The 72,089-nt window shown below is 44.4% G+C and overlaps 1 long non-coding RNA gene across 1 annotated transcript; it reads right to left on the reverse strand.

The window, feature by feature from the left end:
- Positions 1–26,895: 26,895 nt before the first annotated feature.
- On the reverse strand, positions 26,896–58,062 carry LOC125395410 (uncharacterized). Its single transcript, XR_007230548.3, has 3 exons — positions 57,826–58,062; positions 37,469–37,545; positions 26,896–27,017 (listed from the first exon to the last, which is right to left on the reverse strand). It is a non-coding gene; the product is annotated as an uncharacterized LOC125395410 (long non-coding RNA).
- Positions 58,063–72,089: the final 14,027 nt, after the last annotated feature.

The raw sequence follows: 72,089 nt of genomic DNA on the forward strand, positions 1-72,089 counted from the left end.
TGGCCTCCACCGACTGTGAAATGCTGAACGAACAGACTAGAAGGAAGGATGGCTGCTCTCTACGGAAGAGTTCCTATAAATTGAGGAAAGAAAGTCACCGTGGGGACATCACAGATTATTGGAGTCAAGATCCATGGGCGTCAAAAGCTTAAGAAAATATAAAACATTTGCACAATTTTCCCCAATAATTTACCAAATAAAGCCTCTTCATTGCAAAGAGAAAAACGATTGGGTCTGAAGCAATAGCTCAGTGGTTAAGAGAAAGTGCCCTGCTCTTCTAGAGGACCTGGGTTTGATTCCCAGCATCCACATGGTGGTCCACAACCATCTGTAACTCCACTTCCTGGCGATCCGTCACCTTCTTTTTGCCTTCATGGGCACCTGGCACGCACCTTTTCTATGGAAATACATGCAAACCAACACCGTACACAGAAAATAAAAGCAGGCAAATCTTTGTAGGTGAGAGAGAAATGATCACTTTCCAGGAAAAAAACCTGGCATGTCCCCCCTTGGTCAAGTGACCAAGGCCAACACCACCAGTAAGAAAACCTCATCTCCTGCCTGCTGACCCTGAGCCCTGCATCTTTGCGCATTGTTTATCAGCAAAGTGTAACCAAATTCCAATCGTAGAAAAAGATCATACTGTCCCAGACTCAGGACCATCAAGTCATGTGGCAGGGCTTGTTGTGGTAGTTTTCATGTTTCCAGATCTTTAAAGAGCAGGATAGACACCAGATGTGGTGGTGCACATTTTTCATCCCAGCACTCAGGACACAGAGGCAGGTGGATCTCTGAGCTCAAGGCCAGCCTGGTCTATAGAGAGAGTTCCAGGACAGCCAGGACTACACAGAGAAAAACAAAGGGGGGTGGGGAGGGAGAGAGAGAAAGAGAGATCGGAAAAGAATTGCTAGTGAACTGTGCAACAGGGAACTCCACAGTGGAGAAACTCAGACATCACAAATGCAGGCTGTGATTGGTTAAGAGCTGTAGGCTCAAGTTAATTTCCTCACATGATGAGTGCACTTGGCTCTGAAGATGCTCTGTGTGGGAGTGGGGATGCTCTGTAATGCCCTCACAAGATCCTGAAATAAAGAGTTTTGCTTCTAGAGCCACTGTGAGCCCATGCTTGTTGTTTGTATAGTGAGCACAGTGACCTGTGTGCCGAAGAAGGTGGCTTCAAAGTAGAGGTGTGTTTAGTGACGTGTTCCTGAGGGCATCATTTGTCAATAGCCACAGACAGCCTTTCCTGTGAGTCAGACAGGCTCTCCCGTGTGCATCTTCATCTCTGCCGTCTCCATCATTCACGCTATTTCCAGGTAAGACCTACTGACTCTGAAGCCAATGCCTAAGAGGATTCTAAAAAAAATGAATTTGAACGGAGGGAACCGACAGCAAGTAGAAGACAAAATGCAAACCGATCTTTAGCTTGCAAAGAGCACGGGGAAGCTGCCAAAATTAAAGCTGGCGGAAAACAGTTCACTAAATCTCCAAAGAAGAAGAAAAAAAAGAAATTATATTGCAAATTCTATAAACATCTCGAGATTGGTAGGTAAGGCAGGCTTAATACCGGCGAACAAAGTTTTAGCTTGTATTGGAAAAACAGTTTCTAATATAAAATTACCGACGACTGGAAGTTATCCGCAAAATTTTATACCTAAGTACTTGCAGATGTAATTTATTTTTCTGACAGCACGCCTGTGTAATGAAAGTTGCTTTTAATAAAACATGAATGCAGTGGGGTTTTGCCAGTTAGGTTCAGAGGCGCTGTAATCAGTCTGATTCGAGTTGATATGTGGCTCTCTCAGCCCAGCACTGACCCACAGAAAGCTCCAGGATTGCTAAGGGCTTGTGAAGGATGAATTCCCTCGGCTTGAAGTGCTCAGGTGACCAGGGCTCACCCGGGAGACCCCTCCAGCCCTAAAAGGACCACACTGGTGGGGACTGAGTGCCACGTGCTTGCTCGAGGTTGGACAAGCAAGCAGGCTTGCTCTCTGTTTCATTTTGTTCTTGAAAACATAGGCAGGCAGCTAAAGAATGCACACATGCAACAGCCGTTCATTGATTATCTCTTCTCTATTGATCAGCCAGACAATAAATCCTGGCGCTTACCAAGTTATTGCTCTTCTTGGTGCTGTTAAGGATTTAAAGGTTACATGGAGGCAGTCTTCTTGAGAAATTTAATAATCTGTGAATACACACACACACACACAGAGTAGTGTTAGAACCTTAATAATCTGTGAACACACACACACACATACACATACACACAGAGTAGAGTTAGCATTTGAGCACCAAAATTGTGTAGTCAGCAAATATTTATTTAGTGCCTATTCTTTGCAAAATGGAAAAAAGTACTGCAAAATTATTAAACTAAATTTGAAGACTTGTAAGTTTAAATTTAAAATTTTATTTATTTGCATTTTATCAGTTGCTCTCTTTTTCACATTTAAAATCAGTGATCAGCCAGATACAGAAACACATTCTTATAATCACAACATTCTGCAGGCAGAGGCAGAAGGTTCGCTACTAGTTCAAGGCCAATAGAGACGACTTAGAAAGACCTTTCTGAAAAAAGTCAAAACAACTAAACTAAATGAACAGTGAAATTCCTCTGTCACCTAACCCACTGAAGGCATGGCAACTGGTTTTAAGAAGAACAGAAACATCGCTTTGGTAGTCAAGTTCCCGTGTGCCCGGTGATCATGCAGTGGCCCTTGTCTTGGAAACCTTACAAACCTCTGAGGCTTCAGGCTCATATTAGAGGCAGGAACTCACGGCATTCCTCCACGGAAGAGGAAACCAAAGCAGATGCTGCACACACTTTGGTATGACCCACTCATCTTGCCTGAGTTGAGACCGGCCTGAGATCGCGTGTGAGTAGGTCAAGGTTCATCCCCAGACCTCATGGGTCTACCCACAATGAGATTAAAAGGCAAAGACCCTAAAAACCCTTCTGCATGAACGAACGATGTAGGCACAATGTTGCAATGACTGAAGATTTCTGGCGCTGGGGCTCTGGGTGCTTTCTCAAGTCGCCCCTTCTAGGTACCAGGGGGCTAGAGCTGCCTGGAAAACGAGGGGGTCTGAGCAGCTGGGGCTCTCAGAGGGGAACCGAAACAGACCTACTGGCAGATCAGGCACTCCCAGCCCGACTTCTACTTTCTGTCTGTGTGTGGGCTACTTCCAGGTTCTGGCCCTAAAATGGAAGGCACTGTGGGAAACAGACGCACAAAGTTATTTTGGTCTGGACTGGCTTGAGAGGTCCGGTCTGAAACCTATGCCCTCCTGTAACGCTGAAGAATTACAAAGCGGAAGAAGGAAGGCTTGCTATCCTAGCTCTAGGTTTGATGCTTAGAAACGGAACGCAGATAATGGGAGCAGGGATAGGACAGGCAGGTTGGCTAAGCCACAGAGGGTGGGAATCCCTTGAAGCATTCTTCAGCCTGTGTGATAGAGACATTGAGGGCTCTCCTGGAGTTAGAATTAACTACTAAATATCCAGTGGTGTTTGAGGGACAAGGAAGACAGAAACACAAGGCAGTGAATGGGGGGGCTATTCATAGTGGGGTGTAGAGCTGAGCCCATAGGGAAGTGTTTTGTTGGTTGTGATGGGTTTCCTGGGTCAGTTTCAATTTTTTTTCTATTTTTTAAAAAAGATTTATTTATTTATTATGTATACAGCATTTTGTCTGCATGGATGTCTGCAGGTCAGAAGAGGATACCAGACCTCATTACAGATGGTTGTGAGCCACCATGTGGTTGCTGGAAATTGAACTCAGGACCTTTGGAAGAGCAGCCAATACTCTCAACCTCTGAGCCATCTCTCCAGCCCCTATTTTCTAATTTTTTAAAATCTCTTTTAATCTCATTTTATATACCAATCCCAGTTCCTACTCCCTCCTTCCGCTCCCTCCACCTTTCCCCACACCCCACCCCACGGTTTCGATTTTTTTTAAACTACTGCACGCAGGCATTGCACATATTAATTGTTGACTGTTTCGGTACCTGTTTAGATTTTGCAGCAGAAACAGAAGCCAAGTCTTGATCTACTTCAGGTCTTGCAGAATCCATACCCAACGCCATCCCAACATGCCCTGGGAGCTTCAGAAGACATTCGTGGAACCTAGGTGGTGGCATTCAAATGGGTTCTGCCTTGGTGGGTTTCAAAGCCACCCAGGGCTTTCCTTTGGTACTCTGCAGGCCTCCTCTGCGTGTGTAGGGAGAAAGCATGCAGCAGAGGCTCTGTGGGATGGACACCAGCCATCCTGCTGAAAACGGAGATTCAAACGGAGAAAGTGGTAGGGTTTGAAGCTGGCTTGAGGGTGTCTCCCAAGAGTTCCTATCCCTAAGGTGCCAGGTTGGAGGCAGGATAAAGCTTTAAGGGGTGAGGCCTAGTGGAAGGCGATGATTGTCACTGTCCACAGAGAGAGCTAAGTTTTACAAGACGGTTATTAGAAAAGACCCAGAGCAGCCCTTTTCTGTGCCCTGACTTCCCGCCTTGCCTGTGGTCCCCCTGCATTCAATGCCACCTTATGACACCATGAGCCACACATGGGGCACAGCGGCCAGAATAGCAGTCACTGGTACCTTCTCCAAGCTGTGTGGGCTTCTAACTCTCAAAATCATGAATTAAACGAACCTTCTATTTATGTCTCTCACTCAGCCTTGGGTATTCTGTTACACGAACAGGAAATGGACAAAGAGCAAGGCAAGGCTAGAGCGAAGCTGTAGACTCCGTACCTCTGAGAAGTTCTCAGGGGATGCTAACCTGGCTGGCCCCAAAGCCACACTCAAAATAGCAAGGGTCTACATACTGCTAGCCAGTGGACTGGCTTTGAATATATCCTTACAAGAATCTAGAACATTCGGTCATGTCGGACCACTCTCCTCATGTATTAACAAAGAACTGAAGATGGAGGGCTGGGGAGGTAGCTCAGCAGTAGAGCGCTTGCCTAGCATGCGCAAAGGCCTGTGCTTGATCCCTAGCATCACATAACAAAGAAAAGGCTTGGACATAATAGGAGCCACCCTTTGGGACAGGGCTTGGGTCTTTCATCTTCCTGGTACAATTCTACACACACACACACACACACACACACACACACACACGCACGCACACGCACACACATCCCATCCTACAACATGCAGACACCTAGATTTTCCACTTCAGTTGTCATTGGCCTGGACCATGTAGCCTGTGAATCTGCAACTTCTGTGAACTGTTTAGACAGTCAATAACATTGATTGGTATTCACCGATATCAGAAAGGTAGCACACCTTTTTTTGTTGACTCTATTATTCTCTCCCGCTTAATCTGTGTGTTTTCTTGGTATCAATACCTACTTCCAATCTATCCAAAGGCTGTGTTTAAACTGAGTCTTTGAACAAGGGGAAATAGCAGTCGATTAGCGTTATAAATGGCTCTAGACCCTAATCACCCCTGGCTTTGGAAACTCCTGGACATTTTTATGATAATTAAATTGAGACCTGAATAAAGGAATGAAAGTACCATCTGCTAACCCATGTTTGACTTTGGCCCAATCCTTGGCACCATTTGGAGCAGAGCATGGGGTTATTCCTTGGGCTTGCAGTCTTAATACGAAGCTATACTCAAACTTAGATGATTTGAATTGCAATTACATGGAAGCGATGTTTTGGACACAGAGATTAATTTCTGCACAGGGTTTTTGATACTTTCTTGAAGTCAGCACTCATCTATCTGAAAATGATCTTGTAGCTTCCTGCGGAAATGAAAAAGCAAAAATGCACTAAGTTCTCATCTTAGATCTCTTCAATGGACGTCTACAGCTCCCCATAACAAAAAAACAAAAAACCAAAAAGACAACAACAAAAAAAAGAAACCTAAAACCGTTGTCTGCTATGCTAGGCAACTCTGACCTTACTTGGTCATCATGATACCCATCTCCCACACTACACAAATCTCATGAGCCCTACAGCCCTAGGGATTTTCCATGGTGTGTCAAACTTCTACCTTGTGCCTGCTGGTTTCCTTGAAAATTGGTTGCCCCATGAGGTGTCCCACATAAGGCTCATCATAGACAGTTAGGTGATGCCACATACGGGTGCTGTGATTTACATATGTGTGCTACACATGTGCTTGACTCTTAGAGGGAACTTAAGGGGGCTTTTGAGAGGCAGGGCTCAGCGAAAGATCATTAAGTTCCTGGCAGAAGACCCTTGGAAGGGATCAGATGGTTTTTATGTGACCCTGCATCGGTTTTGTAGGAGGGAAAAACCCTTAGCCACCCCAGATAGTCACTTTCTGTCTTGTGACGTGATTTCCCCAACCTATGTATTGTTGTGATGCCACCACGAGTGACACCATGGCCATGAGTTCTTCTGCAGACTGAATTTACGATGCTGACATGTTCTGTAAATCTCTATTAGCCAGATAAATTGATTACTTAATAAAGAAGTACGTCGCAGATATTGCATGAAAGTGAAAGAAAATGGGCATACACCATGGGCTTGAAAGCCCAAAGAGTGCATAGTCACAATCGCCTAGGGATTCTTTGTGTTGCCCATCGGGTAGTGAATATGGTTTAAGATGTGAGCAAGACAAGTAGGATCTACTTGTTGAACTAAGGGCTCCTTAAGCTGATTCCTAGTTAGAGCAGCAGACTTGCCTTTAGGAATCAGACTCCTTTGATTTCTGGTGAGACTCAGTTTCCCAGCCTAAAGAATGAAGGAGTTTAAATAATCATGAAGAGCTTCTGACTTAGTATTCCAGACTAAGGACAAAAATATTGGTGCTAGAGAGATGTCCCAGCGGTTAGGAACATTGACTACTCCTCCCGAGGACCCAGGTTTAATTCTCAGCACCCACGTGGCAGCCCACAACTGTCTGTAATTCCAGTTCAAAGGGGTCCATTACACCAAACAGGGATGTGGTGCATGTACCTGTGCATGCAGGCAAAATACCCATGCACATAAAATAAAATAAAAAAATCTTAAAAAAAAAACGCAGGCACCGCTGATGTTGCTGCTCCTGGGAACTGCGCAAGGCTTACAAACACAACCAAATGCGTGTTTTTGATGAAGGAACATGTTTTTATTTAGTTGGACTAAAAGAACCCTCGTGAGACAAACACAAGACATCTCTTCTTCTGAAGAGCAGCAGTTAGAAGCAGGACACTTACCCACACTGTATTTCTCAGACATGAGGCCTGAGTGGGAACAGGAGCTCCATGGATACCTTGAAGCCTGGGACAACCAGGTGACAAAACGGCAGTTCAGCAAGATGGTGGACCACAGCATGGGAGAGTATGGCACCTCTCCATCCTTCCACCAAGCTCTGGAAAAGTGGATCCAAGCCAACAGGTGATTGGCATGTCTGAGGATAAGAGCACAAAAGGCTGAAGTCGGGCTTAAGTCTAAACTCAGAAGACAACGGGTCAGGACAATGATGCAGAAAAAAAATCCTTTTAAAAACCAGGATTCCTAGGAAATTGCAAGAAATAAAAGAAGGGGTGGGGTCTCATTCCAACTTCCCGATCTTCTCAGACAACCTTCCACTTTTTCTGAAAAGTGCTTCAGGGGCAAAGTGAAGGGGAGACGCATGTCGGAGACTCTAGCTTTTCTGCATCCTGATGAATCTATTTTCCAGGGTAGCAAGTTTCAATTCCCTCCAGACTATGTTCCGAGGGCTCTTTCTGTTCATGAGAAGTTGTGGTGCCAGAGGAAACTCATTTTGACTCCTTTTCCTACCCCAGAATTGTTACGACAGTTTCCATTTGAGAATTGTGGTTTTGTTTTTTCTCCCTTTCTTTTCATGCTGCGTGCAGCTCCCGCCAGGCTACTTATCTGCTTGGTTTCTGCCTGTTTTCAGATGTAAGTCTGTGGTCTGTAATGGGTTTCGCTGATTGTGAACATCATTCTAACTTTGAGCCCTGGGAAAAGTCATCTAATCAGTACGTGCAGGATGCTTATCTCCTGTTTTACACGGTCAGAGATACAAAGAAGTATCTGGTATGATCCGGGCTCGCACATTTATTACTCCGGCAAATTCAATCATCTGCAGCAATAAGCAGACAAATCATACATCATAACATTTTATGGCTGAGTGGAAACTTCCAGATCATCTTGTGTAGCACTCACTTTACAGAAGCCCCTGAAATTGGGTAGATTTGGAGCTGGGTCCTCAGGACTGGGTCCTGCCAGAAGCAGGACCTCCCTCCTTGTTTTCTTGGTCTGCAGCTGTTACTGGTAAATCACAAACAATCAACAGTGTGATTCCTTGATCTTGCTTTCAAGCCAGAGACATGCCCCTCCCTCCCCACCACCAAACCTGAATTCCCAAAAGTGCTGAGAGATGCCACAGAGCAGGCTGGTACAGGGGATGCCACAGAAGGGAACAGACTGGTACAAGAGATGGCATAGAAGGGAGCAGGCTGGTACAGGGGATGCTTTTTGGTTCATCCATTCTGCTAAATGTTATACAGGAGGGCTCAGTTTAATCCCTTCCCTCAATCTAGGATTTTACCTTCATTTTTTTTTCTTGAAAACTGTCTAGGGTTTTTTGTTTTGTTTTGTTTTGATACCCTGATTTTAAGAAAAATGAGTATAGAGAATTATTCTTTTTATTAACAGAAGATTTTTGAACTTTGACCTAGAAAGGAACGTATTCTCTTGAACAGTACAAAAAACATAAGGACTTTGAAAATGGACTGAATACATTTTGTGTTATGAGAACCACCCGTGCCTATGGCTGAAAGGTGATGTGTTTGGGTGTCAGCTTGTCAAGGAGTGAATTTGTGTTGATGAATATTGTCAACTTGACAGGCTCTAGGCATGCTTGTGAGAGGTTCTAGAATGGGTGGAGGTGAAAAGATTTAAATGTAAACGCAGTCAGTACAACTCCACGGGCTAGGGCCCTGGACAGAATTAAAAGGAGAAAGCTAGCCGAGCCCAGTATTTATTTCTCTGTTTCCTGATCTGGGTGCAATGTGGCCAAGTGCCTCAGACGTCTGCCTTCCCTACCATGGTGGGCTAAACCTTTGAATGCGAGCCAAAAGAGATTCTCCTTTCAGCTGTTTCTTGCCAGTTAGATATCCACAGAAACAGGAAGCGATTAATACTACCAGGCTCCTGAGGAGGGATGGAAGTTTGAACTGCCAAGGCTTCCACCACCAGCCAACACCCACAGTAGGTGCTGAGGGAGGACAAGCACCTCCATCTTGAAAAGGAGACGGTTAACGGCAAGGTGCCTCAGCGCCTCCTACGCTCTCATCATCGCTGCCGTGTGAGGGTAGACATCGGTCAAAATTTTTATCCTACCTGTGTGCTATAAATGATCACAAAGACCAGAACAGTCTTTACTTCCTATCAAGTATACAATAAAAAACAGTTATCAGTATAAATGAGCATGAAGCCATTGGGAGGATGGAAGTAGGAACACACTAGGATAAAGTGAGCAATCGGCAGGAATAACCAGGGTGAGTTCGTGGGCTATGTTCACTGGAGAGCGGGCATGGAGGAGGTAGTTTGTGAATGGCTTGTTCTTCACATTCATGAAAGATGGTCCAAAGTGATACAGTAGGCAGTGAAGGCCTTGGATGGATATAACTTGCTTCAAGACAATCAATACTCAGGTTCGTATTCAGAGGGTGGCCGAAGATGGCCCGTGGATGTTGCTGGAGGAAATACTGATTATCCCAGAACCTAGATTGACATGGAGTCCTCTCTTTTGGCCCAGAAGATAGAGGACTAGCTAGAGACTTCAAAAGTTTGCTCACGAGCCCCACGGGCTCCCCCTGGTTTCTGAGGGCGGTGACTATTTATCAGACTATGAAGGTAGGCTGGAGCCCCTGTCATCCACAAACAGAAGGCCAAGGCAGCCTGCTCTGTAAAACACTCTGGGAGTAGCCACTACACACCAGAAGGTGGCCAGATTTGAGGGTGTCCTACTATCCAAAGCCAACTTGCAGCCAGCAAACAAGGTGTGTGTCCCTACCTCCATGTAGACAATTCTGCAGTGTGCAGCATTGCCACAGGAGAGCCTGGTGGGGCAGCTGTGTCCTGTCAGACAGTGGGCACAGGTCTATGCCCACCCAGAGCTCAAGTCAGTATTTGGGGGAGCATTAGGATGAATGCCACAAACATTCAGGTCCAAGGAGACAGGCAGGGCTTCCTTAAAGGCTGTGATTCCTTTTTGCTTCCTTTCTCTGCTTTTTAAAAAAAAATGTCATTTTTTTTACCTGAAGTTGAAAAAGTAATTTTTGACAGATAAAGACTACTCAGCCTCTGTTTTAACTTGTTGAGGATACAGATTCCCTTTTCAAAACTCCTGGGGACACTTTCTAACTCTCCCAATCCCTTTTTAAGCAGCCCCCCTCCTCTCCTACTAAAGACGTGGTTCTTTAAAAAGGTTCATTATAAAATAGGAAATGACTGGAACTCTCTCTCTGCAGGGATTTCCATTAATTTGGGATATTCGCCACAATTAGCTCCATCCACTGGTCAAGAGTCACGTGAAGAGCCTGGGGGCAATCTCAGTACAACAGCATCAGAAAGAACCTTAAATCAGATTCCTAGTGAAATTTTGGTTCTTCGTATATTTCATTGAACAAATAAAAAATATATTGATAAGGAGATACCTGAAGAGTGCACGGGATGCTATTTCAAACTAGCATAGGCCATGTAGAAAGCTTATTTGTCAGATTTTAGAGGGTCTTATGATGTAACCTAGGCTGGGCTTGCACTTGGGATTCTTGTGCCTCGGTCAAGAAGGATTACAGAAATGCAGCACTAACACCCTATCTACAAATGCAGAGTTCATGAAGATACTTCAGAAAAGACCACTTCTGTGTGTGTGTGTGTGTGTGTGTGTGTGTGTGTGTGTGTGTGTGTGCGTGTGCACGCACACATGTGTTTTAAGAAAACATGAGGATGCTTCTGTTCTCTTGTGGCCCCACAAACGCATGAACCTGGCTGTCATCGGGTTACAGTGGGTGTGAAAATGCAGACACAGGTCAGCGGCCTCGCTCTGACCAGCGTCTGTCTGGCCAGGAAACAAGCAAATGTTCCCACTCCCTTCCCTGACAGCAGGAAAGCCCACTTGGCAGCAGGTTGTCACTGGACTGGAATTGCTGGTGTCCAGTTACTGGAGTCTATTCCATTTAGTGCCCAAGGGCAAAGAGCAGTGTTAATGACGCCTGCACTGGAAGGCAGGTTAAGAGGCTTGACACGAGCTGCCGCTGCTGGCGCAGCTTAGCACTCACTGTGTCCTCTGACTCAATGTGAAGATGCCAGGTGACGCTTTGTAGCTTCAAGGAAAACTGAAATTTAGATGTCTGTAGGCGGGAGGAGGGGAGTTGATGAATCACTTGTAGAAAAAAAAAATGAAATACATCTTTGGGGTTTTTTTTGTTTGCTTGTTTGTTCGTTGTTTTTCTTTTTTTCTTTGTCTTTTTCTTTTCTTTTCTTTTTTTTTTTTTTTAACTCGATAACAACCAGTGCCCAAACTGGTTGTTGAATGTGTTAATTACAGAGGTTTCAAAGCGAAACCATAGCTTGCAGAGGGCAAGTGTGGTTTTACTCAGCGGATGAACAATACCTTAGAGGAAGCAGGCAGTAGCTGGAAGGAAAGGAATTATGGAGTCGAGTGCCGGTGATCCTAAGGAAGCTGACCCCTAATGTGCACACTCAGAAGCGTTCTGGGCTTCCCGCGAGGAAACGAAAGAGCGAACTCTCTCATTTGCCTCTTTATTGAGAAGCTGCCATTTTCTCAAGGGACCTAAATTCAGGCCCTAAAAGTCAGAAAAGACATTTTTTTTCTGAGAAGCATGATGGAAAGGGAGGTCTGTGCGTCTTGGTCTCGCCTGCCCCCCAAAAAAGTGGTTTGCAGAAGTTGCGGGAAGCGGAGTCAGTTCCGGGTTGACTTCAGGGGCCATGGTGGGTTTGGGCACCTGAACTCTTTTTAGAGATTTCTCACCATTTGCAAACTAGCACTGCTGAATGGCTAAATGGGCCGACGCACAGAGGCTGTTTAATACAGTTATTAGTGTGTCGAGATGGCTCGATATGAGCCATAGTCCATGTATTATTATTTTTCAAAAAAAAAAAATGAGGTCAGAGGTAAAGGGGATCCTAATGAAAGGAGGCAAAATGTCTCTGCCGTATTCCCGCATGGGAGAATCAGAAAGAAGTCTTGAGCCTTTTGTGTCAAGGCGATATTTTCAGACAATCTGACTCAATCCGTCATCTTTCCTCCCAAGAGCCAGAGCGGGTATGAGTGTTTTATAGAGAACCAGAATGACTTTGTGCAAGGCAGAGGGATAGACCTCAAAGCCTGGCATCCTGGCCATTTTCTTTTGTCCCATTTGAGTGCGGACCAAGGGGCTTTAGGAAGGTTTAACACACAGGATCAGAGAGTGGGGAGGTTGAATCCAGGATACGCCAGCATGTGACAGGAGTTACCGCTACTGAATTCTTCAGATGAGTGTTGTTCTGAAAGGCCCTTTGTGTGTGTGCCGGAGTGTAGGTGATGGGTGAGCTCTGGGCTCTGCAGGACTGTTTGCAGCCCGGCAGGTGTGATTCAGGAGGGACAGGCCTGAGACACAAGGAGTGGTTCCCAGCACAGACTTGTCTAACGTTGACACATCTGTCCTGGCCTCCAGCTGTTAGATCAACTCAGAGCTGTCTCTCATATAAATATGTTTCAGGTAAGATGACAGACATTCTTCTGGAATTTAGTAGTCAAGAGTGCTGATTGTGAATAGGATCAGCCAAGGGATGGAGGAAATCAAACAGCAATATTCATAAGGAATGTGGAGAGAGAGCTTCAAACAGAGTGCTTCTCTGGGGAACAAAATTGAGACCCGCAGGACATCAGATATGCCCCCGCCAAGAGGGCCAAGGAGAGGAATGATGGAAATCCCCCACCACATTAACTCTGAGAGACTTAGCTGAAGGAAGTCTTGTCTCAGGAGAGCTGCTATTGGTGTGATCTCCTTCACTCACAGAGCCAGTTTTCTAGGAAGTCTTTTAAACCCAGTTACAATTAACAACAGCTAGCGCAGGTTCCCTGTTCAGGGAAATTGGGCTTAAAGTCATGATCAACCCAGGCTAGCTTGGTAGTCTCCTAACAACTGATAAAGGGGCAAGGCTGCAAGTGAGAGCAAAGCCACCCACCAAAGACCTTAGATACACAAGGAATTCACACACGGGCCCTGAAGAGTTTGTTCCATAGATGAACAACCTCAGTGCTTTGGATAGACTTCGCCGGGATGCCCTCAAACCTTTGTTGTGGTCCCAAGATGGTGGCAAAGGGTCCAGGCATCAAGGTGACCTTCCAGTGGGCTTGGGAGAGAGGCAGATGCAAAAGGCTTTGTCCTCACAATTCTCTGTTCTTCCAAGGAGGAAAAGCTTTACTGGGGAAGCCAGACTTCTTAGACCGGTCTACCTCTAGCATCCTGGAAAGCTGCAAAAGAGAATTTTCACCAACCCCCCCCCCCCGAAAAAATAGGAGAGAAATAGAATACCAGTGTCTCATTCTGGCTGCCACCAGACCCCCAAATCAGGGCCTGTTGCCATGAAGCTAGGCCCTGGGTGGGAGGCATGCAATCTGCTACAGTCCCATTCCCAGAATTTACTGTGGGCCTGGGGTCTGAGGAAGACAAGAGGCCATTGAGGGTCATAAAACTGGAATGGATTGGACAGAGGCAGAACGCAACAGCCCACAGGTTAACTGCCCGTGATGAGGAGTAATTTCTACCTGATCAAAATGACAGATCTCCTTCAGCAAGAACAACAAGCCGTGGGCTGCCTCTGTGCTCTCCCGGAGATAGTGTTTCAGAGGATGTGTTGAGTTTCAACACTCCTTTACTGTCCTGGTAACGGGCACCCTCGAAATCAACCTAAGGCTTGTCACCTCACACCTCCAGCAGGCGGCTATCTGCAGAGTACTTTGCCAACGTCTCTGGGTCGATTCAGCATTGGAGAGAAGACTGGGAACTTAGTGAATGCATGAGTTGGGCTGAATTTCTACCAGTCCCGAGGACCAGGTTCCAGAGTGGCTGCCCCCGTGACCACATCTTGAACTTTCCCATCCTAGGTCAGCAGAGTAAGGATTGGACAATGTTGAGCACAAAACGGAACAGACACAATTCATAGACTATATTCTATTTTAAGTGTGTGTGCGCGTGCATGTATGTGTGTGTGTGTGTGTGTGTGCATGTGTGCATGTGCCTGTGTATGTGCTTGTACATGCATGTGTGCCTGTGAACATGTGCATGCCTGTGCACGTGTGTTTGCGTGTGCATATGTGCATGTGTGTACATACCAGAGGTCAACCCAAGGTGCCATCCTTCAGAAGCCATTCACCTGGTTTATGGAGACAGGCCGTTCTCCACCTCCCCAGAATGGGATTAAGCACATGCTACCCTGCCCAGCTTTTTATTTGAGTTTTGTAGATTGAATTTAGACCCGCAGGTTTTTAATTAATGGAGTCATCGTCCTAGTTCCTATTTTAATATTTTAATCAATTATTCAAGAAATATATACTTCTATATGAACACATTTTTAATAAACCAGTTTACCCTGTGAAGCTTTTTACTTGGATTCAGTTGAGAATTATATCATGATAACTCTTTATTCATTAAAATAATTCTAGAAAATTTGCTGTTTAATTGATTCATGGAATATAATTCCTAAAATTTCCAAATTTGGAGCATCTCCTCTTCAATTTTGTAGGATATTGGTGTTTTTCTAAGTTTTGGTCCGGTAAGATATGCTGTAAAGACAGTTCTTACAGAGAGATTTTAACTTTGGTGCTTCTTGGAGATTACCCACAGGAATGGCATGCCTGGTTTGAAGGCTAGGAACTTCTTATGTCTTCAGGAAGATTGTAAATACAGGGCTGTTGAGATGGCTCAGCAGATGAAGGGGCTCACAAGCCGAGCTCCACCTCTGTGGGTTGCCATTGTACCTCTACATGAGTGCCCCCACAAAAGTACACTCTTGCGCACACAACACACAAGTGAATGCAAAAAAAAATTAAAAATGTAATAGCACAAACTTTTGCTGCTTTTTAAACAGAATTCTTTCTTAGTTAAGTTTCTGTTTCTGTGATAAACACCACGACCAGAAGCCACTTGGGGAGACTAGACAGGTCTGTAGACTAAGGGAAAACCTAATAGTATTATTCTGCTAAAGCAAAAATCAAACAAACAAACAAAAATAAGTCTGTGGTGACTTGCATAAAAATGGTCCCCACAGTCACATGGGGAGTGGCAGCATTAAGGGGTGTGGCCTTATTGGAGTAGGCGTGGCATTGTTGGAGGAAGTATCACTGGGGTTAAAGTTTGAGGTTTCAGAAACTCAAGCTAGACCCAGGGCCACTCTATCTTCCTGCTGACCTAGCCACTTCTCCAGTACCCTGTCTGTCTATGTGCCAACATGCTTCCAGACCATGATGGTAATGGACAAAAGCTCTGAACTGTAAATCAGCCCCAATTAAATGCTTGTCTTTGTAAGAGTTTCTATGGTCATGGTGTCTCCCCACAGTAATAAAAACCCCAACTAAGATATATTCTCTATGATGTCCTATCTAATGACATACCATAGATCAGTGCCTTGCTCAGCCTTCACCAGAGAAGGGTCTTTCAGGAGATGGAAGTTAATACAGAGACCTACAACTGGACAACGTGAAAAGAGTGAGAAACATTGGAGCACTCAGTCCAGAATGAGACGTCTTCATCCAAGTCCCCATCACGTCTCACAAAGGATGTGAGAGCCAGAGATGATGGATGACTCCAAGGAAACCACATCTTCAGACACAACAGGACCGACACATAAGAACTGTGGCAGCATCCACAAGACCTGAACAGGATCCGGACAGATGGGCTCCCAGCTGAGATGGGGAAGGAAACCCTGGCTCACACCCTTAACCAGGAAGTTATTTGCAATGGATACTCATCGGCAAAAGGAAAATCAGTTTTCTTCAATGGACTGTCACTGGGTATATAGCAGGCAGTCCTCGTGTCCATGACCAATTTGCTAATGCAAAAATACCTCTCGTGTGTGTGTGTGTGTGTGTGTGTGTGTGTGCATGCATGCGCCTATGGGGCTTGTTTTGTTTTGCTTTGTTTTGACTTTTTTTTTTGCTTGTTTCTTTTGATTTTTGATTTTGTGGAGTTTTCAAAAGAGAGAAAAGACATAAAGTTGAATGTGTAGAGACAGGAAGTATCTGCGCCGAGTTGGGGAAGGGGAAGAAAACCATAATCAAAATACATTGTGGGAGAAAAAAATTTTAAAGAAAAAATCTTTATTTGTAGATGTGTAGGTATGCTGATGTGTTGTCGTGGGGTTTCTATCCGTTTAGCTAATAACATAGGTCAGCAAACTCCAGGGTGTGGTCTTGTCTGCTACATGACAATTGATAAGCTGAGGGGGAGGTTCTCTCACGCTATTGCTCTCGCATTCACTTGGATGGTAGGAGTGGAGCAGGTGGTTTGCTATTGGTGCTCTTTTCCCTTGGGCAGGACAACTGTGGTGGCATCTAACCTGTCCTGTATCAGTGAGTGTTTCCCCCATTTTACATCTAAATAAATGTTTTTGATCCTCTCCCAGACTCTTGTGGATTCTTGCTACCACGTGTAGTGTGTATCTATGTGTGGACATGTGTCTTAGGGTTTCTATTGCTGTAAAGAGGCACCACAGCCATGGCAACTCTTATAAAGGAAAACATTTAATTGGGACTGGCTTACAGTTTCAGCATATTAATTGATTGTCATCATGGTGAGAAGCATGATGGCGTGTAGGCAGACATGGTTCTGGAAAAGCTGAAATTTTTACATCTTGATCTACATGGAGCAGGAGACTGTGTGCCATGCTGGGTGTAGCTTGATCATATGAGACCTCAAAGCCCACCCCCCAGTGACATACTTCCTCCAACAAAACCACACACCTTCTAGTAGTGCCACTCCCTATGTGCCAAGCATTCAAACATATGGGCCTATGGGGGTCATACCTATTCAAACCACCACAGAATGCGTGCCACAGTACTACAGAGTTGGTCATCTCCTTCTACCATGTGGGGGTCTGAGAAACAAACTGAGGATGCCTGACTTGAAGGCAGGTACTTTTACCCTCTGAGTCATCTCACTGGCCCAGCTTATATTTCTTTATGGAAGGAATCAATCACATCTTTGATCTCATTAAAATTTGTTGACATTGACTTCTAACATCTTAATGTAGCTGATAATTTAGTGGACAAAAATATTGTCCTTCCTTGCACATCATTTTCTTCCTGAGCTGCATGCATTTCCAGCATGCACTTGCATTACCTCTTGCTACTTAAGGGAGCATGTTAGCGACATCTTAGCTTTATAATAAGATTTTAAGTTAAGTTTATTGCCCTTGAGCCATGAGCTTAAATAACCTCCTCCATCTATGCCTTGCCTCCTAATTGCATTTCTATTGTTTACTGACAAAAATACTTCACAAATTCTCAGATGTGCCCATCTTGTCTTTCAAGTTTTCTTCCATTGTTTTCTATTCAAGAATTCCTTGCCAGTTCTGAAATAACATAATTGCTGTCTTTTCCTATGCAGATGACAAAGAAAGTATAGATGACTATTTAATTGGTCCAAAGATGGCTCTTTGAATATGGACTTAGTCTCCTCATTCTTTCTTTCATCTCCTGGGCAGTTTCAGTGATGTTGTGAGTGTGCAGGTGCACTGTGTGACTGTGACTGTGACTGTGACTGTGACTGTGACTGTGACTGTGACTGTGACTGTTCAGCGTCACTTTGGGAAGTAGACTTCCTCTGCTGTCCCTCTGAACACACACATGTGAACGGCTGCCAAGGGGTAATGCATTTCAACATCGGCTTTCTTCTCTTCGGCCTCATTTTCATATTTCTACCCTGGTATTGCTCAACTTTTTTTTTCTTCTGAATCAAATTCTTTTTTTTTTTTTTCTAAACTACTGATTTGCAGTAAACCTATGTAATTTCATCTTGCCAAACAGGAGCTTTTCCACATAATTTTATATGTCAAACATGAGCATGGCCAAGAAGGGCAGTCCTTGCAATATTGTTGTGGTGACTTTTAAATTGGTCTCTTGTGCAGTTGGTTAGGAGCTTGGCCACCAATGCTGGTCAGGGACTGTATGCAGAATGTCACGGATCCCTGGGAGGACAACAGTGTTTCAAACTGCACCCTCCTTCCCTTCTGTGCTTGTGGTTACCTTAGAAGTAACCACATCTCATCATGAGTGTTGAGATGACAATATCACAGAATGAACCAGAAGATCAGCCCAACACCAACAAGTTTTGCTCGAACACAGGGCAGGTATTTGTTATCTAAACCCTGGAGATTAAGCTTATTCATGCGTCACAGCCTCCTGTGCATCCCCCTCACCCTAGACATCCAGTCTATCCTGGGTTTTCTCCATCTCATTCACCCTGTACCCATCCCATTGCCAGACCTTACACCTCAGCCTCTCATTTTCTCTTTAGACAGATTTAATTTTCTCCACTTCTGTTGATAAAATCTTAGCCAGTAGATTTGAAATGAGAAGACTTTTGGATCAGTGGAATCACATGAAAGTTTCCCTGGTATCTAAATCCTCAGTCTTCTTCCTTCTTCAGATGTGCTGCCTTGTAGGGACAGCCTCCTACTCTCCTTACTATGGCTATAACACAATACCTGAGGCTGGGTGACTTATAAAGAAAAGTGAGTGAATTAAGACGCAGTCTTTCGATTCTGAGAGAATGTCAAAGGCTTTGTCTTGGCCCTAGTGGGGGACATGGTCTGTGGTTTAATGTGGTAGACAGGAAGAAAGGCAGGACAGCTGTGTGCAGAAGGTATTCATGTGGGAGATGCTTTCTAGTAGGGGCTTCTTAATATCTGCTACCAAGTCTAGACAGAGAAATTCTCTGAACGACATTAACTTGCTCATGAACTGGAACCACTGTGATCCCAAATCTTTTCAATGGGCTCATCTCCTAGAATTGTGTTCTATGGTCCTTGCCTCATCTCTCACTCAGAAAAAAACCCAGGCAGTATCCATTCTCTGACTTAGGACCATGCCATGTGGTAAACACCCTTGAGGCTCCTTAGTGAAGTACTGGAAAGGAAAACAGATATGACTGAGTGAGCTGGGCCTTTCCTAGTGTGTTGTGCATAACTAACTTGAAGACAAAATTAGATGAACTGGTCCACAGTGAGTGTTGCCCTGTCCTGCTAGCCAGCTACCAAATAAGGACAGGAACACTTCTTATTAATTATGAAAGCTTGGCTTATAGCAGACTTGTTCATAATTATCTCTTATAACTTAAATTTACCCTTATTTTTATTAAGCTACCTTCTACCATGTGGCTTTTACCTCTATCCCATTCTGTGAATCCAACTCGTTTTGCATCTCTCTCATGCTTAAATTCATTTCATACTTCCTCTCTCCCTGCCTGAAGTCCTGGTTATGACTCTTACCTAGCTATTGGCTATTATTTATTGAAGCAATCACAGCAATATATCTTCACACAGTGTACAAACATCCCACAACATTGCCCCCTTTTTGTCTAAATAATAAGGAAAGGTTTTAACTCTAACATAATAAAACTATATACAATAAGAACAATTATCAGAGAAGAATTATATTCACAGTGTCTACTCTATAAGTATTGGCAAATGCAGAAAGTACTTTATTATCTATCCTATCTTAGTGAGTCCAAAGTTTTATGCCTAAATCATTTTCTATCATTACTTGTATTACCATCCTAAAAATATATTTTCAGATCTTAAAACATCTTCTTAAATAAACAACTTAAATTTTTATGTTTCTCAATCTTATAAACTTTACATCTCTTGTGTAAGTTTCTTTTCTGAATTTGGTAACCAGAAAAATTGTAACTATCGTTATCTGATCTTCAACCTCATCAAAGATCTGAGAAGAATATAATAAATATTATCTGAGTAAACAGGAAGTACAGAGCAAGCAAATTCCAAAACTATAGAAATGACAGAAACAGTTGGCTGCCTGAACAGTCACCGAAGATTCCTCTGAATGTTGGAGTAACCATCTTCAACTTGCAGGTCTAGATTATCTGATAGACTTTTTTTTATGAAGTGGGACATTTTGAAGGATTGTCTTACCTTGTCTTGGCAAAGTTAGGCAGCTACTTTCTTTTGTGACCTACTTGTTTAATTTTGACAGCATACTGTCAGCAATTTCTTTCTTTTTTGCTTCTTCAGCACCCAAGCCTATTTAAACATATTGTTTCTCTTCAGAGGTTTTCCCAGTCTGGACTTGACTTTTTGTTCATCTGTAGCCTCCTCTTACTGCGTGAGTCAAGCCTTTGACCCAGCATGTGGCTCTGGCTGGTGGCTGACTCCATCCTGCTAGAGTCTATGAGGGTCCAGTCTTATGCCTATGTCACCAGTTGGGAACAGTATTTCCCTGACCCAACTCTGGGAATTCGCTGAGCCAGCAATGTTTCTATTTAGCACGCCAGTTGCTCAAGTGCTTGCTGCACAGCAGCTGGGTTTCTGTGAGCTGTAACCACTGGGTTCCTAGGAAGATGTGTCCAGTTGTTTTTCTTTTTTAAGGTTTCTCAGCCTTTATGTGGAAATATAAGTCCAGGGTTGGGTAACACTGCTTTATCTTTGGAACTTATTCTGCAGGAAGAGTAGCTTGTTGAATTGTGGCTTATAATTCGAAAGGAATTCAAGCATGGACAGGGCTAGCTGTAACAAAACCCCTTTCCTTTCTGCTTACATAAGTTTTGTGAATAAGTTTCCTCAGCACCTACATCAATAAACATAAAAACAGGAATTCAGTTGATGCCAAGTCCTCTCTCATCCTTGCAGTAAATACAGTCCAGCAAAGGGAGGGAGCGTTAGGCCTCATCACTCTCCCAAAGACATGTATTTCTAGTAAAACTATGCTTATGACTTATCATTATTCAATAGCATTTCTAACCTGTTTAACCTGTTTTGGTGAATTCTGTTAGTAATTATGATTATAATCCATCCAGAAGCAGTTGGTAGTAAGAGTTTTAGAACCACAGGATTTGTTTTTAATCTTAAATTTTACATGTATTTTTGAAGGAGAGAATTATGCCAGGATAATCAAGAAAAGATCTTGAAACATTAAAACATGTTACATTAGTATAAAAATCTGTGGAGAAAACATAATAGCAATTGAAAGATTAAAAAAAAAACCTTGACTGTCATGGAAGATCTCATTAATGTATTTTTAAAATGAATACTAGAATTTAATGGTGTTTAATAAGTTACTATTTAGATTCAATTGATGATCTTGAAGAGTTTCATTTAAGATGTCATTATTTATAATAAACAGAAATTACATTTTTTCTAGTTATGTAGATTAAGAAATTGTAGGTGTTAACTTAAAAATGTCAATGGGAGCTCCCAGTAGGCTAAAATCCTATCAGAGTAAACTAGAGGGGAACATTTGCAAATCAATGCCCCGGATGTACAGCCCTGGGTATGCAACCCCTTGGCCCTGCTCTCCCTGCCTCCCTGCCTATTGCCAGGCCACTGAGAAGCCAAGGTAGCTTTATTCTGCTGATGGCAAGTCTCACAATCTTTTGCTGTTCAATGCAAGCGTCCTACATCTTCTGCCTTCCTCTACAGCTGGCACAAGTCATGTTTTCTCTCGATCATGCTGTTCACCCAGCTTCCTGGTCCTGAAACAAACCCAGAATGCATGCCCTAGTGCCCACGCTCTTACTGAGTCCTTCTGTCCTGCCATCCAGGTGTTAATGCTTCATAGAGGCTTTTGCCATAACCCTGCTTGAATTTATTCTTATCTATTCCCTTCCCTTCCCTGCTTTAGTTCCTGCATGGTATTTGATGGATTATTGGTTAAGAGCATTTGCTGTTCTTCCAGAGAACCTGAGTTTGTTCCTAGCACCTATAGTTGGGCACCTCCCAACCCTTGATAGCTCCAGCTCCTGGGAATCCGATGTCTCTGACTGTCCCAGGCATCGCCATCATGCACATACCCACATGCAAACACACACACACGTGCACATACACATGCATGTGCGCGCGCATGCACACACACACACACACCTATACATAATTTAAAAAAATAAAATATTTGGTAAAGAATGAATTATAAGGAGCGGCACTATAACATGTTCCTGTAACCCCAGCTACTTGGGAAGCTGAGGCAGGAGGATTGATTAAACCATCGTTCTCAGCTTGGGCAACATACACAACCCTACTCTAAAACAAAAACTGCAAGTAATTGGTTATGTATCCATAAATAAGGCAATTATTCCTTCAAAAATATATTACATTATATTATATAATAATATATACTCTTTAAAGTCAAGTAAAATTTGTCAAAAAAGTAAAAGTTAAGCACATAATATTTAGTGGATAAGGATAGTAAACATATTTGTTTTTACATATCTATCTAAATATTGCCACAAAGGAAGACATTAAGTATAGTCCAGCAAGGAATCAGAATTCTGTGGGCTTGAGTTCTTTTGTGTTATTGTTATCAAAGTAATACTTACAGAGGAATTCATAAGTTTGAGAAGGATGGAGAAAGCAAAGAGGATTCTATGTAGGGAGGGGATAGCTTGGGAAATATCATGATAGGTAGCGTTCTAGCAGGAATGGCACCCTGTGCCCAGGAAGGGCATCATGCCATGATGGGCTAGGCAATGGCAGTGACCATATTTTCTGTCTCTACAGTGGAGAGGGTCTAAAGTGTGACTCTCTCTTTATTAGCCAGTGTTGGGCTGGTTCACAGATGGCATCTCTGAAACTTTTCCACAGCTACCCCTCTGCATGTCACCGTAGGACAGTAGTTCTGAACCTTCCTAATGCTGTGACCTTTTAATACAGTTCCTCATGCTGAGGTGACCCCCAACCATAAACGTATTTCATTGTTACTTCATGACTGTAATTTTGCTACTTTTCGAATTGTAGTCTAAATATCTGATATGTGGGATATCTGATATTAGACCCCTGTTAAAGGGTCTTTCACCCTCCCTCCACGGGGTCACAACCCACAAGCTGAGAGTTGCTGTTTTAGAAACCACTCAGAGACTGGCAACAACAATATTCCTGACTTGAGATCTTCCTATCAACTTTGTTGTTCCCATATGCCATTCTTCCCACTCTCTCACTGAGCTTTCCCAAGCTCATATTCTATAGCAAATGTGCTCAACATGTCTATAACCAGCACATCTCAAACAGTGCTTTCCAGGGGAAACCAAGACAAGACAAAAAACACTCTGTAAGTGTTGACTCATGGAAGGAACCATACATACATAAGGATGTTCAGTGCGCTGTGATACGGTTATTGTCATAGGCCCTAGAGGAGTGCGGTTATAATCCCACAGATTTTCTGTGTTGCACAGAAAAGACAGGCCTCTACGTGATTACGCTCACCAGGGTGGATTCTCAGCTTTTACAAGCAGGATGCTTTTTATGGTCTCTTCCTCAATCCACACATCCTTCCCCTACATTCAATTCACTTATTTGTGGATACGGATGTGGATAAGGCTAGCGTTAACAACCAGATCTCAAGGACTAGTGACAATGGCCTAGTTCAGGATGCCTGGACAGCTGGGTGCCCTGGGGATCCCGAGGCTTTGCCTGGACATGGAAAGGGGCTAACTGTGGAGGATCCCTAGCCTCCACCAGTGAGCCTGTCTGCTGTGTATTTTTTTTTAAAAAAAAAAACTATTGCCTGTGCTTGTGATGAACACCCTCATTAACAGCAGCGTTTGCGATTATTTTTATCAAATCATATCTTTTGGGTTCCCTAAGGATCACCTAGGGCCGGGCCCGTCCTAGAATTTTGCTTCCACCACTGTCATTTTGACATCTCCCCTGGTTCCATATCACCACATGAACTAGGGTTTTTCTGTCGTTCCTAAAACAGGCTACTGAACTTGAAGAATTATAGTATTTGGTCCAAATAACCCAGGAGATGCCACATGCATTTATGCGCTACAAAAACAGACCTGCTTAGAATAGCGTGCTTAGAAATTAGAGGTGGCAGGCATCGAGCAGGTCATTGGCAGCCCTGTACAATTTGGTTAAATGTCTGGTATTTTTGCACAATTCCTTTTCACGTTCTCTATTTTACTAACTATTTCAGTCACACCTATTAGGAAACACAATGCGTAGCTACTGTTCAGACGGTGAGAAGGCCTCTCCCTCTCTGGAGTTTACCCCCATTTCCTACCTCCATCATAGGCCCCAGAGAATTTGCTAAGGCCCCCCTGAGTTATTCTATATGAGTATCAGTAACAGCAATACTACTTGAACACTAACATTTACCCTAGATGTTGCTTCGTCAAATCTGTTTACAATACATCAGAACACCGGAAACTGCATGCTGAAAAACAAAGGAAGGATTGAATAAGATTCTACCCATCCCTGACTCATAACCCTGGACCCTCAAGAGCAATGACGTAGCTGCAAGTTTAACATTTCAAAATAACGTCCATAGCGAGGATGCAAATGCAAGGAAAGTCAGCACAGAACTGCACGCCGCATTCAGCCCTTGTCCTCACTCATCTTTGAAAGTCTCTAGACCACAGCTAACGATAGTGTGGAACACCGAGCCTGGGAGTGCTTTTAATTTTGAAATTTCTATTGATTAGATGTTTATCTGTAAAGAACAGCTCTGTCCTTATCAATAAAGGAATATTTATTTTACTATGATGCACACCTCACCATCACCTCTTTGAGAGGGTATTACGATGTATCCTCAGACAAGTCCAGGATTACAAGTGTATGCCACGTGACCTGCCAATCATCTCCCGCTACCTGACCCCCCTGCTCTTCTTCAAAATCTGGTAAAGAGGCTTAACTTCCATCTCATTCACTGAGAGACAACCACTGAGGTATGAATTTTCCAAATGTGTGCTTGCTTTCCTGCTCACCCCAGCGTGGGTTAAACAACTCCTTTGAGTTTCTCAACATTGAATTGCAAAGGGTCTTGCCTGCACCAGAACTGGCGAAAGCACCCTCTAGCTTCCTTAATCCTGCCAGGTGTGTGTTCTGACTCACTCAAGCCTTGGCAGGCTTCTGTTCATTTCCCCGGGTCAGGTATGCCACTTGCTCACCAAGTTCCCCACATACTGGATTATGGTTCCTAAGCCACTTGCGCACGTAATTCCTCACTTCTGGGGCGAAAATGACAGTTTCCCCAGTAGAATTGCCCCTTGTGATTTCATGATCCGTCTGCTTCACCTAAGTTCTGTTTATATCCCTGCAAACAAAGCCACAGAAAGCCACAGAGAAGCTAGGGCTGTGAACTAGCATTGTTTCCTGGAGGTACCGGCTCAGGGTAATGTAACTCTTTCCCATCACCCTTCACGGGCTTTCAAAGCCTAATTTATTATAGGTGTTGTTGAAGGTCACTGAACTAGAAAAACAAACCATGCCACCTTGACGCATTCCTAATTGCAGATGGCAGTATGTGAGGGACAATGGTTTGGGGACCCTCGACATTTCTTTGAACCCCAATCAGGAAGTGGGTTGTTTCTTCTTGGCCATCCTAGGAAAAGATTACTGACAATCTAGAAACTGCTATTAGCTTTCTTGACTGTCCTGAACTCATACAAAACCATTTCTCAAGCGTCACCTTTTCCAGCAAAAGTTTAGCAGATGACAGTGCTTTGTAAGAGCAAACAGCACAGATTTGGTGGAGAAGAATGAGCTGTCCTGAGATCACATTCTAGCTTGCATGACGCCAGCCCTAGGCAGCAAGGATGGGCAGAAGGTAGCGGCTGGAGTAGATCAGACGGGTTCCACTCTGCACAGCAGCCTGCAAATGAATATTTCATTCTTCTCAATGAGCAACTTAAGGGATCAGCAACCTGTGTGTGTGTGTGTGTGTGTGTGTGTGTGTTTCCCAAAGGGTTCTGGGGGTTGAACTGTGGGACCTTGAGCTTGCTTGCCACTGAACTGTAACCCCAGCTGTTCTGAAAATTTTAAATGTAACCAGATAAAGCAAACAAACCATGTTGAACTCTTTCTGGTACAATCCTTAGTGAGATGAGTTTAAAGGTATATTAGTTTTACATGTGTTCGGTTAAACATCACGGCTAAGCAAGAAAGAGGCAAAGAGGACAGACAGCTTCATGAATTCCCACTTAGAGGAGATGCAGAGAATCCAGAAGTCCTGGCCTAATCTGCAAGTACCTGGCCTAGCCTCGCTGGGCATTTGCTGAGGAAACAGACATTTGTATTGAACAGGGTGACATCGCAAAGAATTTGCTGCTGTCATTTGAACTGGCTGATCCCTAGGGTGATGCTTTCTTGGATTCAAATCCAACTTGGTGAAGGAAAATGACTACACCAAAGTGCAATCAAATGGTTGGAAATAAAAGTGGCTCTGAGGAGGGGTCTGTGCCGATGGCATGTGGGCCATCTTGTCCTTGTGCCAAGCCCCCATCTCCATGGAACACACCATCCTTGCCAAAATGGCCAAGGTACTAGAAAATGCTTTAAAAGCATTATATTTTTTAACAATGTCGAGCAGCAAAAATGGTTTGTGTTTAACACCATCTGTATAAAGTCTCTTTTTATTTAGGAAAATCTATTTTAAATTAAATATCATAAGCCCACAAGCCATAGCAAACAATATTTTGAGCATATGCTCTCAATTAATATGCCAAACATTGCAACCTCTATTTTCTTCACAGAAAGGCCACTCCACCCTTGATGGGGGTATGGCAAGCCGGAGGGTGTGGGAGGGGAGGAATTTTCAATAAGGCCATGAGGACAGAAAGATGGCAGGAAACCAAACACTGGGTTTCTCCATTTCTCCCCTTGCATGTTATCTCTACACAAATCTGCTTTCACCTAAGAACTTCCCTCCATTCCACATCCCCCCTCGCCTAGACCTCCATACCTCAGGGTCTTAGCCACTGACCACACCTCACTGTCTGACCACACCTCACTGTCTTCAGCAAGCTTCGGCGGATCCTCGATCTTCTGACGTCCCACCTTCACGGTGATGTGGACTGGAAGCTGGAGCTTCATTTCAAGAGCTGGGCAGAAATGGAAGTTAGAGGTGATGCCCACTGTCTGTCCCTGAAAGCATCCCCGTTCTTCTCCAAGCTCCTCCTGCCACTGCCCTTGATGGGCATCAGTACAGCACAGATGGCCTGGGCATCTACACCCCAGGGGATCACAACTTCAGCAAGCTGTTGCTATGCATTGAAGCATTAAGGAGGATTCTGTAGGTGTGCCTGTTTGCCTTTTGTCTTTCTGAAAGGAGATGGAAGGTTGAGAATAGGTTGTATGGGCACCTCCTAACCTGGGAGAGTGAACATTTGATCCTTTATAAGATCCGAAGGTGTGGCTACAATGGTGGCAGGGTCAGAGGCACTAAAGCTTGCTACAGGCTGTGGAGTGACTTTTCACAGAGACCCAAAACACCTCTCAGCAAAGAATCTTAACTTCGTTTGTTCTTGCCCTTCCCTTCCTGTAATTTCTTCTCTGTTGTTCTTTCTGTCCTTCCTTCCTGCCTTCCTTTCTTCCTGCCTTTCTTTTTCTTCTTTCCTTCCTTCTTTTCTTTCTTACTTCCTTTTCCTCCCTCCCTTCCTTCTTTTCTTCCTTTCTTCCCCTTTTTTCCTTCTTTCTTTCCTTCCTTTCTTTCTTCCCTCCCTCTTCCTCCTTCCCTTCCTCCCTTCCTCCCTCCCTTCCTTCCTCCCTTCCCATCATTTCTACCCATTTTAGGGTTTCCCTAGCTTTTTACTTTCTTCTTTCCCTTTATCCTGGGGAGTCTTTGTATATGCCACCTTGGTTACTGTTGTCATTATTCTTAATAGGATTACTTGTGACCAGATGCCTAACAGGTGCTGTCCAATTTACAAGCATTGTCTTGAAATCCCAGGATGAAGCTGAGCACTAATTAGCACCTCAATGGATTCTGAGGGAGGAACATCTATGATTCTAAAGTGGATGAGCTTTCTCCTTTGTCTCTAGGACTGCCATTTGGTCTCTGTCTTAGTTAGCTTTCTATTGATGTGGTAAATTACTCAGACCAAAACCAACATGGGAGAGGAAAGTGCTTATTTGGCTTATAGATAACAGCCTATCATCAAAACCAAAGCAGGAGTTTGAAGCAGGACCATGAGAAGTACTGCTTCCTGGTTTGTTCAGCTCCTTCCCTTCCTTCTTTCCTTCCTTCCTTCCTTCCTTCCTTCCTTCCTTCCTTCCTTCCTTCCTTCCTTCCTTTCTCCTCCTCCTCCTCTTCCTTCCTCTCTCTCTCTCTCTCTCTCTCTCTCTCTCTCTCTCTACTCTTTCCCTCCCCCTCTCTCTGTTTTTGTTTCGTTTCTTTTTTTTTCTCCCCTCTGAGTAGCCCTGGCTGTCCTAGAACTCACTCTGGCCTGGCACTCAGAGATCTACCCTCCTATGCCTTGAGAGCTGGGGTTAAAGGATTGTGCCACCTTTCTCACCAACTCAGGGAGATCTGCCTAGGGAGGATGCTGCTACCCACAGTGAGCTGGGAACCCCTAAATAAATTGCAAGTTAAGTATCTTAACTTTGGATGCCTGTAAAATAAATAAAAAAAAAGTTAACTGCTTTGTATTCTAAAAGGGAATAATTGGAGCACAGTTAGAATCAAATCAAAACAAAGCCAGCATCCAGCAATGTAAATAAAATCCTGTAGATCAGTGGAGCTCATCTGGAGCTCATTCGTCATCTTCTGGGCTCGAAAGCACGCAGGAAGCTCCATGTCTCCTGCTCTGTTGTTGGAAGCACAGCTTGTCTTATAGGCTCGGGGTAGCTTCCACTCCACATCTGCCACTGTGCTTTGTGGCCGCCCTGTGAGACTTGGGCATGATGAGGTCCTCACTGCAGCTGAGGTCGCTCTTTCCCCAGTGGCCTCTCCTGGCCTCCCACCTGCAAAGCCTCAGCAGTTCTCCTTAACCTCGTCGTGTCTTCAAAACCAGAACAACTTAGGAAATTCTTAGATACTAAGTTGAGCTTTTAGCCTGAGATGCAGCCCTGCTCCCACGCCGAACTACGGCTTCTACTGTTTCCTTGAGAAATTACCCCAGAAGATTTTTTTTTAACCTCAATGGTGCTTATATTTTAGCCCCTGATAACCAATGCCAAATTTCCTCGTTAAGCCCAGGTTTCACTTCAGTAGTGTTGATGTCTTGTTAATCGTGGCTGATTCTTCAGCCCCAGCTGATCAGAAGCTGTGGCTTCATAATTTCAAACACCATGCAAGCGACGCTGGTAGAGTCTTTGAGTGATGCCTTTTAGGACACGTGGCGAACCCGCCAATCACAAAAAGTCTGTACTTCAAAGGAAGGGGTACTTGATGGATGAAATGAGCACCTGTCGAAGATACCTACTTAATGCCCACCTTCGATGTGTATTCCCAAAGGGGCCATGATGATGCTATTGTTTGTACCATAGAAGTAGGATGTAGATGTAGAAAGGATGCAGATAGGATGTAGATGACGATAGGATGCAGATGTACATAAGATGCAGATGTAGATAGAATGTCGATGTAGATAGGATGTCGATGAAGATAGGATGTAGATGTTGATAGGATGCAGATGTAGATAGGATGTGTATAACGATAGGCTGTAGATGTAGATAATGGTAAGATGTAGCTGTAGATAGGATGTAGATGTCTATAGGCTATAGATGTTGATAGAATGTAGATGATGTTGATAGGATGTAGATGTTGATAGGATATAGATGTTTACAGGATGTAGATGTTGATAGGATATAGATGTTGACAGGTTGTAGATCTCGATAGCATGTAGATGATGTTGATAGGATGTAGACCTTGATAGGATGCAGATATTGATAGACTGTAGATTTTGATAAGATGTAGATGATGTTGATAAGATGCAGATGTTGACAGGATGTAGATATTGACAGGATGCAGATATTGATAGGATGTAGATGTTGACAGGATGCAGATATTGATAGGATGTAGATGTTGACAGGATGCAGATACTGATAGGATGTAGATGTTGATAGGATGTAGATATTGATAGGATGTAGATGTTGATAGATTGTAGATATCTATAGGATGTGGATGATGTTGATAGGATGTGGAATCATGACAGAATAAATCTCTGGACATATCTGGGGACGATAAAGATTAGGTAAACTGAGATGGGAAGACCTACCCTAAATGATGGTGACACCATACATGGCCTGGTGTCCTGAACTGAGCAAAGTGAACTGAGTGCCAGAATTCATCTCTTTCTGATCCTGCCTGCAGATGCAATGCGGCCAGCTGCCTCAAACCCCATCACTCTGCCATTCTCACCAAGGCCGACTCTACCCTCCTCAAACTGTGGATCTAAAGAAACCCTTCCTTTAAATCGCTTAGTCAAGTAACCTTCATCATAAAAGTGAGAAAAGCAGCTAACCAAAGAGTAACCAGTTCATCGAATCTCTGCTACCTCCATCTCACAGCTATTTCTACATCACTCATTCCGCTGTTTCCTCTTAGCACACACTGCAGCTTGAAGTTCAAACAGCATTCACTCTCTGCTCTGCTTGTGTTCAACACCCGTGTCAGCAAGTATGTCCGTCCTGTTCCTTACTGGACATTTCTTGCTTTCTAATTCCAAATCCTCTCAGCTCTACCCTTAACTTCAGCTGAGGAGGGAGTTCCAAGCAGTTCCTGCAGCAGTTTCTATGGACTGTCTGTCTGTCTGTCTGTCTTTAGTGTGCGCTTCAGACAAAGGAAGAAGGACGACTGACTTTTGCAAAAGTTTCCTAGATTCCTACGTCAATTGAATTCTAGCTATTTGGCCAGCAGGAGACATTGGTGGGAGACAGAGGAGAGGAAGAAGGAAAGAAGGTCTTTCTCCTTTTTTCTCTCTGTCCCTGCTGATACCTAAGGTAGGGGCTGAGCAGGAGACTCCGGGGCTGTAACACAGGTATTCCAGGACAGTCCTAGCCAATATTCAACCCACCTGAATGACTAAGACTTCTTACTCAAAGTGTTATCTCTGATGGGCTGGATCATGCCACCTGACCAAGTTCAAACCCAACTCCCACAATACTGTGAACCTGACCACACACATGGACAGGGTCTTTAGAAATAATTAGTTACGGTGAAGTTTCGCTGGGGCAGAGGAAGCTCTGCTCTGCAAACTGCTCTCTGCAGAGGGGAAGCCAGGACAGAAAAGGAGGAGACTGTGAGCTGACTGGGAAAGAGCTGTTGAGATGCTAGGATAAGCCAAGGAACAGCAAGTGCTGGGGAAGAGGCAGGAACAACCTTTCCCTTAAAGCCTTCAGAAGGAGCTGGTCTGAACACTTTGATTATAAATGTTTAGCCCTTGAGACTGTGGAGAGATAAATTTCTACTGTTTAAACACCCAGGTCATGGTAACTTCTTAAGGAATGCAAGGATTTGGGTACAATCTCTTTTCATCTTACTCTTCATCCTTCAGGGCTAACACCAGAAGATGCTAGCGGTCGACCTCCAGGCTGCCTCAATCTCCCTCTCTCTTTTTCTCACGCTTCATAGTACCTGGAAAATCCACTCCTCCTGCTAAGTTCTCATTGAGTAAACAGACACTCTGGTCTCAGTTTCCTCCTGGGGCCCAGAGGGATGCTCTACTCTACCTGATCTTCATAATATGCCTACTCTTTTCCAGGCACTGTATTAAATATTTTACCCAGATCATTGCATTTAATCCTTCCATCCATCTTTTGACAGAAGCCCTGCTTACGGCTCTGGACCAGAAGGGAGAATGAGAAAGAGGGAAGAATGCAATCCAGAAAGGTCACTTAACTAGTTAGAGACAAATGGTGATTTAAAGCCAGGCTAGGCTGGCTGGAGAGACCCTGGTCTTCACACTTCCCTATCATGCCTTGCCCAGGTCATCTGTAAAGTCATTTATCAGGAATTCTGCTCCTTACTGTACCCTCTGACTCCTCCCCCTCCCTCCATCCTCTACATCCTTAGTTTACTCTGCTAGTCAGTGCCCTGCTGCACCAGTCTCTGATGGAGCTTGGTTCTAATCTCACACGTCCCTTTTGACCTTTGCAGCACCACCCAGAAAGGCTCCCTCTAGCCTTTCAGTCATTTGTCTTTTCTGTTCAAGAACTAAAGGTGATTCTTTATTCCAGAGTGGATCATTTTTAGGGTTGTCTTTATAGATATATAATACAGGGTAGTGAGAGAGTAACATTGAATGCAGTTCTTCACCCATAAACCCTTTAAAATATTTTACAGCCGGGACACGGTGGCACACGACTTTAATCCCAACACTTGGAAGGTAGAGGCAGGCAGATCTTTGAGTTCAATGCCAGCCTGGTCTACAGAGTGAGTTTCAGTACAGCCAGGGTTGTTACATGAGAAAAACTATCTCGGAAAACCAAATATATATGCTGCTTATTGTTTTGTGTGTGTGTGTGTGTGTGTGTGTGTGTGTGTGTGTGTGTGTGTGTGTGTGTATGTGTGTGTGGTGTATGTGATGGTCCCTGTATGGAGATCAAGGAAAGCTTTGCGGACTTGGTTCCTTCCTTCTACCTCATATGGTTCCTGAAATAGACCTAGGTATCTGGCTGTAAGCATCTTTATTAGATGCACTACCATCCTAGACTGTGATCAAGTTTAAGCCTCTTTACCTCTTTTCATATTTGCTTTAGGATTTTTTTTCTATTAGGAATCTTCTAGCTGTTAACACCCTTTCTGCCCACCACCTCCCAAACTCTGGGAGAAGTACTAGCTCTCCATCCCTGTTTTAGGGTTTCTCATAGACATTTTATTATGTACTTATCCCTAGGTGACCATGGCTAAGTCACTGAAGGTAGCCAAGTCAGACAGGAGTGGACATGCCCTGGTACACAGGTGTCTTGTGTCTTAGAGAGGGCAGTCCCGCAGCACAAAAGTCTGGTGTTGAATCTGAGGACCAGTAGAGGTTACTGCATAGTGGGGAGTTTTGTTGCTGTTTTGAGTCAGGGTTTTACTATGTAATCTACTGCCCTTGATCCTCCAGGCTCTCCTTTCCCAGTGTTGGGGTTATACACATGTGTTACCTTACCTGGCTTCTAAATTGTTCTGGGTCATATAAATCCAGTCAGAGTATAAACAGTTGGTATAAAAGCTGATGTAAGAAAAATCCATACACTTTTGATATCAGATGTGTAAAGAAAATGGTTCTTAGGTGCTGTGGAATAATGCTCTTGTACACTGTAAAGATTAGTCACTCATATTGGTTTAATAAAACACTGATTGGCCAGTAGCCAGACAGGAAGTATAGGTGAGGTAACTAGACTAGGAGAATTCTGGAAAGAGGAAAGGCAGAGATGCAGTCACCAACCAGACACAGAGGAAGCAAGATGAGAATGCCTCACTGATAAAAGGTATCAAGCCACATGGTTAAACATAGACAAAAATTATGGGTTAATTTAAGTTATAAGAGCTAGTTAATAATAAGCCTGAGCTAATAGGCCAAACAGCTTATAATTAATATAAGAATCTGTGTGTTTCTTTGGCACTGAACAGCTATGGGACTAGGTAAGACAGAAACGTCTGTCCACACTTAAGTTCCCCTAGTAGCATAGAAAGGCATTCTGAAACATACAGGTCCTGTGTCTGGGTTCTGAGTGTCTCAGCCATACTCACTTCTGAATCATCACTTGCTATTCCTTTGCATGAGAATTTAGGTAGAGTGTGTAATAATTTCAATTTGACTTATTTTTCCCTAACAATTCTGGAGGTAGGATATCTTTTCTGTATCTACTGATAATTTGAGTTTCTGTTTATTTTCAGTCAATGCCCCTGGCGGTTCATACATATTGGTAACTCATCTTTGTTGGTTATATGAGTGTTGATTATCTTGTTATAGGCTGTGCCTTATCTTTTCAATGTATTTAATATGATTTTTTTCTATAGAAGGTTAAATTAATGTTAAATTCATCATTCTTTTATGGCTTGTCCTCTGTGTAACTTGCTTAAGAAATCTTTCTTCTAAATTACCCTGTTCAATCTTCGGAGACTCCAACAGACTCCTATCTTACTTCCTACTATACTTTATTCAACTGTGCAAGCTTCTAGGACATTCTACTAGGTAACTTTCTTGAGCCCCTGCTTCTGGTGTGTGCAACTGTCCAGTCAGACCTACCTACTGATTCCCAAGGGATATTTCTTGGGACTTAGATGCATAAAATACCCCAAACATCTCTACAGCACTACCCCAAAATGATCTGTGGACAGTCAAATTTCTGGAAAACTACCTTCTAGACCCTACTGAATACTTAGCATTGTTACCAGCTCTGGAAGACCCTATAGAAGAACACCTTGTTTAACTGTATTTAATGCTGTTCATTTGATCAGAGTATCTCCGTAGATATCATACCTATTAGCATCTTGTAGAACTAATCACTTGCTTTTGGAATGGTATTCCTGGAACTCAGGATTGACTTTTAGATTTTTGAAGGAGCTAGCTCCTTTTGATGATTTTTCTAGAGTTTTTCTTGCTTTTCTGAAACCACAGATTTTTGGATTCCTTCATTCCAGAAAATCTGTCTCCCAGAAATAGTAGTTGAAGATAAACTTGGGCTCCTACTGATATCTGTGAATGCCATAGCAGTAGCACCCCCTCCTTCCTTCTCTAAGTCTCTTTGTATTTAGAATCTCTCTTATTATCCCAAGCACCTGCCTAGTGTCTATATAAACTGCAGTGCTGTGAGAAGAATTACACAATCCTCTCTCTTCTAATTACGAAGTTCAACCTGAAAAAGAAAAAAAAGAAGAAGAAGAAGAAGAAGAAGAAGAAGAAGAAGAAGAAGAAGCACATACACAGTGGTTGTATGCAAATGATTTTGTAATTCTTGTTATTAAATGAATGATTGGACCTCAGTAGAGAGCTTTCTGTAGAAACAGTGCTCAGCAACAGAGCTAATCAACCATATTTAATACTGGTTAAAATGCAGATATGTTTGCAACAGACCTGGAACCTGGCCTGTGGCTCTGCTGTTCTAAAATACCTGGTTAGGTCATGTGTATGCTCTATGGACCACATCTGGGTAACAAGGCTCCGTAAAGCTTGTTCTACCACGCAGAATGGTTTCTCAATTTGGAAAAAATGTGGCCCTGAAGTAGTCTAGGAAAAATACATGGTCCAAAGGCTTGAAATCAGGACTGCAGTCAACCTGGCTGTAGAAGGTGTTTCAGAGTCACTGTGAAATATGATATTGTCTCATGCCAAGAACTCATGGGACGTACAGATGATATTCGCATGTATATGTAGTTGGTTTGTTGACTCTTTAGGGGTCTTCCACCAAACTTCCAAATAAATACCCTGAAACTTATCCTTACTTATGAATGCCTGGCCTCAACTTGGCTTGTTTCTAGCCAGCTTTTCTAACTTTAATTATCCCATTTCTTTTTAACTACATTTTGCCTGTGGGCTTTTTAACCTTTCTTTATTCTGTACTTTATTCTGTATATCTTTCTTTCCTTATTACTCCATGGCTGGCTATGTGGCTGGCGCTTGGCATCCTATTGTTTTCCTTTTCTGATGTAGATGGACCTTCTGTATTTCTGTTGCTTTCATTGGTTAATTAATAAAGAAACTGCTTGGCCTGATAGGTCAGAACATAGGTGGGTGGAGTAGACAGAACAGAATGTTGGGAGAAAGAAAGCAGAGTCAGGCAGTCGCCATGCTTCTCCTGCCCAAGCTAGATGTGGGTTAAAATCCTCCCGGTAAGTCACCACCTCATGGTGCTACACAGATTATTAAAAATGGGTTAATTAATATATGAGAGTTAGTTAATAAGAGGCTGAAGACAATGGGCCAGGCAGTGTTTAAAAGAATACAATTTCCATGTAATTATTTTGGGTTAAGCTAGCCGGGCGGACGGTGGGAAGCAGTCTGCCGTTCCTTTTACAGAGTGGTGCCCCACGTTGGGGGCCAATTGAAGGGGTGTGGTCAATTGGTAGTTAAAAATTAACCAGACTAACTTAATATAAAAGATGCAACTTTAATAAATAGAAGAAAAGAAAACTTACAAAATCAGGGTTCCAGCAATCCGAAAACACAGGGAGCAAAGAGGAAGCAGCAAGCACACTTTGATCTTTTATTTGTTTTGTGTGGCCCCAGGGGACACACCCTAAGCAAAATGTGATTGGTTGAGGTTCCCCATCACTTTTCCTTTTCTCGCTTCTTGCTCTTCCCTACATTTCTCCTTCTACACATTCTCTCTGCCTGCCAGTCCCACCTATTTCTCTTTCCTGCCTAGCTATTGGCTGTGACAGCTCTTTCTTAGACCAATCAGGTGTTTTAGGCAGGCTATACAACACAGCTTTACACAGTTAAGCAAATATACCATAAAAGAATGCAACACATCTTTGCATCATTAAACAAATATTCCACAGCATAAATGAATGCAACACATCTTTAACTAATATCCCACAGCTGTATGAATGTACTGCCCCCATTTTGAATGTCTCCATTTGATAACAGCTGTCTTCTCTTGGGTCTCAGATATGCAGTCTAATGCCAGGTGGCCTGCTTTTTTGATTTCTAGATTAGAACACATGAACTTCTGTACTAAGTTTCTTTTAGCTACTTTCCTCTTTGCTGGGACAAAGCATCTGATGGAACAACTCAAGGGAGGGAGGATTTACTCTGGTCCTTCACCATGGTGAGGAAGGTGTGGGCAGCCATGACAATGGGAGCTGGCTGTCTGGTGCGTTACATCAGGAAGCTGGGAGAGCTCTAAGGGAAGCAGGCAGGGTTACAACTTTTAAAGTCTTGTTCCTAGTAAGCTACATCAACCAGCTATTTCCCTCCTCTTGCAGGTCCCACTGCCTCCCCAAACCCATCATCAGCTGGAGAACAAGTGCTCCAGCTGTGCCTGTGGGTGGCATTTCCCCTTAAACTATACCACCCTTGTTAGGTTTTCTGCTCACTTTAGGATAAAATCTAAACCTTCTCACGGATCACCAAGAGATAAAATTGGAACCCTGCCTGCCTCTTTAACTACACCTTGTACCTGCCCCACTCATGGAGCGGGACACTTCAGCCACTTGGGGCGTTTTCTCTGTTCCTCAAATATCCTAAACCCATAACTTTAAAGTGAAAACATAGCAAAAGCCCTCACCCATCAGTCATCTGCCTCATTGCATTTGCCTTCAAAATTTTTTTTCTAAGCCTCTTTACTTTGGTGGCTTCTGTTTGCCAGTCAGGTCTCAGGTCAGACTGCAGAGAAGTGTTCCCTGATGCCTGCTGTTAATTATCCTCTTTTATTTCCCTCCCGTTGTCATGCTTGTCTTAAACCGTAATATGTGTTTACGTGTGCAGTGGAAGTTCTAGGCTGTGACCAAGCTGTCTCCTTCCTTGGCTGATTTTTCCATTCCCCAATTGCTGCGATGTTTGACAGTGAATGCTCCAAGAATCACTTATGGTCCAGGGGAGCCATCTAGTCCAGAGGTTCCTAGGAGACCATGATACCATATAGCGGCCTGGAGGGAGTTTGTAACTGATGACGGACTGACCTGTGAGGACTGCAGCCTTGCCTCAGTCAAGGTCCCAAGCTGGCTCAGCTCAATGGAGCCAGCCACACCCACAGCTCCTGTAGGGATGGGATGGAGGCCAGAGTTAGCTCAGCTTAGTTAACTACTTCCCCATCGTGACTCTGTTGGCCACCCCTCCTCATACGCCCCTGTAGGACTTGTTTATTGAGTTTTCAATTACTCGCCTTTGAAAAGAACCTCCATCTCAGACTATGTTTTGACAGAACCCAAATTATTTAAGGTCTGTCTTCCCACCAGAATGCAAGCTCCGGTGGGGCGAGAGGCTTTGTGAGTCCATCTCTGTGTGCTCAGTGCCATGGTCATTAGAGATGCATTAGAGGGTAAAGGTTGACTCTGGATTCGCAGCACAGCTTCTGAGTAACAGTAGTTCAGTAGCAGAGCTGCAGTCTTGGGCTACCCCACAGACAGACAGACAGACAGACAGACAGACGACACGCTAAAGTCAAGTGCAGATCCTTTCACAAGACATGAACTGCAAACATGCTCTTCCTATTTTTATCCTTATGAAATGCAAAACCATAAAAAAGCTGGGGGAGGGGTGGGGATGTCAGCTCCCACCCCATAACACGCCTCCCTCAAGTATCTGATTACACAAAGTCCTCAAAGAATATGATTAATGTAACTCAGCCATATTCACACTCTGACATCCTTCCCAGCCAAACACATATTTTAGCCTCACCCAGTCCTTTTCAACAAATAAGCTGTTTTGAAAATGATTTCCAGGGCGATGTCTGTTGCCATAGGAATGACATTAAATGAAAAGGACAGAAAATATAGAGGGTGATAAACTACATGCTTGGATGACACACTTGACTTGGAAGCCTGTGTTCAAATGAGGCATACATGCCAAGATTTTTATGAAAGACAAAATTAAAATGTATCGCGATCAAGCTGTAACTGACAAGGCTTTGTGTGGAGGCTGTTAACATACTGCTCCGTGTATTTATTGTTTGTCATTTTACTGGCCCTGACAAAGGTCTCTCAGCGCTGTAAATCACACCATTAAATCTGCCACGAGCAACAGAGACTGTAGGGGAGAAGAAAGCATGGTGTTGAATCCCCTCGTCTGGTCCAGGCTGAGTGGGCTATCACGGCTGCCAGGGAGCCTTCCCCCTTAGGGCTGACACTTTTACAAGTGTCAAATTGTTGGCTTTTGACCCTTTGGAAGGAGAAAAAAAATATTAATAACAAAAGCTTTACCCTTCCTCCACCCTGTTTCCAGTTGCTTCTGCTTTCACACTTGGGAGAGATGCCAGGGGTCGCCCCCACGCAGCCTATTCACGCTGTTTGAGGCAGAAGACTTCAGGTATTCTAGGGAGGTCCTTGGACTGTGCCCTGCTGACCGGACAGACTTTAGCTGCTTTCTTGAAGGTGTGCTTGAGTTTCCCATGAGCCTCTTGTCTAACATGTTTGCCTTTGAACTACAAGGTTGACAAATGGGCTATAAGCTACAGTGCAGACCAAAGTGGGCTGGGGTGTGACACCTTCAAGTATCTGGGTGAGTGTTCCCTCCTTCCCTCCCTCCCTCCTTCCCTCCCTCCCTCCTTCCCTCCCTCCCTCCTTCCCTCCCTCCTTCCCTCCCTCCTTCCCTCCCTCCCTCCCTCCCTCCCTTTCTCCCTCCCTTCCTTTCTCCCTCCTCCCCTTCCTGCTCCCTTCCTTTCCACCCTTCCTCTTCCCTCCTGTTCCTCCTGCTCTAGAGATCCCTCAGTACAATCCTGGGGAGGGAAGTCCAGAGCTAATGGAATCTCGGTTCCCTTGCGTTGGGGTTTGTAGTTTCGACACATTTTTAAAACCCCGTGAGCGGCAATTTCCTTGTCTGTTTGGCATGAAAAGGGAAGCGGTGTTAGACTGAGTGACAGATGCACCTCCACTTAAGATGACTTCTTTCAGGAATCGATGACTTTACCCTTGTACGAAGTAGAAACTGGATTCTGAATTTTAAATTTATATTTGCTTTTAACCAGGCTAGCGTGACATGTGCCATGTTTTCTTGGGATTCTGGGTTGTGACGCAAGTGGAAGCTGCATCGGCCAGGCGATCAAGGGGAGGAACTGTGGCAGAGCCCCGCTGTGTGGCAGGTGGGTCGGTATGTGGGAAGCATCTTGACATGTGACGTCCTTAGCTTATGATGGGGTCATCAGGCTCCAGTATCTTAAGCATGAAAGCCTCCTAGATCTACCCTCCAAATCTGAATAAAACAAAGGGACTGTGAGTGGCTCTCTAGGGTATTCTAGCAACTTCGGGGAGGGGTTCCTCTACAGTATTTAGAACAAACCTCAGTTATGGGAAAATATCAAACAATGTGTGTTTCTTCTGCAGTAGGGCAAAGGGCAAAGGAAAAAAAAAAACCCTACCAGGGCCGGGCTCTGAACAAGGGAGTAGCAAGGCAAGAATGTAATCACTGACTTGGAGTGGGGACAATGTTTTCAGGATTCATTAAATATAGGGAGCTGCCTGCCAGTGTCTCTCTGTAATGGCTGACTTTATTTTTATAACACAAATGGATGTTTTCGGCAACAGATTTTGAAAGAGAGAACAGCTTTCATTTGCACCCTCATGTTTCTTTCCCGAAACTTCTAGGCGAAGAACCATCATGAGACCTGCTTGGACACAATCGAGCAACAGGCCCCCAACATTTGGAGGTTTACCTTTTGTGTCCGGTCAGTTACTATCAGAAATCAGTACACGCTGGCTTCAAAAATTGGCAACCTCTACCTTGAGTTTGCAGTAATCCCGTAATGATAGGTTTGAGGTAAGGTTAAAATTGCTTATAATTGAGGGACGGGTGGTCAGTGAACCATGCCATTCTTTCGCCTTCACCCAAACCTTCCTATTGCTGGGTGGCACTCCTGTACAGAGAACTTCCTTAAAAAGAAGCAAAGAGCAAAGCCCCCAGTTGACAGTCTGTGTTGAGCCCTTGGTCTGGATTCTGTTTCTGAGATGACTCTGATTTGCCGTTTTCCCAGTGGGTTCATCAATGCTGATTAAGGAAGCATGTGCTCAAACCTGCCAGGGTTGAAGCCATGATCCCAGCATCCTCTTATGTGGAGTGTACTCATGGCCCCCGAGGAGTGGTCTCCCCTCTCATCCCCACTTCTCTCATCCCACGTGACCACTGTCACTCAAGGAAGTGAAGCACATGGGCCTGATTTATTATGTACTAAGGGAATTATAAATCTGAAGTAGTGTTGCATTTTTATTGACCGTTAGTTTAGAGATGTCATACAAATCTCAAACTCTTTCAAACATTAAAAAAAAAATCTAAGTGTGTGAGTGTGTGTGGGTGTTTGCATGTGTGTGTGTGTCTGTGTCTGTGTGTGTGTGTGTTTGTAAACAGCATGTGAATGTAGTGCCCATGGTAGAAAGACGAGGCATTGAGTCCCCTGGAGCTGGACTTTTAGTCAGTTGTGCACATCCCAGGGTGGGTGCAAGGGACTGAACTAAGCTATTCTGGGAGAGCAACCTGCCCTCTTCACCACCGACTTCTCTCCAGCACCAAAGCTCAGCTCTTTCTCACACCTTAAGTCTCAGTCTTGCCCAGAGATTAACAATCAATCATATATGAGTTGTTAAATCAACTGTAATAAGAGAACTGAAAGTAATTGGAAACTTGGGATGTTATAATTTATATAAAAAAGATTATTTTTATTCCATTCTGTCTGTCTTCGTTTGTTTTCCTGTTGCTGTGATGAACATCATGACCAAAAGCAAACCGGTGGAGGGAAAGGGTTGATTTGGCTTCCGGGTTATAGTTCACCATCAGGGAAGTCAAGGCCGGAACTCAAGCAGGTAGGAAAAAAGCAGAGACCATGGAGGGGGCACAATTACTGGCTTTCTCCTCCTGGATTGCTCACTTTGGTTTCTCATTTACCGCATCTGCCCAGGGACAGCACCACCCATGGTGAGCTGAGCCTTTCACACCAATTATCAAGCAAGAAAATGCCCCTCTTGGTGGAGGCGCTTTCTCCATTTGAAGTCCCCTCTTCCCAGATGACTCTGGCTTGTGTCAAGCTAACAAAAGCGCAATCAGTACACGCTGCTGTTCCAGATCAGAAAATCGTCAGTGAGCTAGAATATCACTAGCTTAATTTAAAAAAATATAATACCATTTCTAAGTATTATGATTTAAAAAAGACATCATCTGACATTTCCAGCATGGGGCCGTCAACCAAAGCTTAAGTCAATGCCCACCCTCTGATTTTTGACAATTGAGAACAATATTGAACCTCAGATTATCTAACTTTATATTTGGCCTATAAGGAATGCGTGTTTTAAGTGGTTTGATGTATATGTTAATGATTATCGAAATTTATTAACATGACCAACAAATCAAGGCTTAAATGAAATATTGTATGTGAAAATTAAAAGCATTATTTGTGATGTTTGGATAAATATAAATTCATCGTATTACCCAGATTCTTACCAAGGGTATCCCTTTAATATCCTAAAAATATGTTCCCCCATGGAGTCCCCCGTGGTTTGATAATAATTTATTTAAGGTTTTTTTCCCAGAGGATTAAGTTACTTTCATAAATATAATTAATTAAATGCCAGCCCAGTCTGTCTTGTTTACATTTTAAGAGAAAATTGAGTCAAATTTTAAAGCGTTTCTATGGCTGAAAAAGTTGGATCATGTATTGAATTTTGTGGCGGGCGGAGGGGCACTTAAAGGAAAGGTCTGGTATCTCTCAGTTGCTTGTCTAATCATAATCTTTCCATTTGAGAGGCTGTAAGCAATGGCCGATTAGGTCTCACCTGCAAAACGTTCAGCTGGTAGAGGTATTGGGGGGATCAGGAGCTGAGAGCTGCTCCTCACTGTCGCAGGATCTGGGTTTGGTTACTGGGCCCACAGAACTGTTTTTTCTTAGTATTCTTCTGTAATCTTCAAGGCATGTAAACCAGGCTGCTGGTCCATTGGGTGTTCTAGGTGTTTTTCTCTTAATGTTCTGGCTCATCTTCACCTCTTTCTTCCTGATTTGGCTCCATTTCCACTCAGGCATTAATTTTATTGCTATGTTCCCTAAAGTGTCCCTCTTATCAGCGTGGACACCTTTCCCCCTTGGCGGCATGCTTCACTATCAGACCCCCTTCTCTGTAGGACCCCCCTCCCCAGGTGCTACATCGGAACACATTCTGTGCAGTCTCATTAGGACGTCAGGGCAGATCTTCAACACAGCTTTAGTGACTGTGCTTTATGAGCTAACTGGCTGTACAAATGGCATATCCAGCACTCAAGGCTGTGCAGTTAATGGTGGGTAGAAATGGTGAATGAGCCTCCAACTATCTGGCTTCAAAGAACCTCAGCTCAGCTGCCTTCTAACATCCACTCTCATTGCAAATCAATCTTCCTCAGTTCATCTGTGGACACTAGTCCAGGTCCTCGGTCCATCCGTGGACACTAGTCCATCTCCTCAGTCCATCCGTGGATGCTAGTCCATCTCCTCAGTCCATCCGTGGACGCTAGTCCATCTCCTCAGTCCATCTGTGGACGCTAGTCCATCTCCTCAGTCCATCCGTGGACGCTAGTCCATCTCCTCAGTCCATCCGTGGACGCTAGTCCATCTCCTCAGTCCATCCGTGGACGCTAGTCCATCTCCTCAGTCCATCCGTGGACGCTAGTCCATCTCCTCAGTCCATCCGTGGACGCTAGTCCATCTCCTCAGTCCATCCGTGGACGCTAGTCCATCTCCTCAGTCCATCCGTGGACGCTAGTCCATCTCCTCAGTCCATCCGTGGACGCTAGTCCATCTCCTCAGTCCATCCGTGGACGCTAGTCCATCTCCTCAGTCCATCCGTGGACGCTAGTCCATCTCCTCAGTCCATCCGTGGACGCTAGTCCATCTCCTCAGTCCATCCGTGGACGCTAGTCCATCTCCTCAGTCCATCCGTGGACGCTAGTCCATCTCCTCAGTCCATCCGTGGACGCTAGTCCATCTCCTCAGTCCATCCGTGGACGCTAGTCCATCTCCTCAGTCCATCCGTGGATGCTAGTCCATCTCCTCAGTCCATCCGTGGACGCTAGTCCATCTCCTCAGTCTATCCGTGGATGCTAGTCCATCTCCTCAGTCCATCCGTGGATGCTAGTCCATCTCCTCAGTCCATCCGTGGATGCTAGTCCATCTCCTCAGTCCATCCATGGATGCTAGTCCATCTCCTCAGTCCATCCATGGATGCTAGTCCAGCTCCTCAGTCCATCCGTGGACTCTAGCCCAGCTCCTCAGTCCACCCGTGGACTCTAGCCCAACCCCTCAGTCCATCCATGGACACTAGCCCAGCTCCTCAGTCCATCTATGAATGCTAGTCCATCTCCTCAGTTATCCATGGACTCTAGTCCATCTCCTCGGTCCATCCGTGGACACTAGTCCAGTCCTCAGTCCATTCGTGGACTCCATGGACTCTAGTCCAGTCCTCAGTCCATCCGTGGACTCAAATCAAGTCCCTCGATCCATCTATGGACTCTAGTCCGGCTCCTGTCCACAGTCTTATGTGAACTACTTACCTGTAGCAGGTTTCAAAAGCTCTGAAGGCAGAGTCTGGAGCTTCATCAAATACGCTGGCCACCTTTCATATTTGTGGTGTTTTCACTCTGCTAGTTAACGGCATTGACTGAGTTCTTTACTTTATACACGGATTCCTTTAAATTTTCCCACAAATTATCTGAATGAATCCTTATAAATGGACTGAGGATGCTAACCATCCACCTCCGCTTCACCCTTGGAGAAACTGCCGCTTAATGAAGTGTCTCGGCCAAGCCTGTCTGTCCCAAACCAGCTTTGGAATCCAAGCCTCCTCTCTGGAAAGCCCCACGTCTTGTGGTTTTGTTTTTCCTCTGGGGACTTGTATGCATTTGGAAGAATTATCTGTATCGGGTTTTGGGAAATGCCCACTGGTGCTAGTGGTTCTGAGCCAGATGCAGGCTCTCTCTGTCTACCCCCAAGTGCCCCAAGGCCAGGGAACATTCAGGAACTGCATCACATGGGTTCTTGTTTTCTACTGCTAGCAAATGCTCAAATTTGTTCAAAATTCTTTTTATGGAGAACTGTTTTCTCTATAGTATAATTTTCGATAGTTTTCAATGGAGAGAGGAAATTGGATCAGCACATCACCTGGGTTTATTTTCTTTTCCCAGGCCATTTTTGAAAAGAGTGTAAAAGATCTATGTTTTTTATGTTAATCTTCAAAATTCTTCTGGGGCATATAATCTTGAAGTCAGCTTAACTGTAACCAATACTAAGTTTTCATTTTTTTCCATAAGAAAACAAAACAACCACAGAAAGATAATTGACCTCTATAAATATCTTTGCTGATCTAATATCTATATCTATATATGTGTATCTTGTATCTACACACACACACACACACACACACACACACAAACACACATAATGATATTTTGCTTCTAGTCAACAGCATGGGAGATGCATTCTGAAGGGATGCGGGTTTTCTACGGGACCTATGAAGACCGTGCAGCTTGAAGCTTGCTGCTAGTTGTTTGCATTAAACTCAGCGTCGTTTTGTTTGCCATGTTTCAGGGTCATGTTCTGAAATAAAGCATCCAATACTTAATTTCTTATAAAAATCTGAAGCTGCCAAATGAGCATATTAATGAATCAGCTTTCAAGTTACCACATCTTGAAGGTGTTTTGAAAGCTTCTAAAACCTCTGATATGAATATTAATATATTCAGTTAAACTCACAAATCTGATATTATATAAACTATTTTTTTTAGCTCTGACTCCTAGTGACTGAAAAGGAAAACCTAATGAGCACTTCTATAGTCATCATCTCTATTTCCTATGTTCTTTAAAAATATTGATTCAAAAGTGAGCAAAACCCCTCAGAATGTGTGTGTCTGATTTATAATCCTCCGTGGTTATTTAACCTCAGCGCTCGACAGGAATCACGACCCAACACGGCATTTTTGTCCCCGTTTGGAGTTCTTGTTCTTTCCTCTCAGAATCATTGGGAAGTGAACCGTGCTGTGGAACTGTCCAAGAGAAAGAAACAGAACACACAGTCTGTAAAATGTGGATCTCCCTATCTCTCACAGGAGAAGCGGCTCAGTCCATGTGCTCCCAGGGGCAGGTCCCCTCTGCTCATGAATTCTTCCATCAGGAGCCAACTGTGTTTCCATGCAGTTTCTTCTCCAGATGCACATCTGACTGCTTTCTACACTGACCAGGGGCATTTCTATCACTTATTAATTTTAGTATTCTGTCCTGTAAGAAACTTAGGGGGTCTTTATAGAAAGCCATTTCTCGCCCGCCCCTCCCCCCCCGCTTTAACGGATATAAGGTCACTGGGGTTAAATCATGTCTTAGGCTAATGTCTGAATGACCAGCAAAGTACAAAGGCCAGAGGTTGGCAAGAGAGGCAGTTACCACCACTGTAGAGAGGACAGATTAGTATCTGCGGCTCTCTAAATCTGTTTTACTTCCAACAAATGTGGCTGCCATTTGGGGTCATACTTCTTTCCAGCTTTAGATATAGTCAGTGATCTCATTTGACCCTGTAGCTTGTTGGTGTAATTCTCAGTGGGCAGAAACATGTCCCAGAGAAGAAACCGGATACAGAGGAGACTGGGGGAAGAAACGGGAGATGCGATGACTTAGAACTTTCTGAGCTGCCTGTGTCTTCCAGTCGGAACTCAGCTAAACTCCTTTTGTATCCAGAAATTGTGCCGGTGGACAGGCAATGGTTATCCCCGGAAGGACTCCCAAAATCTTGCCCCCTTTGTCACCTAATTGGCTGTGTCTGTAAATCACAATTGGAGAGCCTTTAAAAGCTCCAGAGCAGGGATAGGTTGTCGCTTTATAGGAAGGCAGGTGTGAGGCCATTAAAGTCCCAGGGATTTTAATCCCTCCGACCAATTACCTGGAATTTAACTTGAGGCAAGTAACAAAAAAAAAACAAGGTTCCTACTAAGTCCGTGTCTCTGTGCACAGGCATCTGTGTGGTGCCCTATAACTGGGTCATCAAGCATCGCGTGTTTCTCTGTCCCTCTGTGTCCCCTCTTTTCTCCTGCCCTTTGGCTTGAGCTGGCCACCTTTTTCTATCCCCAGGGTGACTATGCTTACCATGTCGGAAACTGTTTCTTTCAATAACATTTTAGAAAAATATAGTAAGGGTTTAAAATAATTTAAAATTTGCAATAGAGTGTTTCCAGTTCTGGAGATTTAACGGAACCTTAACTCCAAGGCTTGCTCAATCTCTTTCCTAGAATTCGTTGCTCTTAAGGTGGTTTTTCCTTCTACCATTCTTTACTTCAGTGCTTCCACGAGGATATGGAAAATCCACGAAAGCCTTCACAACAGAAGTCTGCTTTAACAAGTATGGATTGTCCATTACAAACCAAGCCTTCTTCATTCAATATGCTTCAGAAAAGAAGGGCTTCAGACCTCCAGGTCTGAAATATTTGCACACATATGAGTAATGAGATGTCTTAGAAAGAGACCAGGCCACTAATGCTTCATCATTCCTCGTAGATATGCCTGGAAGGGTACCTGCGGCCTGATGGCCACCTGTCCCATGAGATTAGCGGCTAAGATCTTTCCCTTGTGACATCATGTCAGTGGTCAGAAAGTTCCAAGGTTTGAGCCATTTTGTGTGTGTGTGACAGATTTTTGGTGAGGAATGATTAGCTTGCCTTGTTAATGCTATACGCTGATTGTTTGAGAAGTCGGAATTGTCACAAGAAGAAGATACTTCCTTGGTCTTGGTCCTTGAGGCAACTATCTGCTCATGTGGTGCCTAGTTACTTTTCTATCACTGTGATCAGACACATGACCTGGCAATGTATAGCAGAATGAATCTATGGGGCTTACAGTTTTAGAGGCTTAGAGCCCATAGCCATCGTGATGGGGAGCATGACAGCAGGCAGGCAGACATAGACCTGTAACAGTAGCTCAGAGCTCACATCTTAATCAGCAAGCACAAGGACGAGAGAGCTAAATAGCAATGGTGTGGACTTTTGAAACTTCAAAGCCTGCCCCCAGTGATACACCCCCTCCAACAAGACCACACCCCCTAATCCTTCCCAAACAGTTCTACAATCTGAGGACCAAGTATTCAAGCATATGGGCCCGGGGGAGGCATTATTGTTCAAAATATCACACGTTACAAAATTAGGATGACTCACCTGAAAAAAGGTAATTAGGAGCACAGAGATGCTCAATGCCTTGAGATGTAAGGAGCTAAAGTTAGTTTATTCTCAAAAACCATTAAGAAGAAAGAACTTTCAGCAAGATGTTTCAAGACTGGGACGCAGGAGATGAGAAGGCCCAGGAACACTGAAGAGCAAATGTTTCAGGAAAGGGAAGCCCCTGCAATTTCCTTTTTGCCAACAAAGGGACCAGGCTGATTTTCAAAGCCAAGCTTGGGAACAAACAAGGTACTGTAGCTTTTCTATCATAGAAAGAAGAGTGCGAAGACAAGCCACTCATCTCTCTTGTCAGCAAGCTGTTTTAGGTTGTGAATCCTGGAGAAAGCTTAAGGTAGGAGGAGAATGCTTGATTTGGAAGCTCATGAATTTGTGACAAAATCTTGAAAGGATAGAAACGAGAAGCCCACAGAACCTGGCGTTGGCTGGAATGCATGGAGGATGTTGTGAGCTTATTTTGCCCAATCAGGGACCCGAAAGAAGATAGTGGTAGTGTGTAGTAATGGTCAGACTCCATGACAGCCATACTGAGCACAGCTGGGGAGCCTACAGAGGTGGGAGGGTTGCTTTGAAATCAATGTTCCTTCTTCCCTTTGTGGCTCCACAGATCACATTATCTGTGAGAAAGGCAAGGACAGAGCAAAGGCAAGTGGAACATTTGAGCTTGCCTGGTTTTGAAAGGAGAACACAGAGTTAGCTGGATTGTAGGGCCAAGCCTGAAAGTTGAGGGAGCTACTATAGCGCATATTCAGTATCTCACCTGTAAATCCGAGTGTCCGACTTCAAACAGAGGGCCTGTGGAGGAGAGCTTCTGTTTCCCGTGGAGCAACATCTGTGATTTGTTTGCTCAGTGGAGTTTGCTCAGTGAAGAGCCATAGTCATGGTGCTCCAGCAACCATTAGGCCAGAAGACAATGCATCCTGGGTGTTTCTAGCATGGACCTGGATTAATTGGGTTATTGGATTTAGGAAGCTGGTTTGTTTATTTGGTGTTTATTCTAAAGAATACCAGGGAGGGGATTCAAACATTTCTGGTGGAAACAAACAAACACAAAACAATAAACAACAACCAAAACCAAAACCAAACAAACAAAATGGGAACATCCTAGTCAGTGCTTACTCTGTTCTGGATCAAAATAACCCAGAGAAAATTCCATTAAGATTTGAAATCCTCTCCCCTAGAAGAAGAATACCGTCAGTTCTGGGATTCAGATTGCATAACAGTCCCACCCTATTATTATCAGTGAGCCACGAAGCTCACAATCTAAACTTCAGGAAGCTCCTTCATGAATAGCCGTAACACTCTGTGGAACTGTAGATCCTAAACCTGCAGCGAGGACCAAGGGTTTCAGGTGAGTTGAGAAACTAGCAACTGTGTCTTAACTGGAGATCTTGGTCTAGGCTGCATTCCGTATTCAGAGACCGAGAACCCAGACCGGAAGAGAAAGGGCAGTCTCATAGAACCTTCTGAGATGTGTTTTGGGCTGTGTTCTGTAATGACAGTTTTCTTTACTTGAAAGCCAAGCATGGCAGTAAGTACTGTCACTTACAGAAGCATTTCAAAAGGGGCACTTGCATTATTCCTCCACAGTGATGGAGATGCTGAGATGTAGGTGGAGTGAGGCGAGACCTTAGAAAATAATCCGTGGGGAGAATGAGCTGGGCCTGCTAGGCTCTTGACGGCTCTGGCTCTCCCCTCTGGATTACTTGACTTTAGTAAAGACTGGAGAGATGTTTATCCCCCAGTCTACCCACAGTGGAGTTTCATTCAAGTTCTAGCAGGTGTGGAGAGAGGAGATTTGAGAACAGTGCACACAGCAATAGCAACAACAAGAAACCAAGCCCTCAACCCAAAACTCAATTTAACTCTCAAGGTGAGTTTGCTTTTTTTTTTAAAGAGAGAGAAAATGGCTAACATTTGATGTGACTGTGTAGACAGACCCTGGAAAGGCCCATTCATTATGAACTCCATGACAGGAGTCCTTTGAATGGAAACACATTTACAATTGATGGTAGCGACTCCCTGTGATTTGGGAATGAACTGTTCTAGGAAAATGAATTTTCTATATGGTTCATATTGAGCCGCCTAAATATCAGCTGGGTTGAATTGCACTTTCTATTACTATTGCCGTTTGAAAAATCATAATTCTGCCCCATAAATCATTTCCCTTAAAAACGTGATTGGTCATCTTTATTGTTTGTGTCATCTTTTATCCCTGGGACATACTTGGAGGTAGTTGGGTGCCCCAGACCACGGGAGGACCGTGTAGTGCTGTGGTCTTGGCTGCTTGTTTGCTTTCCTGATGAATTTTTCTCTTCTTTCCCCTTCCTACTTCACTTCTGTCCTTTCTTCATGCTCCCCCACCCCTTCTTCCCTCTCATCTCTCACTCCTTTGGGAAACACACATTGAGAACATGCCTCTGGCCAGCAAGTAGCTGGGAAGTGGACAAGGGGCAGGTCAAGTCTTTGTCTTTGAGTGACTCCTTGTCTTTAGCTTTCTGTGGTCACTGGTTTTGGATTCCTTGTGTGCCTCTCATGTTCACATCTACGTACCCGACTTTCTAGTTTTATTATGCACTCTCTACTTCTAACTAAAGTAAAACAGGTGCCACTGATGAAATCGTGAGTGAAATATGAGGGGTTGGTGGGCCTGTGTGATTTAAGATCACTCTCCGCATCTGTCACAATGTCATAGTAAAACCTTGTGGTAAGAAGCACGTAGGCGCTTCTTCTGCTAGGTGCCATCCGTGTGACCTCGGTCAAGCCACTCAATGCTTCACGTCTCAGCAGTGTCGTCTGGAAGCTGAGACAGAGGGTGACTGCCCTGCCCACTTCCTGGTTGTCGCCAGAACCAAATATCTGAGGATGGACCCCTTAAAAAGAAATGAGGTTTATTTCATTCATTATTATAGGGACTAGCAAGTCTCAACAGCATGACAAGTGTCTAATGCACTTGCCGTGACTCACAGTAGTGTTCTCACGGGAGCTATCCCCTCCTATAAGGTCTGCTCACTTCTGGGAGATGGCCACGCACACACAGCACCTAACCTTTTCCCACGAGACCCTGTCTCCTAAAGGCTCCTTGAAATGTCATCACTGGTGCTCTGAGGGGGCAAACTCCATGCCCACCATGCTAACATAGCAATATGTGAGTATCTTTTATTATTTTAGAGGTGGAGGAGTTTTTGTCTTCAGTTTTGAAATCGAAAGGTTTTCTCTTCATTTTCATTTTTGATGATAAAGCAGGGCAAGGCTGAGTTCAGAGGATTTGAAAAACATAGACTGAAACAAACAGATACAATTGTTTGCTATTTGTTTTATTTATGTTTTTTTTTCTCACTGGAGTGATATATTCTATCTAGTTGACTCCATTTTCTAGACATTGCCAGAGTAAATCTTAAATATATGTGTGGAGAATTGTATAAACTATTCCCATTCTCAATGGTTTGCTAAACACAGTCTTTAAAAAAAAAGAGAATGAAAGAAAAGAAATCATCAGGTCGGCAGAAACGCCCAAGCCCAGTAGCTGGCTGCTAACACACGCCTATTAATCTGGTCTAAATTCTATTATGGCTGACTTCAAGCTACCAACAGTTCAATAAGTGACTATTAACATCTCTGAATATCCATCAAAGATATCATGAGCCTGTTCTTGTGACTTCCACGCACCTCATCCCCTGTGGAGTTGGTGTGAGGAGAACTGCTCACTGACGTGAGGTTTCCCTCCTAGTAGTTGACATCGCAATACTTCGTAGGGTGAAATGATTTTGTCTTTTATGTGGGCATGCACTTGATATGTATTTTGCTTTCAGGGAAATACACTGTGTCACACTAGGATATTCCTCAACTGTCCTTTTCTGATTTTTCAGATCTCCGTCTGTTCTGCCAATCACACGCAGTCTAAATTATTTGGCGCTTAACATTTGCCATGCTTTCTTTTTTTAAAATCTATTTAGCAGTGCAGCTCCTGGGTTGAGAGAAGTATGTTCTGTGCAGTAGGTAGGTTTTCAGAAAGATGGAGCCTTTGTTGGAATGCATTGTTGGAGGCAAGCTAAGCCTATCAGGAAGCCTTGCTGTTTGAAAACTTCAGACTTAATGACTTAATGAAAGTCATTAATGAATTAATGAAAACTTCAAGACTTCAGACTTAATGGACCCAGGTGGTATCAGTTCTACAGACCTTTGATGCTGAAAGAGATGTTGTATGTATGGACCAGTATATCATCTGTCTGTTGCCCCATAATAAGCACTCAGAAACATAGGTACAAGACAGAACAAGGTCTTATTAATTCCAAAGACTTCATGGATTGCTGTATCCATCTTTTTCTGTTTTTGTGATAAGATAGCAGAACAAGGGAAACTTAAGTAAGAAAGAGTTCACTTTGACGTTTTATTCCAGAGAGATAAGAGGCCACCATGGCAGGGAGGGATAGCCGCAGACAGCAGGCATGGTGGCAGGAACAGAAAGCTGGGAGCTGGCATCCCCAAAACAGAGACAATGACATGGAAAGTATTGGAGGCTTTAAGAATGTCACCACAGGGACATACTTCCTCTATTAAGGTTGCACTTTCCAAACCTCTTCAAACAGCGCCACCAACTTGAAGCAAGATTTAAATATCTCAGTCTCTGAGGGACGCTCTCATTCAAACCATGGTAGCTGCTTACAGACTCTGCCATTTCAATAGGCTCATTCACACAGCTTTATCGAGCAGAAGACCAGTTCCAGGATTTGGACCTCCCTACCCATCCGTCATCTTCAATAAATGTGAACCTGGCTGGTTCACACAGTGGCAGCAACATTTCAAGGTGGCAAGATACAGGATTACAGATCAAGTTTCTGCATGCAACTTACTAATGGCTCATTGACTCAGGCATGCCATGTAGCCAAGCCCAGTGTTCATGTGAAAAGAGAGGACATAAGGTACGTGGTGCTTGGTGTTGGGGTAAGAGGATGTCTTTGTTATGTTTCTATTGCTGTGACAGATCACCATGACCAAGGGAACTTACTTTTTTAAAAAAGGGTTTAGTTCTGAAGTTCATGGTTGCAGAGGGTTAGAGTCTATGTCCATCTGGGCAGGAAGCATGGCAGCTGAAAGGCAGGCATGGTGCTGAAGCACCAGCTGAGTGTTTCCATCTGAAGCAGTAGCTGAGAGCTTATTTGTGGTCCACAAATGAGGGGCAGAAAGAAAGAACAACTGAAAATGATGTGGATTGTTGAAACCTCAAAGCCCACCCCCAGTGACACTCCTCCTCCAACAAGGTCACACCCCCTAATCCTTCCCAAAGAGTTCCATCAACTATGAACTGAGCATTCAAATATATGGGTTCATTCTCATTCAAACCACCAAAGGGAACATTAGGATATTGGTCTACAAAAGTATTTCTTCCTCCTCTCCTGATGCAATCTGGTCATGTGGTTGCTCCAGGACATGGAATAGTAAACAATGCCTATCTGGAGCATACAATGAGCTGATTCTAAATGTTATTTTTTTAGGCAGATCAACCTCCTTCTATGCTTGGCATACATGATTTTATGTACATGTGTTATTTATACACCATTCCAAAAGCACTAGAGGCTGCATGCAATGAAAAGCAGATTCACAATTAAGCATTAAAAATACTCAAAGCCTTGAAGGCTAACTTTGTTGTTTTAATTGAATATTAAATTTAACATCGAGCTTCCTAGGAATCAAGGCAAAAAAAGGGGGAAACATGATAGCACACATACTCTTTATGGCTTGCTAAGAGAACGTACCCTGTGTTTTAGAAATGATCGTCATTCTCTTGGTTCTGCATTCCTAGAGCATCCTAAGAGATTAGGTAGTCTGTGAAGCCTACTGAGTGAACCATTCTCCTTCCATCTTGGGATGGGATGTGTTGCCATGGAGATATGCAGCTTTCTAGTACAGACATAGTACCTGGGGAACCCAGGATTCTGAGTGCAATTCAGAGGGACATGAGCTTCTTCTGTTCTTCAGACACACCGTGCAGCTCTGGTGCTTTATGCTTCTTTGTTCTAGAATGTTCTCACATGAATCTCCTTTACTAACTTTGTTCAGAGCTCACTCAGATATCCCATGTTACAATCCTTCCCTGATCCCATCCTGAATCAAAGTCCTTGCCTCTCCCCATGCCCCCCGTGTGGTGTCTGTTTCTTCTCTTTCCACAGCACTCTATTCGTTCATGTGGCTGATTTCCTCAAGGCTGCAGTCAGCACGCAGAGCCATCAAAGTACAACTGAGTGCTGTAGCAAACGGAGCCTTGCCCCATCCCGTAGTGTCTCCTTTCTTTTTAAACTATCTTATTTTGTTATTTTGTGTGTATGAGTATTTTGCCTGTACATATGTCTGTACGTGTACGGGTTGCCTGTGGAGGACAGAAGAGGATAGCTGATTCTCTGGAACTCAAGTTACAGATGTTGTGAGCAGCGAGGTGGATGCTGGGAACCAAACCTAGGTTTGCAAGAACAGCAGGTGCTCTTAACTGCTGAACCGTCTCTCCAGCCTGTGACTCCCATTAGACCAGAGGTCACTGTGATGGTTCCTCTTCCTTATCAATCTGATTGGCTTTAAAATCACCCAGGAAACACACCTCTAGGTCTCCCTGTGAAGGTTTTACCAGAATGATTTAACTGAGGAAGGAAAGCACTCCCTTGAATGAAGATAGTCCGTTCCAGGGGCTAGGAGACTAAGTTTTAAAAAAAGGAAGGATGAAGCGAGCTCGGGTCAGCATTCCTCATATTCTGCCTCCTAATTGCAGGCACTGGGTGACCAGCTGCCCCGTGTTTCCACCAGTAACCTTTTCCTGCTTTGATCTACTGTATCCCCTCAAACTGTGAGCCAAAGAAATCCTTCCTTCCTCAAAGTTACTTCCTATCAGGTGTTTGGTCCTTGCAAGGAGAAAAAAAAGGAATGCAGTCAAGAGCACAACAGCAGTCGGTCCCTGAGGTGCAGAGCAAGGAAAAGTGGGTCCAGGTTTCATTTTCAGATGGCAACCCCTGCCAGTGTAGATGAGCTCTCCTCGAGATGGGCATGCGTGACAATGTAACAAATATCTGAGGAGTGGTATCGGAGAGACACTGTGACCCTAGTCTTTGCTCTGCCATCACTAGCTGTGTGGCTTCTGAAGATTTGCAGCCTTCATCTTATTAAAGCTGAAATGGGGATGATGGTGGTGCTCCCTTCACAAGGTCGGGAAGACCCAGGGAGGAAGTGTTCAGATCGGGAACTTTTTCTCTTTCTTGTCCCATACATCTGAGAGGCGAGAGTTGGCTAAGGAGAGATGCCATTGTTCTTCTCCGAAGACAATTTATTGGCGGACCACGGGGCTATTTATTTTCTTAACTAGAGGTCATGAGACATGAAGACTAAAGAACAAGATTGGTGGCTGGGGAAGGTAGGAGTCCTCCCCCCCCTTCTTCCAAAGTCTCTTCTTAGACTGAAAAGAGAGAAAGAAGAAAAGTCCCCCTCTGTAAATTTTATGACTGCAGTGTCAAAAGTCTTCCATCCAAATCGCAGTAAATATTCTAATGAAGTCTGGAAAGAAAGCCATTTGTAATGGCTCGGGGCGGAGTATTAAGATAGCCTGTTTCTAGTTAGTCAGTCATTAGAGAGATCTAACATGCATGGGGAATGGTTTCCTGTTCTAAGTGCTTTAAAACCCAGTTTTAGGAAACCCCACTTCCTGCCGGCTCATTTGGAGACAGCAATGTGCCAACTGGTCAGAGTTCTCAGATGGCCAAAGGGTCGCCCCCTTGCCTACAACCTGGCTCAGCTGCTTCTGCCAAGGAGAGCTGGGCTTTGCGTATCAGGGTCACTGATAAGGAGAAGGCAACTCCGCCATGGAGGATGTCTGGGTCTGGATACCCTAAGGACTGTCCTATGCATTTAGTTTATGGGGATGGAGTGATTCATATAAAGGGTCAGAAACAGCAGGAGAACCTCCCAGGCTGGCGCTGGCCCATGTGGCTCTGGACTTTGCCAGGCTGGTGGGGATGTGGATGAATGTCCTGGCTGTGGGAGAGGCAGAGCAACTGATGGGACAGGATGATTTTTCAGTTACCTGATGTGCTGTGCTTTAAAACGGGATTTTCTAAAATAGGGAAGCCTCAGAGACTTCAATCAGAACGCAGATGAAAGCATTTGCTAATCAAATCCGTTTGTTTCCTTTGGTTTGCGGGGGTCAATACTGTGCTCAGAAGCAGGAAACTGATGGATCCAGGAAGACCACACATTTTCTCACCTCCAAATACCACCCTCGGCAGCTGTTTGCATCAAAGAGGGCAATTGGTAACAAACTATCCTTACTATTTCACTGACCTAGCCCAAGACATGCCCACTTAGAGACCCCAGAGTCTTCCCTGAGGAGGCACAGCCAGGCCTTTCTACTTATTTATTTACTTAGTTGAGAAGTATAACGAAGTAATTCTCAGTGTAAAGCAAGGAGGAAGGAGAGGAGTATTGTCCCTCATGGCCGCTGAACTTGGGAGCCAGCTTTGCCGCACTCCACACGCGTGTGTACCTTCTCTTAGGTCAGAATGCCCCCGTGCTGGATTAGGCCGGTGTTTAACAATTGGAACTGCACAGTGGCAGGGCCTTCCAGGGCGCCCTGTGCTTCCTTTCTCCTGCTGTATCTGGGCTGTCACTTTGGAGAGAGGCAGCTAACCTGCTGGACCCCAGAGGACGCTGAGGGGCGCATTTCCCAGAGCAGCTGTTGCCTAGAACCCCAGGCTCCACTGAGAAGTAATACTTCCACAGACAACCTGGGTAAAGTGGGCTAAATAAACTCTTGCATTTTGGTGCAGTTCGTTAGCATATGAAAGCTAGCTGACACACACGCTTCAGATAAAGCGAGACTCAGATCTTAGCAATAATTTTCTCAAACTACAAGACTTAAAATGGGTTGAATCACGTTCCAAAACCAGAGACATTTGATTTTGTTTTTGTTTTTCGAGACAGGGTTTCTCTGGAGCTTTAGAGCCTGTCCTGGAACTTGCTCTGTAGACCAGGCAGGCCTTAAACTCAGAGATCTGTCTGTCTCTGCCTCTGAGCATTGAGATTAAAGGCATGTGCTGCCACCACCATTGGGCGACATTTGATTCTTACTAGTGGGGTCAGTTGTGCTTTCCAGGGACACTCCTATGAATTGGCCATTTTTAGGATGCTTCTCTGGGTTTTGTATTGTTTTTCTTTAAAGGCAGGAACCACTGCTAAGGATTGGAACTGACTTTCCAGCCAGGCAAGAAGAAATGGAGGGATGCATTTATCTCAACCATTGTCTTAGATGGGAACAGAGAACATCTTAGGGTCCCCTCCATGTCTGCTTTGTGTCAGGCCTTGTCCTTGCTTGTCATCCTTCCTTCCACTGGAGTTGATTTCAAGCAGTGGGCACTTTCATTTTAACAAAGAAAGCATAATTTTTAAACATCATCGCCACCAAAAGTGAGCAGTCGTTAATGCTAGCTTTTCAGAAAATAGCCAGGTAGTCGGCATCAACCATTTGGTTTGGCTATTGTACCTCCAATCATCATCAATAGTTGGCAGCAGGTGGGCCCTGGGGGACAGTGACAGAAGGATGGCACTACAGCTCTGAGAGCCTGGCCTGGAGAGCGAGGACCTCTGCCCTGGGCTCATTTGTGGGAACTTGTAAGTCTCCCTTGCTCTGGACCTTAATTCTTTCATCCATCGTAGAAGAGGGGCTGTCAATCCTTGCCCGTGTTTCCCCCCCCGGCTCTGCCGCTGTCACTAAGTACAAGGCCTCAGCACGTTCAGGCAGAGCTGCAGAGTGAACGTGTGTCAACTTTCCGATCATCAGTTGGGAGCCTGTTATTTTCGTGATGTGCTCTGAGCAACCCAGGATTTCATGTCACTGGCGTGGCATGGATATAATTTAGGAAAAGATGAGATTCCTCCAAAGTACAATAACAGTCCTCATTATTTATCTTTTCATCTTATTTAAATAAAGATTGTGCATTTAAAGCCGTATTTGATTGAGCAACTGTCCCTTTTTAAAAATTTTCCCTGACAAAAGCTATGAATTATTAATTTCTGTCATTGTATTCACAGAACAAATGTAATTGTAAGTAAATGTCTGAAGTTAATGAAAAAAATTAAGAAAAGAAGATTTCTTTATAAGAATTAATGAAACATTTCCACAAACCTCTTTGAAATCGTGACTCTGAAGCCCTGAAGAGTTCTTGGGGGCTCCCTGCCTGCATCAAAGGGGTCGGATCTCTGCTCTCCCATTGGCATGAAGGACTGGAAGCATTTGATTGGGTCACACTAGCTTCGAGAGGAACAGAAAGGACTCAGACCTCAACTCTCTCCAGAGCGCCAGTCCCGCTCGCTCGGGATCTCTCGCTCGGGATCTCACGGGCTCATCTTGAACCAGCCTTTGTTTGTGGGAGGCCAGAGAATTTCCCATCCCATTGTTCTCGTTGCTGTCGCAACCACGCACACGTTTCCTCTGACCAACGCAATAAAGAAGTTGAGCGTTGACCTCTGAAGAAGAAAAGGTAGAGACAACAACGCCCAGAGATTCGAACCCCACACGAGACTGACATTTCCCTTCAGAGTCATATGAAGACATATGACTTCAAGTCCTACCCCTCAGGAGTCCCGTGAGTCAGACTTTACCAACACCTATGGAGAACCCCAAATAGTCTTCCAACTGGCACGCCATGCCAGCTCTCTCCAGGTACCCGGTCCTGCCCCATCCCACGCTTCCTGTTCCCATAGCTGCAGTGCAGTAGTAAAAACTGAAAATCCAACCTTGGGAGGTCGAGGTTCTGATTTAAATGCTGTCATTTAGTGCTGTGACCCAGGCCATGACTACGTCCCCCTTCCATAGGGAAACCCGTGTAAAAGTGAACATTTGCCTCTTCATGGGGCTAGTGTGAAGACTGAGTGAAATGGGGCCAGTTGTCAGTGACAGGATACAATTTGCAAAAGAAACTATTTAGTTTTTATTTCAACTTCCCCCTCCCCCCCTCTGGGGGACATCCTGTCAGCTGTTTGGCCAGGCGGTTCTGGGATTCTGGCATCATAATGGAGGTTTGAAGCCAACGCTCTTCCCTGGGATAAGAGATACGTGATGTATCCCAGTGTCCTTTGTAGGTAAATGGAGCCATGTAACTGAGTCTTGTTAATGGCCCATTTATGTCCCATACGGGGATTCCTGGTTCTCTGTCTCCTGCACTTCCCAGGCAGATGCAAAATGTGCATGCATTACTTTCAACATGGCTGCTACAAAACACTTGATAGAACCAACCAAGGGTGGAAAGGTTTATTCTGGGTCCCCATTTGAGAGGGTTTCAGCCTGTTATGGTAGGGGACGGTGCAGTGGAGTGGCTTCTCTTGAGGAAATCTATGGCAGGAAGCAGAGAGAGACCTAGACGGAACCCAAGGGTGGATACAGCCTTCAAAGGCCGACCTAGTTCCTGACCTGCCGTTCAGGCCTCACCTCTCACAGCTGTCACAGCTCCCAAAAGTCACTACTTACCAGGAAAAGTAGTCATGACAGGAACTTTATGGGGCATCGTTGGGCTGAAACCACAATGGAGCATTACAAGTCTCTGAAGATGGTAAAACACCGGGCATTTGAACCACAAGACAGAGGTTCACCCTCTGAGCATCCAACAGAAATTCAAGAACAAACACGCCTTTGCTGTGTTTGACCAGTGAGATGTGCTCTATCAATGAGCTAGCGTGATGCATTCTCCTACAAGAATCAACAGCTCAGATCTTTAGCAATGGGAGACAAAGCTAAGAGGCCCAGTTTCTTGGTATTATTAGAAAATCATTGCGGGTGGGGTAGGGGTTGCTAAATTGTCCCTGACTTAAAGGATGTGAGGAAAAGTTTACATTTGGAAAATTCTGGTTTTGAGGGTAATTGTGGTAACCAGCTGGATGGAACAGAAATTCCTTGACTAGAAGCTACCAGAATGTTGTGAATTTAGTCAACCAGCAAATTACCTACAAGAGGGGCTGGGGTATGAAGCTAGGCCGATGCACACTTTAGGAGTTTCAATTTTGAAAAGTGAAGGATTTTTCTCTTTTGCTAGAAAAGATCAATTGTCAGAGAGTGGCATGGTTTTGTTTTTTGTTTTTGCTTTGCTTTGCTTTGATTGTGTGTGTGTGTGAGAGAGAGAGAGAGAGAGAGAGAGTGAGAGAGAGAGAGAGAGAGAGAGAGTCAGGATCATATTTGAGACCACCCCTTCTCTATCTCTCCTCCCTTCTCTCTCTCTCATGCTCCCACCTTCCGGGTCTGCAGGCCTTTGAACGTAAAAAAGAGATTAAGGGGAAAGGCACATCCTATGATTTACTCCGATGTGCGCACTTCAATCTACGCACAAGAGAGGCCCCAAATCATCCCCAGACCAACACACCGTCCTCAGCAAAGGGACCCTCTTAACTCCATCACTGCAGTCTCCATTAATCCGCCTGATATATAGACGGCAGGTTTTCCTGGCAGTTGAAACACGAAGCGCGGCATCAGCTGGGGATTACGTTTCAAGCCATAAAGACCATGTTTACATGCTGGTTCTGTTTAAGAATTTTCCCCTATCATTTTACTCAAATGGCCTCCCATTTTACGAGAAATAAAGTTAGAACTAATAAAGGCAGCCCCTTCTGAGTGAGCTCGGCAAGGCATCCAGGCTGCGGCCATCTTCGCTGTAACAAAACACCGAAATTATTTAGGGACAACTGTGAACGGCTCCTGTTCCCTGTTGACAAAAATAGCGCCACGACCTAGCGTGGAAACGAAATGTAAACACGGGCAAAAGAATCTGGGGATTAATGAAAGACACGTTAAAAAGTAGAGGAGGAAGCCGAACGCAGGAGAAGCCAGCGGAAAGCCCGTGAACTTGCCTCTCGGCCCCTGGACTGTTGCTGGGCACTCGTGGGTACCTGAAGGACCTTAGATGTGCAGACGAAAGAGGCTGCACTCTTCTCTTCTGTTTTGTCTGTTGTCCAACAGGAAGCATTGGGCCACTGAGGAGTCTCCTGTTCTAAACAATATAGCCGATCGGCGATGGGAGTCCTCTTGCTTAAGGGTTCTGAGGAATGGGCAGAGCCATGATAGGAACTTATGATTAGAGTGTTGGTAACCTGCTATTCATGGTCAATGAATTCTTTTCTAACATTTCCCTCTAAAACAAAATCCCAAACCTCTGTCCCCTAAAATCCTCAAACTATGAGTTTTCGAAGCACTCTGGGTTCTCTGTGTTTCGTCTGCAGCGGCTGCTCAGGACCAGAAGGGTTTTCTAGATTCTGCGGAAGTCGTGCAACATGCGCATGGCATGTCTATGAGGCCGCTGCCAAAACTACTCCACTATAGATGTTTGGGAATCTTTTTCTACCCCCATCCCCCCATACTGGTTAATCATACAATGCCATGGCATACCTGACGGAGCAGCTGGAGTGAGTAAAGATTGATTTGGCTGTGTTCCATTAGTTATGGCGGGAGAGGCATGCTGGAATTCCTCATAGGCAGAACCTGTGGCAGAGGCTGTTCACATCAAGATAGACCAGGAAGCAGAGGGTGGCGGGAGCCAAGGACCAGGTTATATCCACCAAGGGCCCAATCCTATTGGCCTGCTTCCTCCGGACACCCTACTTTACCCCACCCCACCAGGTCCCCCAGCTTTCCAGAATGGCTCTTCCAGCCTCAGAACAGGTCTGTGAACACAGGCTTATGGTGGACAGTCCGAACTCAAACCACAAGGGCTCCTCAATTGCTTTCCATGAAGATCATCCTTGCCGGGTTTTAAGGCAATTATAACTGGTGTCCTAGTTTAGCAGAACAGACTGTTGTTGGTCTGGTACCTTTTGCCCTATAAAGTGTACACTTTATACTATACTATACAGGACTTAAGTGCAGGGTCTGTTCTGTAGAAATGATCCTATAAGGCACTGATTCTCAATATGTGGGTCCTGAGCCCCTTGGGGTCAAATGGTCCTTTCACAGGGTCACATATCAAATATCCTGCATATGAGATATTTATATGATGATTCATAACAATAGCAAAATTACAGTTATGAAGTAGCAAGGAAAATATTTTGCAGTTGGGGGTCACTACAACATAAGGGCCACAGAGAGCATTAGGAAGGTTGAGAACCACTGCCATAAGGAATGTTAAAAGCCATTTTTTTCTTTTGTTTCTTTCGAGACAGGGTTTCTCTGTAGCTTTGGAACCTGTCCTAGAATTAGCTCTTGTAGACCAGGCTGACCTTGAACTCACAGAGTTCAACTTAAACTCACCTGCCTCTGCCTCCTGAGTGCTGGGATTATAGGTGTGCGCCACCACTGCCCAACAAAAGACATTCTTGATGTCCTGTGATGAATCTAATGGCTTTTCTGCTGACCTGGAAGTGATTGTGCTAACCCTCAGGACTGACTAGGTAGAGGGGCCAAGTCCGAGGAAGGCAGTGGAGAATCGGAGAGCAGTTTCTCTCAACCCGGGGATGTCTGTTGTCTAAGTCACTGGCTGGCATGCTTCCAGGGCTGACATTCTCTCCCCATCAGAGGACACAGTGTCGAATGTTCTTTTCTCGAAGGCGCTGTCTCATCAGAGTTCTGTAGTTCTAGATGGAAGATGAAAAGATTCTGGCCCAGAGGCCAAACTTGGTTTGCCACTTAGGCTCACTAAGACCCTCGAGCTGCCACGTTTACTGGCTTGAACAACAACAAAAAATCACAAAAAAATAGTTTTTTTCTCTGTAAGAATCACATACAATTTAAAGTGGATGTCTATAAATAAAGGTTTGCAGAGAAATCTGTCATGCTTGTTCAGCTCATTCATTTACATGTCATTTCCAGTTGCTTCCGTGGTCAAAGGCAGCAGAGAACGTATCTGTAGAAGCCTGAAACCTTTAAACTCTGAGTACCTCACAGAAAATGTTTGGTACCCCACCCAGATTGTTTCATGGAGACCCCACTGGATCTGCCGTTTCCAAATCTTGACTATTAATTTAAAAATGCCATTTCTATTTTAAGTCATGTTTATATATGTATTTCTATGTGTATGTGTGTTTGTGTGTGTGTGAGTGTGTGTGATGTGTGTACTGGTGCACATGAAGGCTCAAAAAGGACACAGGATCCCTAGAGCTGGAGTTGCAGACATCTGTGAGATTTCTGACAGGAGTGCAGGGAACTGAACCGGGATCCTCTGGAAGAGCAGTGGGTGCTCTTAACCACTGGGCCATCTCTCCAGCCCCAGTGCCATATTTTGAAGCAAACCTCTCTAGACTGGCACTTGTATTTGTGTGTTATAAATTAATACAAAATTTGTTTTTTGGAACTGTTTCTAAGTCTCCAGTGGCAACAAATACACACCGTGGTTTATCTTGTGTTACTGGAACTGAACACGGCAGACTGGGTAATTGTAGTCTAATTGCGTTCTGGCTCCGAGAATGGGGTGGGGGAAGACTGTCTGCCGCATCACAGTATGGCAGAGAGCATCACAATACAAACACAATAGAGACAGTGATAGGGACTGGGGGCTGCGGCTTGATAGCTTCCAAAGGTGTTCCTCTTAACTACCTCACAACAGTCCAACTCCCAATACAACCAGCCTTGACTATCAAATTTCCACCATATAACTTTTGGGGAGATGCGTTGAAACCAGAGTCGTGCAATTGCCACACTGTCTGTTACCAGGAGCTTCATTCTTATAAGCTGAAATGGTGGGACTGTTAGATAATAGCTCCCACTCCAGTTCCTGTGGGTTCTGGTAAGCCCCAGCCTACTTTCCCCTGGATCTGGCTGCCCTGATGTGTCATGTCAGTGAAGTTGTACAACGGCTTTTTCTGTCCGTCCTTTCACTTTGAGTTCATTTTCAAAGCCCTGTTCAGGATGCAGCTGATTCGGAATTCTGTTCCCTTTTAAAGACTGAATAATATTCCTTTGTCTGTGCAAACCACTGGGATTCTCCACTTCTTTTTCTTCTAGCCAGTGCTGGGATGTGTGAAATGTAGTTCTTCTCATCAACTCCAGCATGTGACACCAGCAAAGACTACAAATAAATATTATATGCTCGGAGGAAAACTAGACATGGTGGAGGGGGACGTATGTATTTTTGTCTATACCTTGATAAGACTGGGTGGGTGAAAGGGGTCTTTTGTCCAGCCACTCGTGTCTGTGTGGGTGTCAGTGCCATGCCGGAGGGAGGGATCAGCTGGGTTCTGTAGACAGTCTCCCAGGTGTACAGAGTCTAAGTACTGTGTTGATAGGACTGTATGCATGGAGAAGTGAGCATGAACTGTCCCAAGTGCACGTGGGTCTTCACTGGCTTTCCCCACCCAAGCTCCACCTGTGTGCGTCCACTGGATATGTATAGTCAAGTCTGTGTTAAAATGGTCTAAGCCAGTGGTTCTCAACCTGTGGGTCATGACCCCTTGGTGGTCTATTGATCCTTTCAAAGGGGTCGAATACCAGATACCCTGCATGGCAGATATTTACATTATGATTCATAACGATATCAAAATTACAGATATGAAACAACAATAAAATAATTTTATGGGGTGGGACAGAGAGGTCACCACAACAGGAGGAACTGTATTAAACGAGGTTGGGGTGGAGGGGGTGGGGGGAGGGAGCGTTAGGAAGGTTGAGAACCACTGGTCTAAGCGTAACAAAAAGCAAGGCTCGTTGGCACTGCCAGCAACAGAGCGCACAAAGATGCTCGAACCGTACTCCATGGCATCAGGGAGCTTAGCCAAGTAGCCAAGGAGACCCACAAACAGACTGCCACTAGGGCGCTGCCTGATTCAGTGGGGAAACCGAGCGACACTTGCAGGACACTGCCCTGAGCTTGCCGGCAGGAGTCAGAGTCTCAGCGCTAGATCTCACCTCAGTTCTCTGGATGCTAGATACCCTGTCTGCAACGAGCTTCTGGCGGCGTTCTGTTGCCACTGGATCCTGGGCATGTCACCAAGGAGCAGGAGATGGAGGTGTGGCGTCTGCTCTCATTCGGAGAGTGAAGGGTCTGCCAATGCTTCTGCTGCAGAGACCTCACCAACACGTCACCCTGGCTGTTAGCGGTTAAACAAACGGCATGTTTTCATGTAAATTCCGGTGTGATTTTGAAAGTGCCAACGGAGTCATTAATACATAAATACTTTCTGAGTGGTTTGGATTCAAATGCTCAGTGACTGGCAGGTTCCAGACAAGCTCCTGTAACTAAGAGAAAAGTCACCGAGGCACTAAGTAAGGGCGATATGAATTCCAGAGTTGATAGCCCTTTGACCGTGTGTATCACGTATGCTCTTCATGAATAGGAATGCGCTTTACAATTAAACCAAAGCAGCAGACAAAGGCCATGCACGTATGGCATGCAGACAGTGCTGCCATAAGCGAAGTCACTGCGGTTATAATTCAGGGGTAATCAATGAGATGCCATCGGCGTTCCTAACATGGAGTCAATGTGCACAAACTTTTAATATAAGCCTCATTACAACTGTCTCTTTGCATGAAACTGAAAATATTGAAAATGCTGACATTGGGGAGGTGCCCTTGGATCAAATCTCCTGAAGTCAATAATCTATTATGATTTTCATTTTGCAGAAGTAGTGCTATTATTTCAAAAGATCTGGAAAATCAATTTGGCCTTCAGTATATCTGTGTAATAATGACATCCTAATTAAAAATCCCAATCTGAGGAGTACAAAGGATGAGGTTTAATCTCTAATCAATGAACACCAAGTCCAGAAGTTATAGACGCAATCACCCTTTTTTAATGAACTTTCTTACTTTCCCCAGATTTGGCCTGCTTTCTCTTGTAGTTTTGGAAGTCCTATGTGTGGAAACACATCCCAGGAAGCAGAGAGACAATTGGGTGTAACAAGAATGTAAATTAAAGCAAGTTGCTTCAAAGAATGCATATCTTCAGAATTGTGTGGGTTTCTTTTTAATTGGAATTTATAATTGCCCCTAATTATAGGACATATTTCACATGTTCCCTTTGAGAGGCTGAGAAAGGGCGGAGCCCTGTCCACTCCTGTCACAAGAGCTCTAACCTTGACATTTTAATTAGATATTATTTTGAAATATGTAAAATGGATTTAATACTCACTAAAACATACCATTGCCCGTGCAGTTTACCCAAGAAAATAAGATGATACACAATTTGAAAATAATCAGCCCTTCAGAGGAACTCTGGAAACGCTGGAGGGTAAATGTAAGAAGACATCTCCACCATGAACATGGATTTTCTGATGTTTTCTCTAGGCAAAGTCCCTTCTTTGGAGTAGCATGGTGTCAGTGGCCTCAGATCAGACAAAGGAGGTGGGATTAAATAATTTATGGGTCCTGTACACCCATCCTGCAGATAAAAAGGGAGGTCAGAGGAGGGTCAAGAATCTTTTCTTTGAAAGGAGTTTCTGGTGCTCTATTACCTGGCTGTACGAGGCTGATCAAAACAACCCCTTTGGTTCTCTTCTCCCTAGATGCCCTGCTCTCTCATGCTGAGGTAGAGTCACAGTGTGGGGCAGAGCAGAGTACAGACAACTGTCCTTTCTTCCTGAACTTGTCTGCCTAGATCAGCCCAGAGTTGCATGAGATGAAATGCATGTATTACTGAAGATGTAGGGAAAATCTAGGACCAAGAACCCTAGGGTTCTCCATCAAGATGGGAACTTATCGTCCTTCAGAATCTGAAGGCCTTCCCCCAAAAGAATAGCTTCTTGATTAAGTCTCCTGGGCCTTGGAATGTTGACAGAGGTTTCTGTCCCTCCCAGTCCTGCAGTCATTCAGTCCCAAAGAAACACACAAAGGCCTACATTAATTATAAACTGGTTAGCCTAATAGTTCAGAGTTTCTTATTATTTAACTCTTACATCATACAGTAACCCATTATTCTTGTCTGTGTTAGCCATGTGACTTGGTACCTTCTATCAGCGAGGCATTCTCATCTTGCTTCCTCTGTATCTGGGTGACGACTGAAGACTCAGCCTTTCCTCTTCCCAGAATTCTCCTGTTCTGGTTGCCCCGCCTATACTTTCTGCCTGGCTACTGGCCAATCAGCATTTTATTAAAGTAATACAAGTGACAAATCTTTACAGGGTAGAAGACTGTTGTCCCACAGCATTGAAAGAGGAAACTAAGTCAGTGGTAAAAGGGGATTGTTGCTTACTATGAGGTTCCACATCAGCAGTCCTCCACCTTCCTGATGCTGCAGCCATTTAATACAGTTCCTCATGTGGTGACTTTCAACTATAAAATTATTTTCATTGCCTTTTCACAACTGCAATTTTGCTACTGTTGTGAATCCTAAAGTAAATATCTATGTTTTCTAATGGTTTTAGGTGACCCCTGTGAAAGGGTCATTTGACCACCAAAGGGGTTTCGACCCCCAGGTTAAGAACTGCTGTTCTAGATGGTAGACTCTGCCCCAGTGTTCTTGGATGCTGTGCCCAGGAGAGTCAACATGAACTAAAATGTGTACTTAAAGTGTGGTTTATCCAAATGTGCCATAGTTTGGAGTCCCACCATCCACTGGATGGCTTCCTGCCAAGGTCATAATATAAGGAAGAAGCAATAGGAGTGAAAATTTCCACATAGTTCCCTCACACTGGGCTTGGCAGGCATCACACACCTCAGCCAAGACCCATCAGAGACGGATGGCCTCTGCTTTTCTTACTTGGATGTTGCTATGACCAAAATCCCTAACAGAAGCAATTGAGGGAGACAAAATCTATTTGGCTCATGGCTTTAGAGTTTTGTCTGTCGTGTGGACTGGTGGGAACCTCTCAGTCAGTCACTGCTGGTGTCCAAATCAAAGTGAACAAAACAGAGATGACAACCAGCAGTGGACATAACCTTCAAAGGTCACCCCCCTCAGAGATATACTTCTACCAGCTAGACCCCACCCCTAAAAAATCCTATCACCTGTTGGGGGATGATTGTTAAAAACAGGAGCCTGTGAGAACCTCATCATTTCTATGTCTTGTCCAAGGTCATGGCTGGCTGGCTCCCTGTGCTATTCTTCTATGGGTCCTTGTATCAATGGTGTTTTCCAAAGGGAGTCCAAGAGCTGTGTTAAATCATAGGGCCTGGTCGAGATTAGGGAATCCCAGCGATGCCTGGTGAGAGCTGAATCAGGCAGAAATGCGAAGGCTCTGTGTCTGTAGACCTGGCCACCTGTCTTCTCACGGGAGACCTGGCCCTATTGTCTCCTTGTTGGAGACAAAACTTATTCTCTTCTCTTGGAAGACCTTGGGAGACCCCACTCTCTTGGCTGTACTGGGAAAGCAGATCAGACACCCGGGTATAAAATCCACAATCTGAAGCTTGAAGTAGTTGGGGCACAGATGGAGCAGGTAGCGAAAAGATTTCCCTTCAAAGCACCCCTTTATTCTGTACCCTGACTTAGCACTCACTGCCCTTCCATTGGGTGGTGTTACTGAGTTAGAGAATGAGAGACACGTAAAGGTCTCATCCCTGGACATTGTTCTCCCCTCCTGCCTTGCTGGCTCCCCACGTGCCATCTCCCCACACAGACAGTGATGGAGAACAGAAATTGCTGCTTTAGGTTAGTATTGGTACTGTTCATCCTAGGGTACCAGTGCCTTGCCATCCCTACTTCCTCACCTTCCCTGCCATGCAGGATTATTGTTCTCTGGAGAGGAGGAAACACATGAAGCAATTGTTGGGAGACGATGTAGATGGATTCCTCCATCATTTCCCCCCTGCCCATCTTCCACATGGGAAGTGTTCCCCAACCAGGGAAGAGATGCTGGAAAAACATTCCCAGGGGGAATGCAGGGTAGGGACACATCTCCTAAAAACCCATTTGCGTCTCGGCCTGCAACTGTATTTTCTTCACGCACCCCGGCAGAATTTCCTGTGGATTTCAGATCATTCTTTATTTCCAATTACACTCTTGTTCACATTATCGATTTGGAGGATACAAATGTTGAATGACAAGAGAGGCAGAAGAAGGAGGGAGGGGGAGAAGAATTCCATTTTGCCTGGAGGAGAAGATACTGAAATGCCACCCCGCGCAGCATCTCTGAAGCGTTCATCAATGTGGCAGAGGCTGGCTCAATTATCTTTGTGTCAGATGATTATCTGAGAGCTTAATTTAATCTCCATTATCCTCCCCCGTCATATTTCAATTAAATCTGCTATCAGAGTGTTAACACATCTTTGAACCTGCTATTTCTTCAGTTAATTTTCCACTAAGAGGTGCTGGAGAGTAACAGATGTCTTAATTATGCAATTATTAAGTGTATCTGACACTCGTTCTCTCAGGATTTTTGTGGTTGGGGTAGGAGCGTTGGAAAATTAATCTGATGGCAATATGCTTCCGTTGTGATCCGTAACACCACTACAGGCTGGGGGCTGTCCTCCTGCTGTTCCCGAGGCTGCCGCCAGGAAAGATGCAAGATTAACCGATTGTGCGTCAGGTTCCTTTCACTATCCCACATCTGGCGAGCTGGATGAGTTCATTAGGCCCCGCAGTTCAGAGGCAGTTTTCGTTTTTCTAACCTTCTGTGTGTCCTCGGGAAGTACAGCAGGCAGATCTCAGGGTGTTGTTGGAAGAGGCAGCAATGTGATGGACAAAGTTAACCTTGACTTTGCAATCTTGGGATTTGGTTAGGGACTGGTTATAAGCTACGGCCTTGAATGCATCACATCCTCTGTCTGCATTTTTATTCCATGATGAACGAGCAACTGGCTGCCCCTCCAAGTATTCCATGAAAACCCTTGCAAGCTGTCTATTCTCTCCCTCTTACACATGCATGAAAGAGAGAGAGGAAGAGCGAGCGAGCGAGAGAGAGAGAGAGAGAGATTTAACCTTAATTATCTCTCAAAAGTTCATACACCACAAGCCCATGGCATGTCTGTTCCCATCTGTCTTCGCTTTCTTGTCTCCATGATCTGAGCTGCTGTAACTCTGTCACATTACCGCATGTTCGTATGGCACTCTATCGATTGTAAACCAAAACCTCCAGAATGGTGAGCCAACTTATCTCCCTTTTTGAATATGATTTTCAGGTAGTGTTTTATCACAGTAAAATAAAGTGTTTTCTCTCTCTCTCTCTCTCTCTCTCTCTCTCTCTCTCTCTCTCTCTCTCTCTTTCTCTCTCTCTCTCTCACACACACACGTGCGCATGCACATACATTCTTCTTTTCTCCTTCCTTTTCCTTCCCTCCTTCTCTTTCTTTTCCACACACACTTCTAATTATTTAAATTCTTAAAACTGTCCAGTTTGAGATATGAAGAGATCTCTGTCTGCTGTACATCTGTAACTCATGGCCATTAAGACCAACTAGCCATCGGGACTTCAAATCACGACTCTGCCATTTGCTAACAAGACTTTGGCCAGAGGGTCATCCTTCTGATCTTTCCTTTCTTTTCCTATAGCATAGAGATGGCATTATGAAACTAATTTCAAAAGATTGCTGAGATGCTTAAGTATTCTGTTTGCCACTGTCTATTTGTATAATTGGTTCATGCATAGGAAAGGTGCTGAAAAATACAAAGAAGTTGAAGTTAGGGCAAGATGTACAGCCTGGGTGTGACTGAGTATCTTTGGGAATCTCTTCCTAATGTGATAGAGTGTTTGGAATACTCCTTAACAACCCACCTGTGTCCATGAAGAGCATCAAGTCTTATTCAAGATCCAAAGGACTTGTCAAAGCACAATTCCCACTACCGTTACAGTGTGGCCCCAAACCATGCTCCTTGCTCCCCATCCAGAGCTGTCTGGTTGGTCTCCTTATCCATTTGATTCAGCCACCAGGCTAACAGATCATCCTCTGACTGCTGCTTCTCTAATTAATCCTCTTCTACCCACAGTACTGCCCATGTGGATAATAGGTAAGACATACTTGCCTACAGCACAGGTGAAATGCTTGTGGGGCCCAAAGCCCTTCAGTCAATGGGAATCTTAGATTAAAAATTACCCCCTAGCTCCAGCCCAAAGTTTTAGTTAAACTGAGATTATAGTAAAAAGCAGCATTTTTGTGTGTGTGTTTATGGATCTCTGTGCCTAAGGGCTTCTGAGATGGCTCTGGGATCCCACAGAAGACATGTAAAAAAGAACCATTTGCCAGGCGCTGTGGTGCAAACCTTTAGTCCCAGGACTTGAGAGCCAAAAGCAGGTGGATCACTGTGAGGTCGAGGCCAACCTTCTACAAAGTGAGTTCCAGGACAGCTAAGACTGCTTCACAAAGAAACCCTGTCTCAACAAAACAAAACAAAAGAAAAAACAAACAAACAATCCAACAAAAACCTTGAGCCCTGTGATGCTCAAAGTCGGTCCTCCCTCTCTGCATTTGTTCCCATCCTCTGCTTTAGTTACCCTGGTAAAAAGTGAACCAAAGAGGCATTTCTTGTTTCTAATTTCTCATGCAAAACTGGATGTTTGGTTGTGAAAAGCTTCCTCTCACATGGGTGGAATCCTAGATCACTTCCTGTCTGAAAGGAGTCATTACCTTTTCCTTTCTTTTGCAGGTGTGGTGGTTGGGGGGTACTAAGATTATCCAGAAAGGGCTCGTCCCCTATGCTCATTGGAGCTCCACAATTTAGTGACATGGGTTCAGTTTCTGACATACTGGCATCTTGAAATGGTAGCCAAGTCCAGAAACAGGATGACTTAAAGAAATGGTGTTTTCTTTGTTGGGGAGGCCAGAAGTTCAGAGTCGTGATGTTAGGAAAGCCATGTTCCCCCTGAAATCTGTGAGAGAAGTCTCCAGGACTCTTGAGCATTGGCACTTTGTGACAAGTCTTGGCTTATCCATACCTCACCTCTCTCTGGCACCTGTTGCCACATGGTCCTTCTGTGTGTCTGCCCCAGATTCCATTGAGAATGTGTCGAGGGCTCGCCCTACTCTATCGTCTTGCTCTTAACTAATTCTGCGTGCAGAGAGATTGGCATTCAGAGACTTCAGGATCAGGATTGTGAGGTGAGGGACGCACTAAAGACTGGGGAGGCCCAGCATGGAGATGACTTGTTCCCCTGCCCCTCCCTGGGAAGCAGAGTTCCTACCGCAGAACTCTTAACAGTCTCTAGGTTGCTAGTTATTTCACCTCAGTCCCCTCAGGGTGGGAAACTTTCCTGATTTGCCAGCTCTATTGCTTTACTGAGTCCCTGTCACTAACTTCGGTCCGCTCACTGATCCTGCTTGAGTATCCATCTTCTGCAGATCAGGAAGTCGTCTTGCTCTCTGTGTCCTGGGTCCCACAGAGCAGAGCAGAGCGGTTTCAAATGCTAATGCGGATAAAACTCAGGGATGGAGATGGTAAAGTGTTGAAGTGGTGCAGGGCCTGCGTGAGCTGCAGCGTTTTCAAGAAGCTTCTACAGGCTGATGCTGCAGGATAGGACAGGATGTCGCCTCCAGCCTCAGGCCAAGGGGAGCCCACGTGAGACAGGCAGGAGGTAAGCAGGAGTGTGACTGAGCAGGAAAACTGAGCT

The sequence above is a fragment of the Myodes glareolus genome, chromosome 22, assembly GCF_982192425.1.
Source record: "Myodes glareolus chromosome 22, mMyoGla1.1, whole genome shotgun sequence".
NCBI classification, from domain to species: Eukaryota; Metazoa; Chordata; class Mammalia; order Rodentia; family Cricetidae; genus Myodes; species Myodes glareolus.